This window comes from Mirounga angustirostris, unplaced genomic scaffold (assembly GCF_029215605.1).
Source record: "Mirounga angustirostris isolate CCGP_5_RB_7025 unplaced genomic scaffold, mMirAng1.0.hap1 SCAF_13, whole genome shotgun sequence".
Classification (NCBI taxonomy): domain Eukaryota; kingdom Metazoa; phylum Chordata; class Mammalia; order Carnivora; family Phocidae; genus Mirounga; species Mirounga angustirostris.
Genome location: NW_026991721.1, coordinates 31,027,261 through 31,094,994, shown reverse-complemented (window position 1 = coordinate 31,094,994; position 67,734 = coordinate 31,027,261). Strand labels below are relative to the sequence as shown.

The 67,734-nt window shown below is 40.1% G+C and overlaps 1 protein-coding gene and 1 pseudogene across 1 annotated transcript; one reads left to right on the top strand and one right to left on the bottom strand.

Annotated features, from left to right (window-relative positions):
• The first annotated feature begins 14,088 nt into the window (after positions 1-14,088).
• On the top strand, positions 14,089-15,128 carry LOC123856447 (chromatin target of PRMT1 protein-like). The gene has a single exon (XM_054511717.2). The coding sequence runs from the start codon at positions 14,092-14,094 to the stop codon at positions 14,503-14,505; it is 414 nt and encodes a 137-aa protein (XP_054367692.1). The 5' UTR covers positions 14,089-14,091; the 3' UTR covers positions 14,506-15,128.
• An 18,521-nt stretch (positions 15,129-33,649) lies between these two features.
• LOC123858005 (WD repeat domain phosphoinositide-interacting protein 2-like) lies at positions 33,650-34,679 on the bottom strand (annotated as a pseudogene).
• Between the last annotated feature and the right edge of the window lie 33,055 nt (positions 34,680-67,734).

The window sequence follows — 67,734 nt, the reverse complement described above, 5'->3', positions numbered from 1 at the left end:
GGACCAGCCAGATAGTGCTTTGCCAGTTATGGTGAAGAAGTTTGGATTCTATTTTATGTGCACTGGGAAGTGTTTGGGAGGTTTCAAGATAGAAGTGGCATGATCTGATGTATGTTTTACAGAGAAAACTCTGGCTCCTGAGTGGTGAATAGATTTATATTATATTATATTAATTATAATCATCATTATTGTTGTTTTTATTATTCCAGGGGACAGAAGCAGAAGCAGGGAGAGCAGTTAGAAGCTTTTACAGTGACTGGGCAAGACATTCTGGTTCTTTCCATTACATGGCTCTACTCCTCTTTTTTCTTAAGTCTTTTCTTGAGTTCAAGGGATTTCTGGAGGAAGAAAATGCATATTCCTCATCTCCATATCCTCCTGCAGGCTCAGCTATGTACCACTATGTCCTGCTCACAGTAGGAGACTCACTACAATGCTGTTGAGTGAACTATACGGCTTTTCACATCAAGGCTCAGGAGCATTTTTTATATATTTGTCTTTCTTATATATTGTATTTTGTCTGTCCCATAATTAAGACTCAAACAACGTGTGCTGGGGGTGGAGTAAGGCCTTGCTTCAGGTAACCGGTTTACTGAGAGGGATCCTTGGATAGCCAGAGGCAGTAAGGAGGGTTTGGGCCTTCCTCGGGTAGGAAGTAGGGAGAAGGCAGGGAAGGTGGGGCATGTTGAAAGAAGGGAGGTGGGTAGGGACACCCAGCTTTGAGCACGCCAAGGACAGATTTGTCCTGCTTTTTAATTTGGCGTAGGGCTGGGCTGCTTCCATCAATGGTAATGTGATCCCTCTGTGTGGGAATGGCTGAAATGGTTTGATCACCATGGGGCCAAAATCCATCATCCAAATCCTTCATTAAGGAGATCTTTCTGTTTGGCCTTGTACAAAGCCAAGTCTACAGGAATTTGCCATCCAGCATCAAAATGCTCTGTCGATCCTGCTGCTGCAAGTCCCAGCAAACACAAGGATGGCAGGCTGAATTCAGACTTTCTGGCACTCCTCCTTTCCTGGCTGGGACAGATGTCCTCAGGGCTCATCTCAGGCTGGCAGAGTTAAGTGCTAGGCTGGGTCTCGGCTGTGCTGCATATGCTGGGCTTGAGTTTGATTCTGTCCCAAAGAGGTCTGTGGACCAGAGGGATGACATTTGCCACCAAGAAAGCAACCCAGACATTTGGCTGGTTTTCAGTCTCAAAAGCCTTGTTCTTTTCCTTCAAGTCACTGCAACCATTTGAAATCCATCGCTCATCACCCAGAAGTTTCAGTGCCTTTAGGTTAGTGATCTACACCCATAACTGATGATCCACTGGACTCCCATTCTTGGCTTCTGAACAGAGCCAACAGGGCTGGTTACAAATTTGTTGTTAATTACTGTGTGTAATCACATTACACCCAAGGCTGGAGACACTCTACTTTGTTGTTATTTTTGATCTGAAAAGTATAATTTTTTTTTTAAAGCATGTCGTTTCTGTTTTCTAATTAGGACATGGGGGTTTGGAGTGGCATTGTTGTGTTATTATTTAATGATGCTTTTCCTGGGGAGGGAGAAGAGGAAAAGATTTTCCTTTTTCTATCAACAATTGTTGTCATTTCTGCATTAAGAGGGTGGAAACTTGGTTCCTCCCTTATCCCCTTTAGGCAAAGAGTCCATGGCTCTGATTCACAAAGGTTGTTGATTTTGACTTTGGGTTGCCCTCCTCTGTTTTTCCCCTTTCATGTTACTTACCTAACACAGTAGGTAAGTTCGTGAGCCAACACTCCCTAAGGGTGGGGTAAGGAAGACAGCCCGTTTCAGTTTTGTTTTTTTTTTAAGCTTTGGGTAACCTGCTTTTATATTTACCCAAATAAACCAAGCTGGTGGCACATTCTCCTTTGTCCTTGCATCTGAGTTGAACTTAAAGTTTCAATGGTGCCAAAATGAATCACATAGCTTGCATTCTAGTAACTAACTGCAAAACATCCCAGAGTTGAGCCCAGGAACCTATGGACGATGGAATGCAGGTGGATGTCAGTTCTGTCATATATTAGCCACGTCTCACTTTGCTAAAAACTCGCATTTATTATATGCTGCCCCATCCCCCTAGAGAGCTGATGTCCTTTCCTTGGAAATAAAATGGGGATAGTAAGAAAGACCTGGCTTGCCACATGCCACAAAATTACTGATGATCCAATGAGATCATGGCTATGAAAATGCTTTATTTCTATAAATGTAAGCTATGGTTATTATCATTTCCTTGTTGAAAAGCATAGCCTACTTTATATTTCAAATATAGGAAGACTGTTGGTCCTAGTGAGTTGAAGATCCAGTTCCAAGCCCCAAGAAAATGACTGGAAATGAATCAATATAAAGAAAATTTCTTTTGGGTAGGTCATTCAGTGATTACGTATGTTATTTATATTCTTTTCATTGGGATATAGGTTGAATTTGGTTGAAATAAAAAGCAACATTCTAAGTCTTTTGGTGATCAGGCATTTCCACCCAAATGGCCACCATGCAAAATTTGATTTCCCCTGATTTTCAATAAATGGAGGACAAGAGGATGTAATTCATTCTAACTACATAGCAATAAGAATTCTAAGCATTGCCTTACAAAGAGCTGCTTTTATGTCATAAAAATGAGTTTTGAGGGGAAGAGCTTTGAGCCTTTTAGTATATTCTTTGTTTTCTCTATTTTATCCCTGTGAGGAAGGTGGATAAACCAAGGCATAATGATGAGCATAAACTCTTCAAAGCCACAGAATTGTTGTCTGAGTTGTGACAGCTCCTCACCTCCTTCTTTTTCATTTACATATTTTAAATGTTTTCTACAAGCTTTACAAAAAATAACTGAATATGTCTATGTTTATAATTTTCACACTGACTTTTAATTTATTTTATTTTTGGTTAGTGTTCACTCGAGGTTTCTGAGGGTTTAAAGCTGCCTGCTAAAAGCTGCTTTCTCTGTCCCCAAAGAATATGTAAACCACTTCTGTGGAACCAGAATCTGCCAGTGAAGCCCATTTTCAAGCAGGAAAAAGCAAAAAGAACTAATATTCATTGAGTGTCTATGCCATGCTGGGTCTCATGGTAGGCTCTTTACACAAGGTCATTTTAATCTTTGTATCAACTCCACAAATTATATAAAATTATCCTCATTTTACTGACAAGTAATTGAGGCTAGTGAGTTGCATCATCAGGATGTAAACATACCTGTGTTATCTGTTTCAGTTTACAGCATTTACATTTTGAAACATTTAATCTTTCCAAAATTATAGTCATGTCTCCCACATTGACAAACTCCACTGTATTTTATTTATTTTTTTAAAAGGTTTTATTTATTTATTTGACCGAGAGAGACACAGCGAGAGAGGGAACACAGCAGGGGGAGTGGGAGAAGGAGAGGCAGGCTTCCTGCGGAGCAGGGAGCCTGAGGCGGGGCTCGATCCCAGGACCCTGGGATCATGACCTGAACGGAAGGCAGACGCTTAACGACTGAGCCACCCAGGTGCCCCTGTATTTGATTTCTTTTTTTAAAAATATCCCATCTGCAAAGTAAGAAAGACTTAGGTATATTTTAAAAATATATATAAATTTTAAAAACTGCTAATACAAATACTTTATTAATAATTTATAATCCAAATGTGAAGAGAAAATAAAATATTAGTGTTCCTACATATGTTATTGTATGAAGATTTAGCAGCTTTTATTATGGCTTAAATCAAATACCCCAAACTGCACTATATGATTTTAATAGAGTATGAAAATAGTACCCATAACTGTTCTTTGAATTCTACCCAGGATTCTCTGGGTAGAAAGTTTTCCTGCGGGGGTGGCGGGGAGCTACCAGCTTCCACACTGCCTAAAGTGCATTGAGTAGATTTAGACTCTCCCATGGTCTACGGTTTTCATCACTGAGGTTCCATCAGTGCATATATCTGCTTTTTCACATGTGGGGAAGTTGTATCAATGTTGTGCAAGGTAAGGCCTAGACAGGATTTAGAACTCCCTTATAGTTAGTGCTACCTTTTTGAGCCAAATCTGAGCTACTTGAAAATAAAATACCACTTTGAGCACAGTGTGATCACCCCCTAGTGGAAACTTGCCCATGGTACCCACACCAAAAAGCTAAAGGATAGAACAGATGGACTCTTTCCAATTTTTTTTTTTTCAGGGGGAAGAGAACTACAATTTCCTGGACAAATACTATGTGCCTGTCTTTACAAATGACATTATATGATTTATATCTCATAACAGCTCTAAAAGGAAGATATAATTATCTGCATTTTTTTAGACAAGAAGTGCTTAAGTATCTGACCCAAAATCACGGGGAGGCTGAGATTCAAACCTACGTCAGCTTGTTCTTTTCCTACCGTATCAATAGCTCCTCTTTGGGGAAACAATTCCCAGGATTTTTTTCATAGAAAAGTTATCAAATATAATAGAACAATTAGTTTTAAAAAGGATGTAAAGATTAAAAAAATGTTTATGGAAACCATTTCCAGTCCATTGTTGGACTTTTTGAAGTTCTGCGTCAATATTAGATGGGCCTTTTACAAACCCATTTGATTTCCTTTGGTCTGCCAGCAGCTGGAGCTACTGTATGCAAGCCATTCACTTAGAGTTCAAGGTGTAACTCCGGGATACGGAGCTGGACTGCCTTCCACCTCAAACAGCTTAGGATACACTGAAGAATTAGAGAAATTCAGTGTGATAGAGGGCTAGGTAATTGGACTGGGTCACTTACTAGTTATGTGATTTGGGGCAAATTATTTTGATTTTGGCCCCTAGTTTCGTTAGTTGTAAAAGGAGATAACAGTACCAATCTTGTGGGCATCATTGTGGTGAGAATTAAATGTTTAGAGTTTAGTATAGAGCTACCACATAGTATATACTCCATATATGGTCATTAATATCATGGGTAATCATTATATTCATTTTGTCATCAGTATCACAGGTCAAGGTACGCTCACTTCATCGTAGTTACAATTTATGTTGCTACCCGTTATTGTATATTCACATATTACCTAGCAAATGGAAAGTGCTACTTGACTCCCCATTACTTGGTGTATGATTTGGGGTGGATGGTTTAGATGTTGCATGGTAAGTCTCTAACATACTGTTGAATTTGAAAATGACCAGAGTATTCTCTGTTTAAGGGGCGAGGATCACACCTGAACAGTGGGCTCATTTGTCATGTCAATCACTCAGTAAAGTTGGAACCCCAATGAGTGGCAGGACCCAGAGAAGAACAAAGTGAAAAGTTTTCTCTTAGACTAAATGTACTAACTTACCAGGAGATAGCTTCAGTGTGGTGGGTGGTAAGACGGCACTCACACATGGAGGCATTCTGCTTGAAGATCAAAGGAAAAGGAGCTGTTAAAGGTGTTTTAAGTTGAGTTGGATCCTTTTGGGCAAGAGCAGTGTTTCCTGAAATGCATTCTATGGAATTCTTGTCTCATGTGGATAAAGTCTCCAGGGTCAAGTAAGAATGGGAAATACACCATGTTATATTTGTTTCCCACTTTAGGAAGTCACAATGCCTATGAGATATTTAAGGCTCTAAAAATACTGTGAGAATAAACCCTTCCCCTATTCATGCTTAATCATGGGTGGTTCCTTAATTTTCCCCATGAAAAAAAAATTTTTTAAAAAAAGACTTGGGAGTGTATACATATGTCAACTTTGGAAATGAGTGAAACAGTAAAATGTTTACTTATAATATTTAATTTATAAATTTTGATGAACACAGGTATTCATGACAATATTGTAGAAAAATATATATTTAGAAGTACTTCTTTCTTAACTCAAATTTCATAAGTTTTTTTTTCCCCACTCATACTTCATGAGAAAGGCATCAATGTTTTCATCATTCCTAGGATTGCTTTATGGTCATCTAACAGTTTTCTAGAGCACTTATCTTCTCACCAGTTTGAGGCACAGCATCTTTTGAATGCGTATCATCTGCCACAGTAAATTTTATTCCCAGTTTCAAGTACCCATTTGTATAACACCAGGATTTTGCTTTTTAAAAATATTCACCCTGCAAGTATGTATTTGTGATTGTTATGTTACATTATCTTTAAAAGATGTTTTCTTAAAACAATTAAAATTGTGACATTATAATCCCGGGAATAATTACTAATTTTTGTTAAATTTACTTGCCTTCTATTCAATGATTTTGTCAGGTAACCTCTACAAATTAGACACCTCAAGTTAACGGGCCTATCCTAAATAGTACATTGTTGTTAAAAATAAAACAATTATAAGAGAGCCCAGTAATATAAAAGTCTGTGTAAGAACTGGAATATATAAAAATTCTTTCTTTTCTGAGAGATAGATTCAGTCTGTGTGTGTGTGCGCGCCCAAACACACATGCTGAAAGACCTATTTACATTCTGAGAAACACTCTCTTGGCAATGACGGACAAGTGGGTAGCTGTGGTCATGAGGATTTTGGGTGGGATCAGGCTGTTAGTAAGTGCTGTAGTTGATAGAGACTACGGTCAAAAATTTTTACTTATAACCCTATATATCTCTTGTGTTTTCTTGTTCATTTTATTTTGGTTCTCCCTCAAAATTTAGTCAAGTCTTTAAAAAAAATCATGGCCAACAACAAACACATGAAAAAATGCCAAACATCATTAGGCATCAGGGAAATACAAATCCAAACCACAATGAGATACCACTTCACTCTGGTCAGAATGGCCAAAATTAACAACCCAGAAAAAAACAGATGTTGGTGAGGATGCAGAGAAGGGGGAACACTCTTACACTGTTGGTGGGAATGCAAACTGGTGCAGCCACTCTGGAAAACAGTATGGAGGTTCCTCAAAAAGTTAAAAATAAAACTAACCTATGACCCAGCAATTGCACTATTAGGTAATTTTTTTAAAGATTTTTTTTATTTGAGAGAGAGAGAGATAGGGAAAGAAAGCATGACTGGGAGTGGGGGGAGAGGGAGAAGCAGGCTCCCCACTGAGCAGAGAGCCCGACATGGGGCTCGATCCCAGGACCCCGGGATCATGACCTCAGCCAAAGGTGGATGCTTAACTGACTGAGTCACCCAGGCACCCCTGCACTACTAGGTATTTTATACAAAGGATACAAACATAGTGATTCGAAGGGGCACATGCCCCCCAATGTTTATAGCAGCAATGTCCACAATAGCCAAACTATGGAAAGGGCCCAGATGCCCATCAACAGATGAATGTATAAAGAAGACGTGGTGTATATATATTATATACATAATATATATACATATACAATGGAATACTACTCAGCCATCAAAAAGAATGAAATCTTACCATTTGCAACAATGTGGATGGAACTAGAGAGTGTTATGCTAAGCAAAATAAGTCAGAGAAAGACAAATACCATATGATTTTACTCATATGTGGAATTTAAGAAACAAAACAGATGAACCTAGGGGAAAGGAAGGAAAAATACAATAAGACAAAAACAAAGAGGGAGGCAAACCATAAGACTCTTAACTGTACGGAAAAAACGGGATTGCTGGAGGGGAGGTGGGGAGGAGGATGGGGTAACTGGGTGATGGGCATTAAGGAGGGCACTTGATGTAATGAACACTGGGTGTTAAATGCAACTGATGAATCACTAAATTCTACCCCTGAAACTAATAATACACTATATGTTAACTAAATTGAATTTAAATAAAATGTTAAAAAAATAATGGCCGAATCACTCCCATAACTTGAGACACTTGGCTCAGAGCTTTAAGTGAGGATGGCTACTCCCTTAAGGTCAGGATGGCAGTGGGTTGGCAATAAGACTACAGAAGAACTCCTAGGGGAGAGTAAATGCCAACAGATACAGATGGGCCCCTCTTATTCTGTCATCCCTTTCTCTGTGGAGTCTCAACACTGACTGCCCATTGCAATCTCCCTGGAGATTACTACATGATGCCACCTGAAAACATTTAAGTCACAATCTGCAGATGTGGACCCCAGGCATCAGTAATTTGCAGAGTATTCCCTAGCATTGAAAGGGTTAAAACCTCTAAGAAGGTGATCAGTCCCCTTATGTCACCCTCCTGGAAATTTGCAGAGTAGTGAGCTGTTGGAACTAGAAGTTGGATCTGAAGTGGGAAAGCATCTGGATAATGTGCTCTCTTCCTTTATGTATCTCCTCCCCCTCCCCGTCACTCCTAATGTGCCTGTTGTAGAGCTAGACGCAGAAAGCCCTGCATAGCCCGGATGGAGAAGCTGCACACTCCGGATTGGATGGGATGATATTGGCAACAGGCAGCCTCATTTCTGAATTGGAGTGCTGGGAAAGCATATCGGCTAATGTTTCAGTCTTTTAATTACACTTGTATCTTTGACAAGTGCCTGCAGTTGGGGCGATACATTCCCTTTTCTCTCCATTTCCCCTCACTGGGGCATGCTTCCTCCCTGTATTATTTCCTGATGGGAATGAGAATCTGTAGTGACCCTTTTTCTCAGCCATTCGCTGCCTCCTTGCGAGTTATAAAAAGGGTGAAAGAGAGAGTAGGAAGGGAAGACCAGAATCCTTCTCCTATGGAAATGGCTCAGAAGGCAGGCAGTTTTGGAGATAAAAGCCAGGCACACCAGTGGGGAGCAATAATACTAATACTTTGCAAGTGTAAGATGTGTTACAACTTTTAAAACATCCATCACTTTTCCTTTGAACATTCCAAAGAGACTGATGGAACAAATAGCAACAGCCTCATTTTCGGATGAAGAAACAACAGAGATGCTGTGAAGATAAATCAGGTCCCTATAAGAACATGAACAAGGACAGAGGTAGGACTAATACCTGGGTCTTCAGTATTATTCACCCCAGGAGTCTCCAGATCTGGCTACTTACTAGAACAACCTGGGAAGATTGTAAAATCACACAATTACCCCAAGTCATCTGTGGACTCTAATTCAATAAGCCTAGGTTGGAGCTCAGGGAATCTGTTATTTAAAATAATTTCCCCATAGTTGTTCTCATTTCGGACTAAACTTTAGAATCACCAAGGGCCTTAAAAAATAAAAAAAACATTGTCCAAGGATGCCTGGCTGGCTCAGTCAGTAGAGCATGTGACTCTTGATCTTGGGGTTGTGAGTTCGAGCCCCACCTCAGGTGTAAAGATTGCTTTAAAAAAACAAACAATAAATAAACAAAAACCCCATTACCCAGATTGTACCCCAGAATCTCTAGTGTTGACAACCAGACATCAGGGTTTGTAGATATGCCCAAATGCTTTCGCTATGCAACCAGATTTGAGAAACACTGCTCTAGACCAGAACTTTCCAAACAGTTTTCCAGAACTTCATCACGGCAAGTGGGGGAAGATAAGTATAGAATTGGGAGTGAAAAGACCAAAATTCAAGTTCTGATTCTGACTCTTGGGAAAGTCACTTCATCTCACTGCGTCTCAGTTTTCTATTTTTATCAAATAAAGGAAATGATAGTACTTACCTCTTAGGGATGTTGTGAGGATTAGATGAGATAACACACGTGACATCACCAAACACCATCCCATTATCATCAAATTCCCAAAGAGCACCTTTAAAGAACATGTGGTTCTCCTCAGGTGTTGCTTTGTGTCTAAGTTTCTACCCTCAACCCTGCACAGAGTTAGACTTCTAGGGCATGAGAGAACACCCCAGAAGTTTCCACTAATGAAAATAAGTCTTGGAAATTTGAGGTACGTCCTCAAGGCTTCTTTTCCCCGTTGCTATTGGTGCGTTCAGCCCTCTGCACCCTGGAGTTATGAATCTGCCAGTTTGCTAAATGTTTACTCAGAAGGGCCATTTTGTTTTAATAATACAGGAACACTTCAGCTATTCCTATTCACCTTCCCCATTCCTTCATCTAGCTCTTTGAGTTCCCCTGAATGTGCCCCCAAGCACCTCTTGTTTACTCCCATGCAGCATATTAGGGAAGGGTCTAGTATGTGTTTCTTACTCAGTAAATGCTGAGTGCACTGTAACCCCAGCCCAGCGGAGAACAAACAAGCCATACTCTAAACACCTACTCCCTGGCCTAACAATCTGTACCGGTGGAAGGGAAGCTTCTAATATTAGGAATTGTAGTGTGAGGATCATTTCATAACCATGAACACAAGCAACAGCAGTCATGAGATTATGGATGACTCATTGTCAAAGGAACACTTGAATCATCTTGATCAACCCCCCAGACTGATCAAAACTTCTGCACCAAACACGCTGTGCCATTACTCTTCTAATTGATTGTTATTGCTGGTTTGTCTTGACCCCATCAGACCTATTTTTAAACCTCTCACAATCCCCACCTCACCAAGTGAAATACTTTTTTGCGAGCACCTTTCTCTTATTTCTTACATGTTTACTTGATCCTTTTTCAAACTAGACAGTGAGTTGAGGACTCAGATTATTTCTTATTTATCTTAAAGTAGTACCTGATACACGATAGGTGCTTGTACACATGTTACATAAATCATAATCCTACATTCTTTCCCAGTGAAGGGGCGCTATTTCTAACAAGCTAAGGAAACTAAGATTGGCTTTATACTGTTGTTCTAGGGTTCCAGAAATTCTATCAGGATATGTATAGTACGTAGATATTTTATGGAGGAGAGAGGAGAGGAAAAGGGAGGGGAGAGGAGGGGAGAAAAGAGAGGAGATGGGAGGGGAGGGAAGAAGTTAGGGCAGAAGAGCAAGAGAGAAGGTGAGAGAGAATACCATGTGCTGGATACCATTCTAAAACTAGGGATACAACAATGAACAAAACAGCCCAAAATACCTGCTCTCATGGAATTCCTGTGTGTGTGTGTTGGAGGAATAGACAACACCACCAAAAAGTAAGTAAGTACAATATAGCACTGCTAGATGGAGATAAATGTTATAAAGAAAAGTGAGTAAGTAGGGTAAGAGGATAGAATACTGCATGGAGTGTTGGAGGGCTGTGGAGTTTGTTTTTTTGTTTTTTCCCTTTTGAGAGAAAGAGTGAGCAGGGGAGAGGAGAGAGAGAATCCCAAGCAGGCTCTACTCCCAGGGCGGAGCCCGACGCAGGACTCGATCTCACAATCCTGAGATCATGACCTAAGCCGAAATCAAAAGTCAGATGCTTAACTGACTGAGCACCCCAGGTGCCAAATTTTAAATGGAATGGGTAGGGAAGGCTTTACTAAGAAGATGGAATTTGGGCAAGGACTTAAAAGAGGTGAAGTAGGGAGGCTTGAGGCTATTTGGCTGAAGAACATTCCAGGTGGAAAGAATGGAGAGTATAAGGTTACTCAGGTGGAAGAGAACCTAAAGAGTCCCTAGAATGGCATGGAGGCTGGTGGACCTGGAGTAGAGCAGGTGCAGGAAGCACAGAGGAGAAGAGATTGTAGGGGTGGCTCAGGGGTGTAGGATGGGTGGCAGGGATGGGCGAGTTTTGGAGGGATCTTGTAAGCCATTGTCAAGACAACTTTCACTCTGATTGAGATGGGAGGCTGTTAGAGAACTTGATCTGACTTGTGTTTTAAAGGGTCATTCTGGCTGCTGTGATGAGAATAGTGTTGGATAAGGGAGGAAGTGAGAAAAGCAGTTAGAAAATTATGACAGTAGAGCAGCTGGCTCAGACCATGACAATGGAGGAGGAGGTAGGAGAGGTGGAAGAAATTTAAATAGATTTGAAGGTAGAACTAATGAGATTTGCTTTTAGAGTGATTATGAGTTATAGGGAGAGTAAAAAGTCATCCCAAGTTGTTTGAGCTGAGCAACTGAGAGGATGGATGGAAAGGGGACACCTACAGGAGAGGTTTTTGTGCTGGTGAAGGGGAAGATGATCTGTCTCTCTTTATCTATCATCTACCTGTGCCCTACTTTATATATCAATCAAAGTCCAGAGAGGCTAAGTAATTTGCTGAAGTTCTCATAGCTAATATGTAACCAACAGTGGGTTTGAAGCCAAAGTTTTAGACTTCAAAACCCCTGCTTTCCCTACCCAACTAAGCCCTTTTCATATATTATCACATTTAATCCTACAACAACTTTATCCCCATTTCTTAATTAAAGGAAAAACAAAACAAAACAAAACCCTGAACTTCAGGGAGTTTAAATAACTGGCTTAAGCCATGTTAAGAGAGAGAGCAGAGATTCAAACTTGGTTTCTGTTTCCCAAACCTATATTCTTCCCATGAAATCATCAGATGGTGATAGAGATTAAGTGCACGTAAAGTATACTGCATATGCAATGTCTGGCACACAGTATGTTTTAAATAAATAATAGCTGTTACTGATTGATGTAGATCTCATTTGTGTATACTATATTCTCCCCTAAGTTCATTAAAATATAGGGCTTAAAGTAATTCTTTTGTAACCTCAGACACACCAGAAATGTTTATTAATATTTATCGTGTGAATCACATAGGGTGCAATTGAGTATATTATAAACAATATTCCATGGACACTTCCACTGCATATTGGTGTTCCCAAGCAGAAGAGGCATAAAGGTAAGAACATTTGTGACTGAAGAAAATCCGTAAAGCTATCCGAATGCCTTTTAGTAGAAAAGGCCAAGAACCTTGCAGGAGAGGTTCCTACACCGTTGCAGAGAATGCTTTGTCCATTCTTTGCTCCCTGACAGTTCTTGCCCTATTATTACTCTGTGATTAATTCTGCGCTGGGCCATCCAGTTTATTTTTTAAATTTTATTATGTTATGTTAATCACCATTCATTACATCATTAGTTTTTGATATAGTGTTCCATGATTCATTGTTTGCATATAACACTCAGTGCTCCATGCAATACGTGCCCTCCTTAATACCCATCACCAGGCTAACCCATCCCCCCATCCCCCTCCCCTCTAGAACCCTCAGTTTGTTTCTCAGAGTCCACAGTCTCTCATGGTTCATCTCCCCCTCTGATTTTATATTGGAATCATTTGTTCCCCTGTCTCAAATGTGGTGATGGATTCATAATTCTTGCCTTGCATTAAAATTAAATCTGAGGCACCCTAATGCTCCTAATGCTAGGTCTGAGTATTTTTCTACCACACAGAATTTTCCATAAAGATTTTTAAAAATTTTAGAATGCTTCTGGCTCCTCGCTCAGCGGGAAGCCTGCTTCTCCCTCTCCCACGCCCCCTGCTTGTGCTCACGCTCTCGCTCTGTCAAATAAATAAAACCTTAAAAACAATTTTTTTTTAGATGCTTATCTAAGAAAAGAAGGCAGGTCTCAAATCAGTAACCTAAACTTCCACTGCAACAAGAAAAACTGGACACCGAGCGGGAGGCGGCGGCGGTGGCACCCATGCCAGGCAGGAAAGGGCAGGCCGGGCGAGCAGGCGGACCCGCCGACCACACAGCGGGCTGGCCACAGCGAGCTCACCCAGCAGCCTGCCGCTTACACCTCTAACCAACCGCCCACCAAGTCAGCTCAGGTTCCGCCGGCTGGGCCCGCGCGCTGCAGCCGTGGTGGCAGCCCCGGGAGGAGCACTGGCGTTCCGTGCCCAGTTGCAGTGACAAGGGTGGACTCGAGAGGAGAGAGCACAACTGGAGGCAGAATGATCCAGTAAACGGCTGTTTCAGTAAAGGCAAGGGCGTAATGGGGGTCTAAACCAAAGTGGCAGCGAAGAGGAAAAAAGGTCGTGGATCGGAGTACTATTGAGGAAGTAATTTTTTTTTTTTAAGATTTTATTTACTTATTTATTTGAAAGAGAGAGAGAGAGCACGAGCTGGGGGGAGGGGGAGAGGGAGAAGAAGACTCCCTGCTGAGCAGGGAACCTGAAGTGGGGCTCCATCCCAGGACCCTAGGATCATGGCCTGAGCCAAACGCAGATGCGTAACCGACTGAGTCACCCAGGTGCCCCTATCAGGCGTTTTAATACCTCTTCTCTGAGATCTAGCCCCCAAGCTCTAAGTACTAGAGTTCTGATAATACATCATCTGCCTTGTTTCTGGAATCTCTCCAGATTCTGGGAGCTTCCAACTGTCTTCTCTTAACCTGCTCTCTTAATTTTGCCTGATCCCTGGGACCCTGCTACCTCCTGATGGCCCTCTATGAAGCATTTGGAGAACCTCTCCCACCTCATGTCTCTCTCTCTCTCTTTTTTTTTTTTTTTTTTTTGGTCCACCTATGAGAGATACTGCTTACTCAGATTTGAAGATGGCTGCACAGTCAGCAGCGAAAGTTGTGCTAAAAAGCACCACCAAGATATCTCTAAATGAGCGCTTTACTAATATGCTGAAGAACACACAGCCGATGCCAGTGAATATTCGGGCTTCCATGCAGCAACAGCAGCAGCTAGCCAGTGCCAGAAGCAGAAGACTGGCCCAGCAGATGGAGAATAGACCCTCTGTCCAGGCAGCATTTAAACTTAAGCAGAAGAGCTTAAAGCAGCGCCTGGGTAAGAGCAACATCCAGGCACCGTTAGGCCGACCCATAGGGACCCTGGCCAGGGGAGCAATCGGAGGACGAGACCTGCCCATAATCCAGAGAGGCTTACCCCGAGGAGGACTACGTGGGAGACGTGCCACCAGAACCCTGCTTAGGGGTGGGATGTCGCTCCAAGGTGGATGAGCTGTAGCTCCCCGAATGGGCTTAAGAAGAGGTGGTGTTCCAGGTCGTGGAGGTCCTGAGAGAGGGGGCCTAGGGCGTGGAGCTATGGGTCGTGGCAGAATTAGTGGTAGAGGTCGGGGTATGATAGGTCGGCGAAGAGGGGGCTTTGGAGGTCGAGGCCGAGGACGTGGATGAGGGAGAGGTGCCCTCACTCGCCCTGCACTGACCAAGGAGCAGCTGGACAACCAGTTGGATGCATACATGTTGAAAACAAAAGGACACCTGGATGCCGAGTTGGATGCCTACATGGCACAAACAGATCCAGAAACCAATGATTGAAACCTGCCCACCCTCCTCGTGAGAGACTCTTGTTCAAAAGTCACCACATCTGTAAATAACCTTGAGATAACAGATGGAGAAGAAACCTGATTGATGCTGGAAGGACCTATCACAATAGGCTATGGACTTAACTTGCCACCAGTTTGTGCATTTAGTGTGTTCCTTTTACTTTTTTGATACTGTGTTGTATGAAACCCTTTTTTCCTCTGACTTGGGTTTTATTTTGTTGTGTTTGGGGTTCCCCCCCCATCGCTCTGACTTCTCTTTGAACATGAATGTGGTGGCCTTGTGGCTAGAAAACCCTCTTCCCACCTCTGCCTCCCTTCATGTGTCGTATGCTCTCATGTTCTAACATTACCTCTTGTCATCTCTTTGTCCCCACGAAAAAAGCCTCAGAAAGAACCCATCAATGTTCCTTCCTCATGCCTAGGTTTCTGAGAGACGGTTCTGTTCTACATAATCTTTAATATAAAGCCTCTTAGAAGTGTTTAAAAAAAAAAAAGAAAAACTGGAAAAATAGGAGTAAAATAAACCCAAAGCAAGCAAAAAGAAGGAAATAATAAAGATAACAGTAGAGATCAATGGAATTGAAAAGAGAAAACGTTGGAGAAAATCAATAAAAACAAAAACTGATTCTTTGACATTAACGATATTGATAAGCCTTGGGGCGCCTGGGTGGCTTAGTTGATTAAGTGTCTGCCTTTGGTTCAGGTCATGATCCCAGCATCCTGGGACCGAGTCCCACATCCAGCTCTCTGCTCAGCTGGGAGCCTGCTTTTCCCTCTCCCTCTGCCTCTGCCGCTCCACTTGCGTGTACTCTCTCTCTGTGTCAAATAAATAAATAAAATATTTAAAAAATCTCAATATTGATAAGCCTTTAGCAAGACTGACAAAGAAAAAAGAGATAAACCATAAATTACCAATATCAGGAATGAAAGAGGGGATATCATTACAAATCCCACAGACATTAAAAAGATATTAAGGGAAAACTAAGAACAACTTTATTGACACAAATCTGCAAACAGATGAAATAGAATAATTCTTTGAAAATAACACACTACCAAAATTCACCTAAGATGTAATAGTTAAATAATTCAGTAACAAAGAAATTGTATTTGCAGTTAAAAGTTTCCAAAAAAAGCAATCTCTAAGCACAAATGGTTGTCCTGGCAAATTCTAAGAAATATTTAAAGAAGAATTAATACCTATTCTACACAATCTCTTCCAGAAATAAGAAGAGGAAAGGACATTCCCAATTTATGAAGACAGCATTACCCAAACACCAAACCTAGACAAAGATAGCAGTAGAAAAAAATCAAAACAAAAAACCACTACAAGCTAAATATGCCTCATGACCATAAGTGTAATAAAGCTCAATAAAACATTAAGGAATTGAATATTTCAATATATAAAAACAATAAAACATCATGACCAGGTCGAGATTCTAGTGGGAATGTGAGATTGGTACAGTGTTGGAAATTCAATAAATGTAATCCACCATATTAACAATCTAAAGAAGGAAAAAAAATCACATGATCATATCAATCGATTCAGGAAGAGGATTTGACAAAATTCAACATCGATTCATGAGAAAGACTCTCAACAAACTAGGAATAGAAGAAAAATTTCTTAACCCAATAAAGAGTGTCTATAAAGTACATAGCTAACATATTTAATGGTAAAAGACTGAATGCTTTTTCTTTACATTTGGGAACAAAGCAAGGATGTCCACTTTCACCACTCAACATTGTATTGGATGTTCTAGCCTGTATAATAAGGTAAGAAAAAGAAATAAAAGGCAAGCATATTTTCAGATGACATGATTATCTATGCAGAAAATCTCAAGGAATCCATGACAGAACTTTTAAACTAGTGAATTTAATGAGGTTGCAGGATACAAGGTCAACATACAAGAACAAAATGTATTTCTTTATACTGGCAATGAATAAAATTTTTAAAAATTACATTAGCTCCAAAGAATTAAATACTTAGGTACAAATCTAAAAAACATGAAAATAGTCTGTATGCTTAAAACTACAAGAATATATGATAAATAAATGATAAAATAAATAAAAAAGACCTAAATAAATCAAGACATTACTATTTTATGGTTTGAAAGAATCATCATAGCAAAGATGTAACTCTCCCCAAACTGATTGGTAGATCAAATCCCAGCATTATTTTTATAGACACAAATAAGCTGATTTTAAAATTTAAATGGAAAAGCAAAGGAACTATAGTAACCAAAACAATTTTGGAAGACAGTAATAATGTTGGAGAAATCACACTATCAGATTTTAAAATTTGTTATAAAGCTACAGCAATCAATTCAGTGTGATATTAGCAAAATGATAGACACAGATCAATGGAACAGAATAGAGAACCCAGAAATAACCCACATAAATATGTCCAAGTGATTTTTTACAAAGTTGTGAAAGCGCTTCAATAGAGGAAGCCTTTCAATAAATGATGTTGGAACAACTGGATAGCCATACACAAACAAACAAAAAACCTTGATCTTAACCTCAAACTTTATATGAAAATTAACTCAAAAATAGATCATAAATCTACATGTAAAACATAGAATTATGACATTTTAAAGAAAAAAAAACAGGCAGAAAAATCTTCGTGACTTGGAGTTAGATAAAGAGTTCTTAGATGTGATACCAAAAGCACAATCCATAAAACAATAGTGAATTCTATTTGAGCAAAATGAAAAACTTTTGCTCCATTTAAGGCACTATTTTGAGAAAGGAAAGACAAGCTACAGACGGAGATAAAATATTTGCAAATCACATATCCAACAAAGGGCTTGTATCTAGAATATAAAAAGAACTCTCATAACTCAACTGTAAGAAAACTACCCAGTTTTTAAAAAACACTGTGTTCATGAATTGGAAGACACAACATAGCTAAAATTTAATTCTCAAATTTATCTATAAATTTAACTCAATTCAAATAAAAATTCCAACAGATTTTTTGAAGGTATATAAAAGTTCATTCTAAAATTTATATGAGAACACAAAGGAACTAAAATATCCCAAATGATTTCAGCAAAAGGATGGCAAATAAGCATATAAAATGTTCATTAGCCAGGGGCGCCTGGGTGGCTCAGTCGTTAAGCGTCTGCCTTCAGCTCAGGTCATGATCCCAGGGTCCTGGGATCGAGCCCCGCATTGGGTTCCCTGCTCAGCGGGAAGCCTGCTTCTCCCTCTTCCACTCCCCCTGCTTGTATTCCCTCTCTCGCTGTCTCTCTCTGTCAAATAAATAAATAAAATCTTTAAAAAAAAAATGTTCATTAGCCATTTGGGAAATGTGGATTAAAGCCACAGTGAGATACTCTTGCACATCTATTAGAATAGCTAAAATTAAAAAATATATATTATCAGTGCTGCTGAGGATGTAGAGTAACTGGAACTCAATATATTGTTGGTGGCAAAATGAAATAGCCACTCTGGATAGCAGTTTGGCAGTTTCTTATAAAATTAAGCATATAGGGATGCCTGGGTGGCTCAGTTGGTTAGGTGTCTGACTCTTGATTTCAGCTCAGGTCATGATCTCAGGGTCATGGGATTGAGCAGCTCTGTGCTCAGCGGGGAGTCTGCTGGAGATTGTCCCACTCTCTCTGCCTCTCTCCTTGCTCACACTCTTTCTCTCTCTCAAATAAATAAATGAATCTTTTAAAAAATAAAATAAATAAAATTAAGCATGTATTTACCGTATGACCCAGCAATCCCATTCCTAGGTATTTGCCCTAGAAAAATGAAAACTTATGTTCACATAAAACTCTGTCCATGAATATTTATAGAAGCTCTATTCATAATCACCAAGAATTGGAAACACCCAAATGTCCTTCAATGGGTGAATGTATAAACAAACCGTGCTGCATCTGTACAACAAAATACTAATAAAATTCAGCAATAAAAGGAACAAATTATTTGTACACAAAACAATTCAGATTGATCTAAAAGACATTATATCTATTTAAAGAAGCTGCTTTTTAAGAGTTTACATACTGTATAATTCTATTCATATGCCATTCCCTAAAAGACAGAACTGTAGTGACAAGGAAAAGATTAGTTATTTCCAGGGCTAAGGTGTAAGGAGAGGGTCTCACTACCAAGGGATAATGCAAGGGAAATTTTTTTGGAGCAAAATATGGAACTATTCTGTACTTTTATTGTGGAGATAGTTACAGAAATCCATACATGTGTTAAAATTCATAGAACTGTATACAAAAAGCAAGTACATTATATGTTAATTTAAAAATAAAGTGGGGTGCCTGGGTGGCTCAGTCAGTTAAGCGACTGACTCTTGATTTTGGCTCAGGTCATGATCTCAGGGTCATAAGATCGAGCTCTGGGTTGGGCTCTGTGCTCAGTGGGTAGTGGCTCTGTCCCTCTCCCTCTGATGCTCTCCCACTTGTGCACGTACTCTCTCTAAATTAAATAAGTATTTATTTATTTTCAGGGCATATTTTATTTATTTTATTTTTTTATTATTTTCAGTTAGCCAGCATATAGTTTTCGATGTAGTGTACAACGATTCATTAGTTGCGTATAACAAAAAAATAAAGATAAAGTAAAATGTTTACTTGAGGAGTTTTTGTTGCTGAAGGACTAAAAGAGTTGGAACTTGAAATAACGTTTTCCAAATTTGGTTGCATTTATTTCCTAGATAAACTATATTCATCTATCACCTACAGAGAAAAAGAGAAAGAGGAAGCGTGGTGATGGGGGAGATGATTAGTTTACATACATGTCCATATCCATGAAGTTGGAATGTATCTTTTGGATGAAATCTAATGATTGAGCTCTGAATATGTTGCCCTTAAGGTATTTGTGGGATATTTCTGGTGTAGATATTTGTTATATACACATCTGAAATGCAGAAGAGAGCTGAGGTGAGATATTCTGCTTAGGAAATTTGGGGTTTAGATGAGATTGCTCAAGAATGTAGAGATTGAGGGGTGCTTGAGTGGCTCAGTCATAGGGGGTCTGCCTTCAGCTCAGGTCATGGTCCCGGGGTCCTGAGATGGAGCCCCGCATTGGGCTCCCTGCTCCGCGGGAAGCCTGCTTCTCCCTCTCCCGCTCCCCCTGCTAGTGTTCCCTCTCTCGCTGTGTCTCTAGCAAATAAATAAATAAAACATTTTTTTAAAAAGATTTTATTATTTATTTGAGAGAGAGAGAATGAGAGAGAGCACATGAGAAGGGGGAGGGTCAGAGGGAGAAGCAGACTCCCTGCCGAGCAGGGAGCCCGATGCGGGACTCGATCCAGGGACTCCAGGATCATGACCTGAGCCGAAGGCAGTTGCTTAACCAACTAAGCCACCCAGGCACCCAATAAATAAAATCTTAAAACAAAACAAAACAAAACAAAAACTGTGCAAGAATAAGAACTGAGTTTATTTAACCTAACCTCTTCATTTGAAAGATGATGAAACTGAGGGCTCAGAAATGAAGTCACTTGACCAAAATAATGCTTAATCTGCCCCCCCATGGCCATATTTTGCTAGTTCCCAAATCTTCCTGTTAACATGAAGTTACTCTCCACCACAAATATTGTACACACAGAGCAGTACACATAACCGCATGTTTGGTCCCTTTCTAAATGCATTTGTGTAGTCAGGTGAACCAGAAATTATGGGAGAAGGGGAGTTACCTTCCCTGGTGGTAAATGGGCTGCAAGAGGGTATGAGTGTGGTCTTGAGAGATGTGTAGACTTGGTATAAACAGAAAGAAGAGGTACAAGGAAACAGACAGTATTTCGAAAACAAAACAAGACCTTTGGCAGAAAAATATTGCCAGGGTAGATACATATGAACAGATATTTTATTCTCTTCCTACCTGGAAACTATCCTTCTAGAATTCTCTAGTAAAACTCTGAAAGTTTCTGTAGTTTACTCCAGTGAAAGAGATTGTTCCCTTGCCATATTCCCAGATGGTGTTCTGGGGGAACAGGGAGTAGGACAATTTGGCTGGAGTTCGGCTAGAAGATAAATTAGAGGGGAGAATGGATGGTCTTCAATTCAAGACTAAGTTTAGGAACATAATAAATAAGCATGTGAGTATTTAAGTTAGATGGGGATCTCTGCTTGAATTCATTGCGTTACCTACCAGTGGTATAACTTGTGCCTTGACCTCTGTAAGTCTCAATTTCCTCCCTTGAAAAATAGGTAATGTGTTAGTGCTGAAGAGAATACATATAATGCACTTATTGTAGGTGCCAAACTCAGTAAATGAAATGTTTAATAAATGCTGTGCTTTACTTTTATTATTAATTAGGTATGTAGCTCCGTTCTGTAGGAAATGGCCAAAGACAATACAAGCCAACATTTTGGACAGAAATAGTTCCTGTCATTTGTAAATTGATCTTTATGTGGTTTAAGCTGGTATGACTAGTCCCCTCCATGGGAATTGTAGAGATATTTACAGTTGAATGCAGAGGCCTGAGCTCAACTGAGACAATACTAAAGATATAAATGGAAAGGCACATTATACTAGGAGGCTGGAGGGTGGAGGAGAGGCATTATTTGTCAAATGGCATCAGTGTCCACAGCAGACTGGGCCAGTGGGAGGAGGGGGGGCTGGAAGGCAGGAAGGACGGGGGAAGGCAGTTATGGAAGCAAAAGGGTCCTAGAAACAGAGAGCAGCATGAGTAAGCTGCTGATTGAATTTATCTAGGATGATGAGGGGATTATAATGTTCTAAGAGATTACTTAAGCTTAGAAAGAGGAAGTAGTAGGATCTCTCATCTTCCTGCCCCTGAGAATTTATGATGTTGGAGACCGTGTTTCCAGTGCTTTTTATTCATCCATTCCTTTTTAAAAAATATATTAAATAAAGATGACAAAATAGAGGTGAAAAATGCCTGCCTCATTTTGTGTTTGCAGATTTACTTGTGGACTCCAGAGTAAGGACGTGATGGGGCAGGGAGTTCAAGTGATATTCCTTTTATCAATCATTGCTGTAACTTAGATATTTAGTCTATGTGCACTTTACAGATGCACACAAATAAAAATACTCTATAAAATTCATTTATGAGGACTCATAGTTGCATCTCTCAAACAAGTTTCTGTTCCAGTCATTATGTTTTTTTTTTTTTTTTTAAATTGTTTATGGGATTGTAATTCAGTTACCTCTTCCCTGGAAGTAAAATTCCTGGGTAGACCAGGAAGCTCACTAACGAGTCCCAGTGGTCCCCAACCCTAGCTGGACTGTAAAATCAGCTACAGAACTTAAAAAAAAAAAAATGTATGAGCCTGGCCTGGGCTCCACTCCAGAACATTTAAATTAGACTCTCTAGAAGTAATTTCCTTTCATTTACTCTAAAAGAATCTAAGATTTTAAAAAATAGAATTGGCACAACATTTCTCCCTCTTATAATGAAATTTTTGGCTTAATGAATCTTCAGTGAATAACTTTCAGGGTATTAACATTTTGCAAACTCTGACCCAGCACATCTATCCTGAGGAACAGAGCAGGAGGAAATGGTTGTAGATGCACCCCAAAATTTATCAACCATGACACATTGCAACAATTTTTTAAATAGTAAAGATGAGAAATAATCTAAATGTGCATTAAGAGAATTTTCTAATTGAGTATAATTAAGGTTAAAAAAATTGGGGTACAACCATTTAATGGACTACTTTGTAGCCATTAAAAATAATGTTGCGAGAGAATTACCTAATGCATTTAACATGCATGCAATTTATTAAGAGAAAGAAGGATGTTATACAATAATATGTATGTGAGATATACTTCTTTGTAAAAAAAAACACAAAACTGTATGAATAGAAAAGAGACTGGAGGAATAGGGGCACCTGGGTGGCTCAGTCGTTAAGCGTCTGCCTTTGGCTCAGGTCATGATCCCAGGGTCCTGGGATCGAGCCCCGCATCGGACTCCCTGCTTGGCGGAGAGCCTGCTTCTCCCTCTCCCACTCTCCCTGCTTGTGTTCCCTCTCTCGCTGTCTCTCTCTCTGTGTCAAAAAAATAAAATCTTTAAATTAAAAAAAAAAGAAAAAGAAAAAAGACTGGAGGAATATATTCCAAAACAGTAAATATTTAAGATGGGAAATATTATGATTTTTATATTCTTTCTTAGGCCTAATATTATTTTCTGGATTTTTTTATACTAAGCATAAATTATTTTTATAATGAAAAAAATGTTATTAGATTAAAAGCAGTTATAGAAATCTAAACATCTGAAACATTACTCTATGGAGCTGCTCATTTGATATATTGAAAGGAATTGCCACCAAAAAAAAAAAAAAGTAATTGCCACCATCATTTTACATATGTGTAAACAGGTAAAAGAGCCTTACAGGAACACCTTTGATTTTTCTGTAAAAATAACCATGGTCAAATCCTTATACAATGTATGACTATTATTTAGGAAGAAAAGTCCGGAACAACTGGCTTGATTTGGCAAAGACAGAGGGAGATGGGGTTTTGGGCTCTCTGACTGGTTTTTGCAGTTGTTCTGAACTAACAGGTTGCTTTCTTCCTCAATGTTTTCTAATTAGGAACAGCCGTTCTGAGCTTTACACGAGGTTTCTTCTTCCTATCCATCCTCTACCCCTGAAAGTTGAATCTATCTCTAAGGCAAGGAAGTGGTGGAGTAGACAAGGCAGTGGATTGGCAAATTTGTGCATTTCATCTGCTTTAAAACATGTAATCTAAGTGTCCTGTGGAAGAACTGGACTGTTGTGATAATGGTGATATGGTATGAACACTTCCCAGTGTTTTTCAACATTAGGTTGGGAGAACACAATAATCTTAGCTGATTGGGCAATCCATGTAAACAATCATAAAGTGAGCAGATTCCCTTCTACCAAACTGGAGCTCAGATCAGCTTAGAATCCAAGGATGAATTCACGACTGCTGTTAGAGGATGTATCGTTGTCCTGTGTGAGAAGAGGACATGAGTGTGGTTGATCTTAGTCACGTTGTGGGCTAAACAAAAAGGAAGAAAATATTCTAACTCCCTTGTATATGTTTCTTAGTTGTTTTTGTGTCGGTTGTTCTCAACCGATGAAACCAGAAAGCTCCCAGGGCTCCTCTCTCTGAAGGAAAGGTGCATTCAGAAGGGGTGAGCCACTGGTGTTACCTTGAGGAGTCACTGATAACTTCCAGGGCCTAACCTCCCTACAGCCGCTGTCACGCCTGTGAGCAGAAACTGGGTGAGCTTTGGAGTGTGCAGAATATGACTGTTGCAGATGAGTCTTGGAGATCATCTACTTACTTGGATAATTTCCCAGATGATAAAGGTCACACCAGTTTATCCAAGAATACCCAAAATGGGCAAGGTGGGTTTGAACTTTGCTAAGCCAGTGATCTCCCACCATTTTCTCTCTGGCCCTCCCAGATGATGCTCTTTCTCGTGATGAAACTGGGGAGAAGAATGCGGAGGAAGATCTGCCCTTAAACACTCACAGGCTACTAGGAGGAGATCCCATGAAATATTCACCATAGGAAAGTAGGGAGTGGGGGTGGGGGAGGTCTAGAGGGTAACCAACTGACAAACAAAGCCATTGCCAAGCTCAGGTATGGGGTGACTGGGTCTGCCTGGGGTGATGGCAACTGAAATGGGGAGGAAGGGCCAAATATGAGAAGAACACAAAGGAAGATCCCATATAGATTTGATATTTAGTGTAGACTGGTTTCCTCTATTCTTCCTCCAATTAGATGAGAGGAAAAGCCCCTAGCACTAATCCTAGCATTTGGTAAGTACTGAGTAAACAGGAGCTTATACTAATCATGACTGGACATACATAGGCTACTAAAGAGAAAGGTCTTATATTTGAATAAGCCTTGATGAATCTGCCATGACCCCTGCCAGGCCAATATTTTATTTTTGCTGGGCTGACACAGGGTTAACATTAAAGGTTTATTAACATATATATTAAAGATACATTATAATGTTAATGTGTCTTTGGGACAGATTAATACTGTCTTTAAAGATATCACTTTCTTTCTCTCCCTCTCTCAACGTATTTATTTACACATATATATGCAAGCTTCCCTATATATATGTACATAAGGTAGAATAACATTACGTAGAAATAGATATACGTGCATCAAGCTATCACAAAGTTTATATGAACTTAAAGGCATATTAGTTTTGTTTACATATATATTTCTATAAAGGACTATGGGTCTATATGCATACCTACATATTATTCTATTGTATTCAGTACATACTCTATGAATAAAAAGGCCATAACTTAAAATATAGCCTTTGGTATTTGCATAATGTCTTCATTACTATTGAACAAAAACTGATCAACACATTCATTTTGTGGAGAAAAGTTTTATAAATGGGATGAATGAGATATTTTTTCTTTAGTCCTTAAAATGACAATGTAAAGAAATGGGATCTCTTTTCCCTGGAGATGAGAATACCCCAGGGGTATAATATTTCCAGACAGGATACTATAGATGTGGTGAGAAGCTGCTGTATCTCATTTCCAATGAGGCCACAGGAGAACATGATCGTAGCAGGAAGCTGTGGTTTAGGCTTTAAAATGCCTTTCTCATGAGGTAGTATAGAAGGAATGGGCCATTAAAGGAGTTTATGTATTTTCTCTTTTTTTTTTTTTCTGTTTCAAAAAGGAAACCAGTTATCTGAAATTGGTTAAGTCAGTCTATTCCATATAGCCCATTCTAAGACATGTCCCCTTCCTACTCTCAGGAAACTTCTGATGAGGTGGTGGGTGGATCTCATCAGAAGGAGCCAGTCTTGTATCATCATGATCCCAGTGCCTCTTTGCTTCTCCCCACAACACCAGCTGGGAGGACCAGGAATGGGAATTGTAACCGCAGGAAACCACTAAGAAACATCAGAGACACCATGTGGCCTGGCATGGTGGACCATGCCATGGCTGGACCTATCCTATTTACTTTCTCAAGGAATCACTAGAGAATATGTATTTCAACAATGGGAGCAGAAGTTGAAAAGCAGCCACAGGATAGAGGAGGGTTGTGACTGGCCATTAGCTTAAAAAGCAGCAGAAGAGTGAGTAAGCGGAGGAAACAGTGGCTGAAGAGAGAAGATTGAATAGATGCAAGAGAGAGAAAGCGAGTCAAATGTTCATGTGACCTCATGAGGGAGCTGCCTAAATTGGTGATGGGTTTCCAGACTGGTGTCAAACACCCTATCCTTTCTTTTCTCTGTATCAACTGGATGATTTTGGCCACAAGGAACAGAAAACTCAAGTGAAAGCAATTTAAACGGGGGGGGGGGGGCATTTATTATCTCACATAACACAAAGTCTGGAGACCAAGATGGTCTATACTCAATGTTTTGACTTTTGAATAAACCTAGTTCCCTCATGGATGCCAGATACCTTTAGAAGCTCCATGTTTCAACCTTATTTTCTCAAAGATGTACCTCCTGCAACCTCCTACCCTGTGCCAGTGTGGCTCAATTTCCCTTGGCTTGCTGCCCAGTGGGCACCCTGAGGTCTCTCTCCACCATCATTCTGGAATTTTTTGGGTCTGTTTGTTGTGTTGAATCCCCTGCTTCCCAGATTTCTCATCTTCACTTTTCTTGGTTTAGTCCCTTGTTTTGGTGGAGTACATTCTCTAGTAGCTTTCTAGGGGTACATGGGAAATAAATTTTTTGAGACATTGAATAGTTGAAGCATCTTAATTTTAGCCTAATAGTTGATTGATAGTTTGGCCAAGTATAGATTATGGTTTGGAAGTAATTTTCACTCAGAGGTTTGAAGGTATTGCTCTACTATGACCCAGCTTGCTGTGTTACTGTAGAGAAGTCCAATGTCATTCTGATTCTTGATCCTGAGTATGTAATCGATTTTTTCCCTCGCCTCTATAATAGACTCTCTTTGTCCCCGGTGTTTTGAAATTTCATAATGATGTGCTTGGTGTGTTAGCGTGAACCTTTTTTTTTTACTGTTTGGCACTCAGTAAAACCCTTCAGTCTGGAAACTTATGACCTTAGTACTGGGATTTTTTTTTTTTTTTTTTACATTCTTTCATTATATCTACCCCCATAAGTTTTCTTTCTCTTTTCTAGAAGTTTTATTACTTGAATGTTGGACCTTTTTTGCTCTAATTGTTGCCCCTCCTCCATCTAGTTTTTTTTTCTTTTTTTACTTCTTGCTTTATTTTTAGGAAGATTTCCTCAGCTTTATCATCTAACCCTTTTATTGAAATTTGTCATTTCTCTTATTTTTAATTTTCAGAAGATCTTTCCTGTTCTTTGATTCTCTCCCTTACCTCTTTTGTAAAAATGAAAAAAAAAAAACCCAAAAAACTAAACCCCCCCCAAATCCCATCTTGTTCTTGTTTTATAGATGCAAAATGTACTCTTATCTCTCTGAGGACATCAGTGAAATTTTTTCTCCCTATATCATAGCTGTATCTTCCAAATTGTTTTTCTATATTTGCCTGGACTCTGACCTTTATGTCAGAGCCTTCCTCAAATATCTGATGATCCTTTGCAGTCTAATCTTACTGGAGAGTGGACCACTAAAAAGCTAACTGCAAACACTTTGCACACGCTTGGGCCTTGTCAACTGTTGGACAGATTACCCAAAGAAGAATCCTCCAGTCTCCTGCCTGAAAGGGTATAATCCTGAGTGTCAGCATTTTGGGGACCCAACTTATGGAAGAGGTCTGAGTGTGTGGAATTTCACTCAGTCTCCTTGTTTTCAATCCAGCCACTCTGTGCTCGGCTTTGCTTGGTGGTCCTTAAGAAAGACATCCTCTCTTGCCTTTTGCATTGTCACCTCTCAGTGTGGGGACAAGAAATTACCAGATGCACCGAGGGGATTTGCAGATGTCTTTTTTTTTCTTTAACAGATTTAAAAAAAAAAAATCCTTTTGTTTTCAGCCTGGTCTTTACTCCCATGCCCAGAATTTCCACTTTCTGATACTTTGGGGCACTCTTGTGAAATTAGGTTTTTTTTCTTAGCCTTCTGCACTGATGGGTTAGTATTCAGCTTTTTTGGGTCTGCTGTCAGTTCCTACATTTAAAAACTTAGCTTTAAAATTTTTGTTGGTCTTCTTTCCTCTCTTAGTTTCTTTGTTTTTACAGATCTATGCCTTGGAGGAATTTTTATTTACCATCTTTTTAGTGGGGTTTTGGAAAGGACCAGTGGGGAATACATGTATTTAATCTGTCAACTTTATTGTGAAGCCCTTTGGACTTCTCTTTTTAATACTAAAGACATTTTCCCAGAATTTCCCACTAGACATACAACATGGGGCTACATGCCAATGCCTAAACCAATTACTAGCAGGGGATGAGGTCACTTTGGCTTAGAAAAACTGCAATTCACTCCTGGCAGTGAGGAGGAGCCCCTTCCCTGAGCACAGGACCACACAGAGGGCAGAAAACTAGAGTGTGATATTCAAAATATTCAACATCAGATAGAGCATGGCACCAAGCAGTCAGAATGGACACACTGCCCAACAGGGCGAGTAAAGCCCTAGGAATACCGAGTGAAATCTGATTCTGCCAGCAAGGAAGAGGATGGGAAAGGATTTGGTGCACCCCCAATGGTGGCTACAAAAACCTTGGTTCTTGGCGCCTGAACAGCAAACGTAGAAAATGAAGTGCAGAATTGCTTTAAAGAAAGGACCAAATCACCTCCTAAGGACAATTTCAGCCTAAGAATTTTTACCCAAAGCAGAATTGCTCCATTTAATAATGTTTTCTGAGAGCAGTCTACTAATCTGAACCAAACACCATCGCAGGGAGCCAGAGTACATACAAATTACAGAGCGAAGGCCACTTTCCAATTCTGGCACAACAGAAGGCTGTATATAAAAGGTTGCTCTGAGTACTTTAAGACTGAACTTTGGGAGAAAGGTTCTGCCTCAGTGGTATTTACGACTAATTGGTTTTATCTCACTTGCCAGCTCTTGATTTATGACGGCTGTCTCGAGCATTGGCTTGAGTAGAACTCTGAGTTCGGGCTGGGATCAGCTGGAAAGAGCACTGTACTCATTTAGCAACATGCATGTGGATATTGGCACAGGGAGTGCCAGTACATGAGCTATTTATTTTCTCTCTTCTTTCAGGTCATTCCCACCTGGGTCAAGGCTCAATGGAATCACCCAGGCTAGGGATGTCCAGATTGCCAACTGTACCTAAGACAAGGGGATAACCTTTTCTCTTGGCTGACACGTTAAATTGAGGAAGAAGAGCATCCTCAAGGAAGAGTTCTTAGGGATTTTGCTAATATCAGGGTCAAAAGGAGAAGGAAGTTTGGCGCAGTTGGTAGAGCCTGCAACTCTTGATCTCAGGGTTGTAAGTTTGAACCCCACATTGGGTGTAGAGATTAGTTAAAAATAAAATCTTAAAAAAAAGGAGAAGGAAGTTTTGTTGAGCTTCATCTTTGAGAAGAAAACTAGAAGACAGAGGTGCAAGGATGTTTCAGTGACTCTGAAATGAAATGTGGATGGGTAAAGTATAAAATATTTCCACAGCTCTGTGACTAACAACACCAAGTTTGCTATTTCTGCTTCCTGGTGGTAATTAGCAGTCAAACAACTTGTTTTGGGTCATTAAATATGATCATGGGTAGGGAGAGCAACCGGCCTTGGATCAACATGAGTGGTGGGGTTGTGGGGTTGTTGAGCACAATGGTCAAGAAAGAATTGTTGAATGGAAAAAAGACAGTTTCTTCAACAAATGGTGTTGGGTAAATTGGACAGCCACATGCAGAAGAATGAAACTGGACCATTTCCTTACACTACACACAAAAATAGACTCAAAATGGATGAGTGAGACAGGAATCTATCAAAATCCTTGAGAACACAGGCAGCAACCTCTTCAACCTCAGCTGCAGCAACTTCTTCCTAGAAACATTGCCAAAGGCAAGGGAAGCAAAGGCAAAAATGAACTATTGGGACTTCATCAAGATAAAAAGCTTTTGCACAGCAAAGGAAACAGCCAACAAAACCAAAAGACAACCGATAGAATGGGAGAAGATATTTGCAAATGACATATCAGATAAAAGGCTAGTATCCAAAATCTATAAAGAACTTATAAAACTCAACAGCCAAAGAACAAATAATCCAATCAAGAAATGGGCAGAAGACATGAACAGACATTTCTGCAAAGAAGACATCCAAATGGCCAACAGACACATGAAAAAGTGCTCAACATCGCTCAGCGTCAGGGAAATCCAAATCAAAACCACAATAAGATACCACCTCACACCAGTCAGAATGGCTAAAATTAACAAGTCAGGAAAAGACAGATGTTGGCGGGGATGAGGAGAAAGGGGAACCCTCCTACACTGTTGGTGGGAATGCAAGCTGGTGCAGCCACTCTGGAAAACAGTATGGAGGTTCCTCAAAAAGTTGAAAATAGAGCTACCCTATAATCCAGTAATTGAACTACTGGGTATTTACCCCAAAGATACAAATGTAGCGATCTGAAGGGGCAAGTGCACCCCGATGTTTATAGCAGCAATGTCCACAATAGCCAAACTATGGAAAGAGCCTAGATGTCCATCAACAGATGAATGGATAAAGAAGATGTGGTATTTTTATATATATGTGTATATATATATATATATATATATACACACACACAATGAAATATTATGCAGCCATCAAAAAAATGAAATCTTGCCATTTGCAATGACGTGGATGAAACTAGATGGTATTATGCTAAGTGAAATAAGTCAGTCAGAGAAAGACATGTATCATATGATCTCACTGATATGAGGAATTTGAGAAACAAGACAGAGGATCATAGGGGAAGGGAGGGAAAAATGAAACAAGATGAAACCAGAGAGGGAGACAAACCATAAGAGATTCTTAATCTCAGGAAACAAACAGCGTTGCTGGAGGGGAGGTTGGTGTGGAGGATGGGGTGGCTGGGTGATGGACATTGGGGAGGGTATGTGCTATGGTGAGCGCTTGTGAATTGTGTAAGACTGATGAATCACAGACCTGTACCCCTGAAACAAAAAATACGTTATGTGTTAAAAAAAAAAAAAAGAATTGTTGAGACATTGTATGGTGCAACTGAGTAAGTGTATTTAAATAGCATGGAGACAGGACCCATGGGCAGAAAGAACTGCACTTTTGCTGTATATATGCTTAGTGCTCAAGGGGCAGAGGACAGTATTAGATTATAAATATCTTCTTTGAATTTCTACTGGTGAAGCTACTTTTCACAGGATTTCTCTGGTGCTTATCATTCGGCTCGATATTAACTATTAGTGGGATATACAAGCAGTCATGAGACCCTTTAAGAATGAAGCAACCAGCACATATTTGGTCCTTATTGGAATTACACAAGCTATAGGTCAGCCTTCTGGGCTAAAGCTGAACGTTTTTCTGTTTCTATCCCTCATCAGTGGCAGTTATCACAAGAGAGGAAAGCAAGTTGAAATCTCTGACACCTACTGTAAAGAGGAAAAGAGCATGTGAGGAGCAGTCTGAGAGGGAGCTTTGGGCTGAATCCTAGAAAGGTCCTTGTGGAGGTTTCCAAATATAGTGCTTTCTGCTCTTCAAAGCGCTCTTCACTGTTTTCTCCTAGAATTTCCTGCCTGCTCTTTGGGTTAGGTACAGGTGATATTTTTAGCCATTTTCTTAAAAGTAAATTAATTTTAAGAGAGGGTAAAGTAACCCAAAATACACAGCTAGATAGAAGTTGATCGAGGACTAGAAACCAGTTCCCCCAACCTACAGACCAAGGCTGTGTCCCTACACCATAATGCCACTGGAACAGAACATGGAATTTCCTGGTCTGGAGGATGTCTAGGAAGATATTAAGCAAAGGTGAAAGTGGGGATAAGGAATAGTGTTCCAAGCAGAAAGAATAGCACTTGCAAGGCCCTGAGGAAGGAGAGGACAAGGTGCTCCCTGAGAACCAAAAGCAGGCCAGGAAGGCTGGACCAAGGAAAGCTACATGGATATTGCTATCAGATGAGGCAAAATGTGTAGCAGGAGCAGATCACGAAGGGCACTGAGGGCTCTTCTTCTGCTTCTTCAGCTAAATTGGCAGGTTCCTTCCTAAATAGCCTGAGCACACTCTCTTTGGACTTTTGTTACATCAAATGGTACCAACCTTTGAACCACTGGTGGGGGGGTGGGGATGGGGAGGATGGGATTATTGTAAATACATAAATCTGTTTGCATGCCAATCTCAGTCTGAATAAAAACATGTTTTGCATTTTTATATACTACTATTTTCCAAACGAATATAGATGTTGTGATGACTAAAACTCAAATTCAATTTCAAGTACTCCTGAATTCCTAGAAGCTTTTGGCTATTATGTAAATAACCCCTATGTCTCTGGCCTCATTAGCTAGTGACATCAAATACAATTGCAACTCCTTTTGCTCTACAAATTGTTACAGCTTGAAAGTTGGCCCACTCAAAGGGTCATCCAGCTATTTCTGACCGTTTCCATGGGCACAGGACAGGTCTCTGGGGTTCTTCCTACTTGAGCTTTTCATCTTAATCGTTGTACTGTTGCTCCTGCCCTTCTTCTCTCATGGTTTCCTGCTCTTCTGAGCCCATCTTTGTTCATCGCCACCTTCTGTGACCCCACCACTATCTTGATGCATTCCCACCGCTCATGTCTCCCGCTGGTTCTGTCAGCACTGCTACTCTTGGTTGCAAATAGTTTGCTTTCTGCTTGTAGAAGACTAGCATAACCTCCTGCAGCTGGAGGGCGGCCCTATCACTTCCCTAAGCTTGACTTCCCCTCTGGCCGGCATCTTCTGCACCTGTGCAGCCCCGGAGTCCGGCCTTCTCCCTGTACGAGGACAGCTTACTCTGAACAGTGGAACGCCTCCGAGTGTCTCCACACGTAGGATTCCCATCCAACTGGTCTTGCAGAGAGAAAGGCTTTTATTCCCATAGTCCAGGCGTCAGCAAACTATGACTCAGGGGTCAAATCCATTGTCCGTCTGTTTTTGTAAATAAAATTTTACTGGACCACAGCCACGCTCATTTATTTACATATTGTCTGTGACTGCTTTCGCACTACAGTGGCAGAACTGAGAGGCTGTGACAGAGGCAGTATGGCCTGCAGAGCCAAAAATATTTACTATCTGGATCGTTACAGAAAAAGTTTGTCCACCCTTTATCCAGTTCGTAGGCCTGCCATATTTCCTGCCTAGAGATTAACTTCTGCCTAGTGGAAACATCCTTCCCCTCAGGGGAGAAATGATATTTCTCACTGCTAAGTAATGGTCCTCCTTATGAACTCCCACCTAACAGTCGTGCCCTAAAAATACAGGGATCATTTTTCTAAAACTCATGCTATTCAGTCTTATCTCCGGTAACTTTGTTATATGTACTGTATGTACATATATGGAAGGTGGGTGTGATATGATCAGGTTTATGTTTTTATTTTATTTTATTTTTCCAATTTGGGAAGGATTTAATTAACAAAATAAAATGGGGGAAAAGGGCCCATGGGGGGCTCTGGGGAGAGAGTTCTCTTCCCCACGGCTGATGCCCCCAAGCCTGGCAAGCCCAGAGAGGGCTCTTGGACCCGCCCGAGCAGAACCCGCCTTGACACCCGGAACCACTCTGCACGATGCCACCTCCTCGTGTACACTCCTCATTCTATACAGATTTTAAAAACCCAACAACTGCCATTGTCATAAAGTGGCTTCTAGTTCTCCTACTCTGGCTTGGCACGTTAATGCATGCAAAGCAAGGTTTCAAGGGCTTCACCAAACAGTTAATTTTGGCAAAAAGAGAAAACAAACAAAAAGCTAAGATTCCTAAGCAGGATTAAAAGCCACTGAAGTGAAAACGATGTATTTCTCAACAGTATGGAATGAGATCACAGCTACAATCTTTTTTTTTTTTTTGCCATCCTCTCTCCAGCTCGGGTCAAAGTGCATAGCAGCATAACACAAAGTCCTCCGTCAAGCCAGTGTTCTCTGCTTTGGGGGTCAGAATTCACAAGTCAAGTTCAGGCAGTCCGAAGAATCATAGGAGGATGCTCACTGTCCTCCTCAGCCGCAGAGCGCTGGCCTCCTCTTCCAGACATGTGCCGCCCACTGCTCCCAGCTCGTCTGTGTAGGCAAGTCTGGTCGGGGATGAAGGCCCGTGAGTACCTGTGGCGACAGCTGTGCTGTAGGCCTGGGTCACTAACCGGCAGTCGTGAGAGGCTGAGTCTAAGATTTCATTGGTCGTCTCCATGCTGCCATCCAACTTGCGCTGTTTCATCAGGGTGCACTCGCCTCCCTCCTGGGGGTCCAGGTTGTACATGTACAAGTACCCGTCGTAAGCTCCCACCAGGAGCCGGGGAATCTTCTGAACTGTGGCCAGCGAGCAGATGTTCTTGTGGCCGCAGAAAGGCAGGTGGACTGTGGCAAAGGCTCTGCCCTGGTTGAACATTTCTGTTACTTGGGAGGGCAAGTAGCTGGTGGAAGCCATGAGTACCTTCCCGAAGTACCCGGTTCGGGTGGTGGGCTCCTCCTGAGGTTTTTCTTTCACAGTCTCGAGTTTGAAGATGTGCACAGTCTCAGTGTTGCTGGATGTGGAGAGGAACATGCTGTCCATGCTGTAGGCCAAGGAGCAGATGCTCACACACCTCTTAACTCCTCTCCGGAACTCAAAGAGTTTTTGTCCCTCTGGAATGGAGAATACCCTGATCACTGTCCCCTTCTCCGAGGCAGTGGAGAGCTTGGTTCCGCTGGAGTCAAAGGCCTGCACTGCCAAGGACTGTCGTGAGCCGGGATCATGTTCGCAGCTCTCAAGTTCATGGTGTCGAAGACCTGCACCTCTCCGTTGGTGGCACTGCCTGGGTACACCAAGTAACCATTGTCCTTGTGTGTGGACAGTGCACACAAGCCTGCAGGGTTGGGAGGGGTCTCCCTGATGGTGTGCAGGACTTCCATGTCCTGAAGGTTGTGTATATTGAGACTCCTCCAGGCATACTATTAGCCTCTGCCTGTTCAGCTTCACAGCCAGGATGGTATTCGAGTAGCTGTGGTTGCAGTTCTCGGTTCCTTTCTTAAAGTGGCAAACTTTGAGCTTCCTAGGAGCTTTGAGGCTAACGATGGCCACTGAGCTGCTTGAAAGCAATCTTTCTACAATGCACACATCTTCATTATCAGTGCGTTCATAGCTCTGTTCCAGCTTATCCACAGAAGAAAGGGAGAAAAATTTATAACCGGACTTACTACCAACAGCTAGGGACGTATTGCCCTGCTTGAAGTTGGCGAAGAGCCGCTGGCTGGCGCCGGCCTTGCTGCTCTGACTCGCCAGGTTCGTGATGGGCGCGCGGCGGGCGGCCCGGCCGGCGGCTGGGGGTGGGGGGTAGGGTGGGGGAGGCGTGTCGGGGGCGCTCAGGGTGGGCGCCGGCCCCGCTCGCCACCTCGCTGGCCGCGGCTGGCTTCCCGGGGATCAACCGCCGCCTCATCCCGTGCCCGCTCTTGGTTATGCTCCGGAGCCGGGGCCAGGTTTATACTTTCAAAGGGTCACTCCAGTTGCAGTGACAAGAGTGGACTCGAGAGAGCACAACTGGAGGCAGAATGATCCAGTAAACGGCTGTTTCAGTAAAGGCAAGGGCGTAATGGGGGTCTAAACCAAAGTGGCAGCGAAGAGGAAAAAAGGTCGTGGATCGGAGTACTATTGAGGAAGTAATTTTTTTTTTTTAAGATTTTATTTACTTATTTATTTGAAAGAGAGAGAGAGAGCACGAGCTGGGGGGAGGGGGAGAGGGAGAAGAAGACTCCCTGCTGAGCAGGGAACCTGAAGTGGGGCTCCATCCCAGGACCCTAGGATCATGACCTGAGCCAAACGCAGATGCGTAACCGACTGAGTCACCCAGGTGCCCCTATCAGGCGTTTTAATACCTCTTCTCTGAGATCTAGCCCCCAAGCTCTAAGTACTAGAGTTCTGATAATACATCATCTGCCTTGTTTCTGGAATCTCTCCAGATTCTGGGAGCTTCCAACTGTCTTCTCTTAACCTGCTCTCTTAATTTTGCCTGATCCCTGGGACCCTGCTACCTCCTGATGGCCCTCTATGAAGCATTTGGAGAACCTCTCCCACCTCATGTCTCTCTCTCTCTTTTTTTTGGTCCACCTATGAGAGATACTGCTTACTCAGATTTGCATTCTCCTTTGATATCATGGACTGGAACCTCTGTGGGATTCCATGATCTCTCTCTGTCTCTCAGACTGAGCTTTTTGCTAGCAGTTTATGTATTTCCGAAAATGAATCTAGTTCCAAATCCAACTTTTCAGGTTACTTGGTTATTTTGTCAGCAGTTGGAGATGTGCTGAGCCAATTTCAAGATACAACAAAGGTAAAGAAGGATAGGTGGGTGTTCTGTGGCTTCATGGTATTAAAAAAATGCCAAATCTGTGATTTTTACTCATTTATCTCAACTGATTGAGAAATTTTTGATGGATTCAAAAGTGGTAACTTTCTCCTGCTCTCCCAGGAGTTCTCTGTTCATTCTATATTCCCATAAGTTGATAACTCCCAAATTTATAGTTTCTGTACTAAAATCTACTGTATATACACTGCTCACTAGATTCTTCCATCTGGAGGTCTCCCAAACACTTAAAGTCCAATCTAACAGTTGAACTCTTTGCAGTATTGCTCCTTTTCCTTCTCTTCTTCCCATGTTTTTTGTGTTGGCTAATGGCCCTATCAATCATCTCTGTCAAATAAGCAAAAGATGTAAGAAGCATTCTGGAATTATAAAATTCCTAAATACATTTTAAACCTTCCTTATCTCTTCTACATTCTTATTGCCTTAGTTTGGTCTTTTTCTGTCTCATGAGGACTAGTCATTTTCTGGTTCCTCTCTCTGTCTCTAGTCTTGTTCTGATCCTTCAAGGATAGGAACCAACTGACCGTCATCTCTCTTATCCCCAGAACTGAGTATGAGATGAGTATGAGGTTCCTTGTTGAAGTCAACTTTGAATGAAAAGGGCATGTGTGTTCCTTCCTTTTAAAAGTCCCTCTGAACTAAGGTCTTCTTTTATCAATATTTTCCTTCTGGGTCCTAGGAAATTCCTCCTGTGCTATGGAAAACCTCAAGGGAGGCTTCGCCCAAGACTTTGAGAGGATTTGAAGCACTTTTTAAATAAAAAGTTTATCTTTTTCACAGGCATTGCTATGGCTCACTTTGGGGGGTGAGAAGGCCTTCTGCTGGGGTGAGAATACAAGTCAGGCTCCTGAATTTTTATAACAGAATGTCAGCCTTGCCACCTGACAGTCTAAAACATATGCCTAAAGCATATGGATCTCTTTTCAATCAACACAATGTCTTCACTTCCTCTAAAGAGCTCAATCTTGGACTGACTGAAATTCAGCCCTGTCAAAAAGCTTAGCTGAGAAGAGTGATATTTGAGGGATATTTGAAGCTAACCATTCAGTCTCTACATTTTAACCTTAAACCAAGTTTAAAAATTTATTTAGACTACAGCTCTAATTCCATTAGAAATGTCATCATTGAATGACATTTAAGTAATATGCTATCTGGTTTTATGCAGGAATGGTAAAGAAATGTCTACTTCAGAAGAACCACCTCCAAAGTCTTTTTCCATTATCTTACTAAATGTATCTTCAAAAGAATGTTTCTAAAGGGGCGCCTGGGTGGCTCAGCCGTTTAGCGTCTGCCTTCGGCTCAGGTCATGATCCCAGGGTCCTGGGATCGAGCCCCACATCGGGTTCCTTGCTCAGCAGGGAAGCCTGCTTCTCCCTCTCCAACTCCCCCTGCTTGTGTTCCCTCTCTCGCTGTCTCTCTCTGTCAAAAAATAAATTTAAAAAAATCTTAAAAAAAAAAAGAATGTTTCTAAAGAAGTGGAATACTTTTTATATTGGGTAATGAGATCTATTATAATTCTCTTCAAGACAAAGTTTCAACATTTGAGCTACCCCCTTCTTTGGTAACAGTTACTATAGAAAAAACAATAAAAGAGAAAAATTTAAAGAATAACAATACTCTAAAGAACAAATATATGTTTCTTTGAATCATAAAGTGAATGGAAATGCAAAACAATAAATGGGGTTGTAGCTGAGGGTCTGCTAGGCTCTGGCACAGTAAAGAGGCAGAGATAACTAGAGATTAGTTCCCATGGAGTGACAGGGTCTCAAGGTGCCAAGCAAGTGGGGATCAGACCTGGGATAATTGTTTGAAATTAGGGTATGAAATGGGGTACCATGCCATGAAAGAAAACTTAAAACAAACAAACAAACTTCTGTCTAGTACTACTTGAATATCCAAGAAGGGAAAATAATTTAACAATCTGAAAAAGGTTTTATGGTAAGATATTTAGACTTTCACCAAAGTTAAATAAGGAAACAATTCATAATAAAGAATAAGAAAAACATGCAGAAACAAAACAATAACAGGCAGATCTAGAAATGGGCGATTAGAGTTTCTGGAAATAAGATTGTATAAACTTTATAAAAGACACAAAGAGAGAATTAGTAAAACAAAGTAGAACTGAAGAACTTATGAAAGAGAAGTTTGGAGAGTTGGAGGATAGATCGGTAAAATTTAGGTTAATAGAAGCTTCAAAAAATTAAAAATAAAGGAAAGAGTAGAGAAGCAATTGTTGAAGAGACATTAGCTTAAGTGTTGAAGACACAAATCCTCAGATTAAAAAAGTAATCCAGGTTCTAAGAAAGATAGATAAAAATAAATGAATACTTAGATGCATTATAATGAAATTAAAAATAAGGAGAAAATATTAAAATCTATTAGAAAAATCAGATTCTTGGGGCACCTGGGTGGATCAGTCAGTTATGTGTCCAACTATTGATCTCAGCTCAGGTCTTGATCTCAGGGTTGTTCAATCCCATTTTGGGCTCCATGCTGGGCATGGAGCCTACTTAAAAAAAAAAAAAAAGAAAGAAAGAAAGAAAGTAAAAGAAAAAGAGAAATCAAAATTAGATTCTTAAAGAAATGACCATTAGGCAGACAGTGGACTTCACACCAGCAACTATAGATACTAGTTGACAACGGAGCAATGCCTTCACTCTCAATCACTCTCAGTCTAGAATTCTATGCCTGGCTAAACCACCTGTGAGATTAGGCCCAGAACCTAAACATAAAAAGGCTTTCCTGGGAAGAAAATCTCTGTTTTCCTTCTCACAGCATCATTTCTTTGGACACATGTTGAGATAAGACAAATGTGGAGTGTTACATATAAGAAGCAACAATTTGTCTTATTTACTGTGAAATTTTGGTTTGGTGGGAGTACTTCTGGACTGAGATTGCTATAGGTAGGCATACAAGACTTGGGCTTATGGGACAGGAACAATATAAAAGATTGATGGGTTAAAGCTGTGGCTTCTCTGTGCTAAGTTAAACCACATACACACTGAAGTCATCCCAGGGCACCTGGGTGGCTCAGTGGGTTAAGCGTTTACCTTCAGCTCAGGTCATGATCCCAGGGTCCTGGGATCGAGTCCTGCATCGGGCTTCCTGCTCAGTGGGGAGTCTGCTTCTCCCTCTACCCCTCCCCCCTGCTCGTGCTCTCTCTTTCTCTCTCTCACACACACTCTCTCTCAAATAAATAAAATCTTAAAAAACAAAAACAAAAACACATACATACTGAAGTTATCCCTATCTGTTGCACGCATCCTGGGTAGGTAAGGGGAGTGACAAGAAGCTGTCTACATATATAGTTTTAGGGCTTCCCAATGGGAGAAATACTTTTTTTCCTGACTTCCATCCTTCTATAAATCTAAGTCAATATAATGATAGATTCAACCATATTGTGATATGTGAGTTTGATTGCCAATCCTAACTTGTGATCACTGCTAGTGACACATACTCTTATTGTAGGGAAATAAAAACATTTTCCCACTTATAAGACCATGAGAATGTTTTACTCACAAACCATCATTAAAAGAATTATAAAGGATATACATTAGCAAGAAGAAATTTTAACTCAGAGGAAGACTGTAATACAAGATACAAAACTAAGCAGAGAAACTGAAAAAAGTAAGTGGCAAAGTATCCAAAACATGAAACTAAATCTTTGAACAAGAATAATAGAAAATAAGATGGAGTCGTCCCTGGATACTTAGTAGGTTAACATCTCTGTTCTGTTTGTGAGGAGGATAGAGGTATTAAAGCTGAATAACTTTACACTCTTCTTGAAACCGTTGTAAAGAATGTATTTTTTAAGTCTAAGCATAACCATTAAAAGATAGAAATACTCTTTACAGCTTCCAAATTCATAGAGAGAAAAGAGAATATAAAAAATTTGTAAGTTCATCTGAAGGTAGGAAAGGAGGTAAAAAGAAGCAACGAGAAAGAGTGAGATCTAGATAATCAATGACTTTCCCTTTTTGCTGTGGCTGTCAGGAAACGGAGACAAATTTTTTTCTTAATTATTTCATCCTGTGTTCCTAATGTGGTTTATCTTTCCTTCTCATAAGATAATTTTTACCTCTTTTACCTTCATTTAAAATATCTATATATTGAAGTTAATTTCTTTTTTGTATTAGAATTATAGAATTTTAGAACTAGAAAGGTTCTGAGAGATCTTCTAGTCCAAAGAATAAAAAACAAAGAAGGTATGCTACTATAATCTTATCTTGTATGTAAGGCAGACATTCCTAATAAAATACAGTGTTCTTTCTCACTAAGCCTAATCATGGTCTTAAAGTATGTCTCAAAAAGCTTTCCTATTTCATTTTGATGGCTCAAGAGATGAACCTTATTTACTAATCCAGATCAAGTCCAAGTATGTCTTTGAGAGATGAAGAGTTTTAGAAATGGACAGGTGAGGCAATTTGCTCAAGGTCACACAAAAACTGAGACAAGAACTGAGCCTACCTTGCACAGTGTTTTCTATATTGGACTGAGTCAATAAATTCTAGATACGTCCCTCAGTCAAGAAAACTTCTAACCCTTGAGAATGCTGCAGTTATTCTCCTGAAATCTTATTTTTAAAGTTTTTTTTTTTTTTAATCAGTTGTAGTTTCCAGTTCTGGCATTCCATTTTGCTCCTCCCACTAATCACAACAAAACCCCCTGGACAAAATACGTAAGTCTGAAAAATAGAGAAGAGAAGTTGTGTTGGCTAGGAGCCTCAGGACTCGAGTAATTACCTGGAATTGAATTCCCTGGGTTTTTTTCTTGCCTCCTATTTGTCTTGGTCTTGGCACTAGAGAAGCCTACAACTGGAAACAGGTGAAGACCAAAAAATAGCCATAAGAGGAGCCTGGGTTCTCTAGACAAAGTACGTGAAAAGTTCTTTGTGAAAAGTACAGCCCAATGGGTCAGAAACCTTTATCCATATCTGTTTGCTCAAAGGGCTCATACCATGGGCAAGTCATGTCCCTCCTCCGCCCTAACAGGTGCAGGGATAGAGTCCATGGGGCAGAGCCCTGTTGCCCAGCCTCTCTGCAGTAAGGAGGTGGGGGCCCTCCCCTGCAGAACTGTAATGGAATTCTGACTTCCAGCCCTCTATCAGCCAATTCGGACTGCCATAGCAGGAGACCGCAGACTGGGTGGCTTAAACAACAGAAAATTATTTTCTCACGGTTCTCTGAGTTCAGGGTGCCTTTGGATTGGTTTCTGGTGAGATCCAGATTCCTGGCTTGCAGATGGATGCCTTCTCACTGTGTCCTCACGTGACCCTCCCTCCACACGCTTGCCGGAGACAAAAGATGTCTCTTCCTTTGCTTATATGGACACTAGTTCTATCAGTTTAGGGTCCTACCTTTAAGACCTCATTTACCCTTAATTACCTCTTTCTAGGCCCTATCTCTAGATACAATCACCCTGGGGGGTTAGGGCTACAACATACGGATTTTTTTGATGGGGGGGGGACACAATTCAGTTCATGACAAATCCTGTCCTGCAGTAATGAAGAGGTGTACCTCTCTGTCAGAGCCTGTGCATGACCTCCGTCCCTGCCTGCATCCCTGTCCTGCATTAATGAGGAAATGAAATGGATAAATCAGACTTCATCAAAATGAAAATCTTGCTTTTTGTAAAATACCTGTTAAAAGGATGAAAAAGAAAATAAGTCACAGATTGGGTGAAAATATTTTCCGATTACTATCTTATAGTGAACTTGTATTTAGAATAATATAGAACTCACTAAACTCAATAGTAAGAAAACAAACAATCCAATAAAATATGGGCAAAACACTTGCATAGATACTTGTCTAAAGAGGACATAGGGATGATACATAAACACGTAAGCCTCTAGGGAAATGCAAATTAAAGCTGCATGTGTTACATATTACACACATATAAAACAACAAAAATTAAAAATATCAATAGTGTTAAGTGTTGATGAGGAATGTAAAATGGTTTAGCCACTTCAGAAAATAGTGTATCGGTTTCTTATAAAGTTAAATATACATATATCATATGACCCCGTAATCCCTGTCATGGGTATTTATCTTAGAGAAACAAAGTTACTTCATACAAAAACCTGTACACAAATGTTCATTGCAGCTTTCTTTGTGATGGTCAAAAACTGGAAGCAACCCAAATGTCCTACAACAAGTGAATAGATAAGAAAACTGCAGTAAATCTACACTGTGGAGTAACTACTCAGCAATAAAAGTAACTATTAACACATGTTAACAATTTAGATGCATTTCAAAGAATTATGCTGAGTGAAAGAAGCCAATCTCAAAGGGTTACATATGGTCTGATTCCATTTATATAATATTCTTTTTTTTAAAGATTTTATTTATTTATTTTTGTGTGAGACAGAGAGAGAGAGCACGAGCTGGGGGGGAGGGGCAGAGGGAGAAGCAGACTCCCCACTGAGCAGGGAGTCTGACAAGGGGCTCCATCCCAGGACCCAGAGATCACGACCTAAGATGAAGGTGGCCGCTTAAGCAACTGAGCCACCCAGGAGCCCCTATAATATTCTTGAAGGAGACAAAATCATAACAGTGAACAGACCAGTGGTGGCCAGGAGTTAGGTTTGGGGCTAGGATATAATCGTTAAGGTGTAACTCAAAGGAATTTCTTTGTAGTGATAGAATAGTTCTGTAACCTGGCTATGGTGATAGTTACACAAGTTACAGAACTACACACACACACACACAAGCACACCCCAAAAAGAGTCCATGCCAGAACTTGTGAAATCTAAATAAGGTCTGTACTTGAGAATAGTATTGTAACCAGGTCCATTTCTTGGTTTTGACAATGCGTTATGATTATGAAAGATATTATCATTAGGGGAAACTGGGTGAAATGCATGACATTCCTCTGTATTATTTCTAGAATTTTTCTGTGAGCCAAAAACTATTTCAAAATAAGAAAATATAATTTTAAAAGATCAGTTGTAACAAAATTTTGGAAATGTTCTAGTTTCAGTCTGTCTGACTTCAAAGCTAGTGCTCTTACGTACTATCCAACACTGGTAAGGATCTGTTGGGAAAATGGCTATAGACATTAATAAGTAGGCACAAATAAAGGGCACTCCCTGCTACTCAAATTCTTTTTGTTTCCTTAGGCCCTAGGAGAACAAAACACAAAAGAGGAAATGGTTTCCTGAGATAATTATTGCATCTGAGGCAGGAGGGTTTCAGTAGATTTTATAGATCAACTCTCTTAGGACAAATCCCACTTGCTTGTGATAGAGTGATCTCATAACATACTATGAATTCTTCTTGCTAGGTATTCATATCTATATTCCGATATCACCTTACCCTAGATGTTTTTCCCTTGAATATTTTTGTGTTAAAATTTAATGCTCCAAAAAGCTCTTTATTATCATTTTAGTCAGTTAATGGAGAGCTAAGCATAAGGGAAACCAGTGAGTTTAAAATAAACTTTTTAAAAAGTTGGAGCTTGTAGGCTTATTAATTTTCTTGCCCTAATGTCTCGAGTGTTATCACATTCCTAAAATACCTAAAATAGTTAAAAGTATAAAATGCTCAAGTATGGAGAGACCTTAGGAGGCTGCATTTTGAAGCTCTCAAAAAATGTTAACTGGGAAATACATAAAACAACTCTTTACTTGTCGGGGTTAGGGTCATGGGAAACACATCTGTTTGCATTTGTAGAGCATGCTGTCACAGTAAACTATGCCACAGGAGGTCACGGAGCAGAAAGCACAGCAGCGGTGTGCAGGGACATCATCAGCCAAGCATGGATATCACAAATTGCTTGAAAGCAATCATCATAATATTCAGAGTCCCACCAAAATGTTATGATTAAACATCCACAACAAAGGCTGTGTCCAGAAGGCCCTGCTTTTGTTCTGAGTAGGATTTATTTGAAGAAAATGGAATGTGATTGTAATAAGAAGCTTGGACTGGCTCTGTCTCTTCAACTCATTAGGCTGCTGTAATGTGTGAGAGGCAGTTAGGGTGGAGGGGGGCAGGCTTTGCGGAGGCTCCTAAGTTCCCCACACCACCCTGGGGCTGGACAAGGGAAGGGGGATGACAGGTGCAGAGGATGTATATGAAGTCCTCCATCAGATAACTCCCGTGGAGCTGAAGCCCTAGCCTTCAGGGTAGAGCTCTCAGCAGGGTGCATTCTCTCATAGTCAAAAAATCCAGTGATACATTGTTCATGAGAAAAATCAGACAAGGCAATTACAGGAAAGAGCAGAAAGCCACCGCTGTCTTCCAATCAGATTTTCAATATTTAACCATCACTTCCTAAGTACGGTTGGCCTCGGTGAATTATGCAGCATGCACAAGACTGTCTGAGGAGATTTGCTCCTAATAATGGATTTTTGCGTCACAAATGAATAGGGCCATTCATCTTTGTATTCATCTCTCTTTCCTGGGGTTACTTTTGCCTAATTTGCATTTTTACCTGTGACTTTGACTTTAGTATAAGAAATGTGAACAATACGAAGAATGCTCTGTAATTACCTTGGCCCACAAGAGCCCAAACTCGTTGACCCTGTATTAGTTAAATATACTTGTTTGGATATTTTGTTCTCACTTGCACGCAGGACTTCAAACAAGTACAAGTCATATACATGTACATATACACATACACATGTACACACACCCATATGCTTATACAAATCCAAATAAGCTCTTTCCATCAAAAGAATAAAAACAGGCACTGGCCTGCTAGGAACCAAAGGTGACAAAATGCAAATAGGTACAGCTGAGATAGGTCAGATAAAAAGTGGGAAGCCAACCACATGGAAACAGAGTAGAATGCTGGTCACCAGGGCCTGGGTGGGGGGTGAAAGGCTACACATCTGCAGTGAGAGGATGATGAGTTCTAGAGAGCTGAGGCACAGCACAGTAATCATAGTCAGCAATACTGTTATATACCTCAAGGTTGCTCAAAGACTAGACCTTAAATGTTGTCACGGCAAAAAACAAGTGATAATTTATCTTATGTGATAGAAGTGTTAGCTGAAGCTAAGGAGGGAGAATGCTAACTTGTTAAGAGACTGCCTTGACCTTTCCCAGGCACAATGTAAAGATTAGGATTTTCAGATCATACTTGGCATTAACAATGTCATAACAAACTCTACTTTCTAAGGCTTCTGGTCCTTAAGTATACTTCAAGGGAAGCAGTGACTTATTTTCATCAGCATGCATTCTCATGTCTAATTTTTTTCCAATTTTATTTAGATATAGTTGACATATAACACTGTATAAGTTTAAGGGTAAAACCTGTCCATTTGATACACTTGTATATGGCAAAATCGTTACCACTGCAGCTTTAGCTAACACCTCCATCTTGTCACATAATTACAATTTCTTTTTTGTGGTGAGAACATTTAAGATCTTCTCTCTTAGCAACTTTCAAGTATATAATACAGTATTTTTAACTATAATCCCACCATGCTGTACATTAGATCCCCAGAACTTCTTTATCTTATAACTGGAAGTTTGCACTTTTTGACCAATATTCCCCATTCCTAGCTCTCCTGCCCTGGTAAACCACTACTGTACTCTGTTTCTATGATTTCAGCTTTTGTAGATTCCACATATAAGTGATATCATATGGTATTCAGTAGTTGCTTGTCTTTCTCTGTCAGACCTTTCACTTAGCATAATGCCCTCAAGTTTCATCCCTGTTGTCACAAATGGCAGGATTATTTCCTTCTTTTTCATGGCTGAGTGATATATATATATATATATATATCTCCATTACATCTCCATTGTCTATTCATTTGTTGATGGACACTTAGTTTGATTCCATATCTTGACTGTTGTGAATAAAACCACAAGAAACGTGAGATTTTGTAACTTTATTAAGGCTGTGCCAATGAAAAGCAAGAACACCTCTATAATTGGCAGTCTCCTATCTTTCTTCCTCTACTCTTTCCTCCTTTCTTCCACCCTCCCTCCCTCCCTTCCTTCTTTCCCCCCATTCTTCCCTCCCTCTCTCCTACAGCAGAAGTGTTTGAATGCCAGCCATGTGCCACATAGGCACTGTGCTAGGATCTGGGAAAATCATGCTAATAAGACATAACCACTGTCCCAGGGATGATTTCACAATCTAGTGTGGAATACAGAAAAGGAAAGAGGCTATTGCAACCCAGTGTAATAAGTGGAATAACATGATGCTGCTGCTGCTGATGATGATGATAGGGATTTATGTTTATTAGGTCATTTTCTCAACTATCCCTTGAGCCAGGTACTATATATTATTCCTATTTTACTGGTGAAAAGCCTGAGGCTCAGTCAATTTTGCAAGTTTATGCACTTAGCAAATGTAAAGGTGGAATCTGAATCCTACCTGTGCGTTCAAATCAAGCACTTTAATCCTAATTGGTTGTATGGGAAAACATGGTGGTGGGAATGTGCAACCAGTATAGTCTTGGAAGATCCCAGAGTGGCCAGGGTAGAGGAAGGTACGGCTAATCTAAGAACTGAATAAAGATTAATAGTGGAAAGAGTAAGTATTCTTGAAGAATAAGATAAATTTGGGCTTGAAATCAGGCTATTCCCACTTCCTAGCTTGGGTGCAACATTTAACTTCTCAGTCTCAACTGCCTTATCTGTTTAAAAAAATAAAGCTAATATGTCCCTATTTTGGAGTTGTTAGAATAAAATGAGATAGCATATGTAAAAGTTCTAGTATAGGGCTTGGCATTAAGAAGACACCCGGGAACTATTTCTTTTCTCCAGTGTGCCAATCAGTAATATTCTGTGTTTCACTGGGTTCCAGGGAACATGTAACCTGTATTAACCTCAAAGCCATGGGATAATTCAGATAGTTTAAAATGAGAATTTAGATTATTCGTTCTAAATTGTACTAGCACTAAAACCCTGATAGTCTCTTGGTTATTTTGGGTATTTCATTTATGTACTTGCTTAACAACTCATTCAGCTATTACTGGATATATTTTAAGATAAACATTCATGGAGGAAAAAAGATGTTTGGCTATTTCTCAGGAATAACAGAGCCTGAAAGGAACATTTATCAAAACAACCCAATTTAAAAAAAAAATCAGTGTGACTGGTTGCTGGGATAAAAGGAAAACATGAATCTAAAACATAATCAACTTGCTAAACGTTTCTCAAGTACATGGCTATTTGTAACATTTTTAAAAATTGTGTACTTTATGATAGAATCACTTCCAGATGTAAGAAGCCCCTCTTCTCCACAACATTTAATAAAACATTAAGTACCACTGAAATTAACTGATGCAATTTGCTTGAAACAAATGGATGTACCTAACACTGATACCTCCAGATGAGCAATCCCAAGCAAGATTCTTGATCTTTCTCATTAAACCTCTTCTCCTCTTTTATGTCATATCTCAATTAATGGATATCATCTTAAATACTCAGCTAAAATCTCTAAGTGATCTTTGTCTCCTTGTATCAAATCAACTGTCAAATGTGTTAGGCAGAACTTCAAGAGAGCCTCCAGACTCCCACCCCTGATATAACACATCATGTATTATCTCTTCCCCTTGAGTGTGTGTAGAACCTGAAGGATGTCACTCCAGTAATTAGGCTACATTACATAGCAAAGGTAAAGGATTTTGCAGATGTGATTAAGGTTTCCTAATCAGCTGATTTTGAGTTAATCAAAAGGGGATTACTTAGGTGGGCCTGGCCTAATCAGATAAGTCCTTTAAAAAACACATTTAGCCTTTCTTTTTTTTTTTTAAAGATTTATTTATTTATTTATTTATTTGAGAGAGAGAGAATGAGAGACAGAGAGCATGAGAGGGAGGAGGGTCAGAGGGAGAAGCAGACTCCCCGCCGAGCAGGGAGCCCGATGCGGGACTCGATCCCGGGACTCCAGGATCACAACCTGAGCCTAAGGCAGTCGCTCAACCAACTGAGCCACCCAGGCGCCCCACATTTAGCCTTTCTTGAGCCCAGAGACTTGAAGCAGCAGAGATTCCCTTGCTGGCCTTGAAGTAGGAATCTGCAGTGTTTGAGAGGAGGGAGCATGGGGCAAGAATCTCAGAGTGACCTAAACTGAGAGGTGTTCCCCAATGACAGCTACCAAGAAAGTGGGGGATCTGAGTCATATAACCACAAAGAAATGATTTCTGCCAACATGGGCTTGGGATTAGATTCTTCCCTAGTCAAGCCTTCAGATAAGATCACAGCCCAACCAACACTTTGACAGCAGCCTTGAGCAGAGCTCTAACTAAACTTTGTCCACACTCTGGAGATAATAAACATATATTTATTGTGAGATAATAAACACATGTTGCTTTAAGTGACTAAGTTTGTGTTAATTTATTATGTAGCATAGAAAACTAGCATAGAAAAATACATTAAGTTCTCTTAATTCTTCCCTTCCAGTGTTTTTATCTATCCTTTTTTCTTTATTGCTCTCATGTCTCATTCAGGCCCCTCATGTCTCTCATCTGAACTAATAACTTTTTAACTAAACTTCCCACCTTCAGTTTCTCACTTCTCTTGAAAATCCATTGCCACTATATTTTATCTTCCAGAAAATCAGTTTTAATTATGTCCCCCTCAAAAAATGTTCATCATTCCCATTTTCTCCACAATCAAAGATGTACAGCTTAGTCATTTTGTGGCTATGGATTTGGATCTAAATTCTAACCTTTAACTAGCTGTGTGAACTTGGGCATGTCAGTAAACCTCTTAAGGCTTAGTTTGTAAAGTGGAAGTCATAATTGGATCTATCTCATAGGGTTATTATAAGAATTAAATGAAATAATGCACATAAAGTTTTTGTTACATAGTGTGTGCTCAATAAATTGTAGCAATTATTATGGTTATTACAGAATTAAATTCAAACCACTTCTTCTGGTATTTAAGCTACAGTTAACCCTAAAAAAAAAAAAAAAAAAAATGTTCCCAGCTACATCTCCTTCTATTTCTCTCCGCAAATCATACTGATCAGCCATACCAGTATACCAATGAGTTTGAAGTTCTTAGTTACATACTATGCAATCCATGTTTTTGTCCATTGTTTATTTTCCTCCTTTAGATTAGAGGGTTTTTTGTTTGTTTGTTTGTTTGTTTTTTACCATTCTAAACCTATCAAAATTCTACATATCTTTTGAGGATTAGCCTTTATGAGACCTCCCCTCTAACCACAGCTAGCTTTCAACTGGCACCCCCAACCCCAGTATCGCTATACTGGATACTTACTGCCTGAGCCTATTCTGATTTGTCAGAGGTCCATTCTGATTGGTGATCTCATATAAGTTATGTCTTTTTAGTAGCAATCTTGCCTACAGTCTTTCCTTTCTTTGATCTCTCAACTCAATTATTATTTTTTCTTTGTGTTCCTGTAGCAATTTGCTTGTACCTACGTTTGGTATATCAAACAATATTTTGAACTTCAACCTGTTCACATGATTATCTCCCTCACTACATAGAAAGAAGAGAACATCTTTAGTTCTCTCGCACATAATACATGCTTGAATCCTTGTTGGATGATTAAGAATTAGTTTCATTGAGAGGCACCTTGGTGGCTCAGTCAGTTAAGCCTCTGACTATTGATATTGGCTCAGGTCATGATCTCAGAGTCCTGAGATCAAGTCCCAAGTCAGGCTCTGTGTTGAGTGTGGAGGCTCCTTAGGATTCTTTCTCTCTCCTTCTACCTTTGCCCCTCCCCGCTCATGTGCACTCTCTCTCTCTTAAAAAATATTAGTTTCGGGCGCCTGGGTGGCTCAGATGGTTAAGCGTCTGCCTTCGGCTCAGGTCATGATCCCAGGGTCCTGGGATCGAGTGCCACATCAGGCTCCCTGCTCAGTGCAGAGCCTGCTTCTCCTTCTCCCTCTGCCATTCCCTCTGCTTGTGCTCTTCTATCTCTCTGTCAAATAAATAAATAAAATCTTTAAAAAAAATATTAGTTTCATTGAGCTATTTTTCAGGCTTTAGAAGGATGAAGCAGATTTCTGTAATGGATGATGTCTACTAATGGTTGACTGGCTTTAGCAGCATCTTATTTGGCTTTAATAATTAAATATTCTACACAAAAATGCATCAAAGGAAAATCTATGTATGATTTATAAAGCCCAATAAAATCTATAAAGATTTGGATGGCCAATTTATTTAAATGAGTATATCTTTATCTCCATATCAATGTTTCTTTGTCAGAATAATTTCAGATCTTCAGTGCTATAACAAATCCTTTTATGTCAAGCAATTGCATTTACGATCCTGGAAAAAATCTGAGCACACCTAGTCTATGGATCTGGAGATTTGAATCCATGTAACTCTGTCTTCCCTTTCTTTCTTCTAATCCATCTTTTGGTACATACTCTCTTTGCCTGGCTTCCTCTTTTTTTTTTTTTTTTTTTCTCCAGCTGAGGACCATTCTTCTTGCTGGGAAATGTAGACCTCAAATAGAAATGATGTAGCTCCCTGCCCCCCTCCCCGCTCCACCGCTTCTCTTTTTAACCTGGTAACTTTGTATAATAGTCCCCAAAGAGTACAGGCATTCTGTTCCTCATCTTCCCACAAAATGTGGCTGAAAAAGCCTTGTCGTTAGAAATATGACTTCATTTCTTTTTCACCATTATCCTTTTAAAACTCATTTCTTAGAGGCCTGTGCTTGTTTTTGGTGTTAATTCTTAGCTGGATCCTCATATACTCTATCTTCTATTCATTTTAAATTTGATCTAGCTAGAATAGTTCCTTTCATGAATCCATCACTTACTTCTCAGAATTTTAGAGACCATAAAATATGTATGTGCATGCATTTTTAAAAAGTGTTTACTATTTACCAAACACAGTGCTAGGTATTTTATATGACTTTTCATAGTTAACTCTTCCCACAAACCTATGTGGCATATATAATTACTACCCTTGTATGTGTGTGTTTTTTTTAACAAGCTTCGAGAGGTTAAGTAATTTTACCAGGCAGTCTGTAGCTCTTCCTTACTATCCTTACTCTGCAAGAGCTGAGATTTAGAAAGGTTGAATATCTTGCTTAATGTCACACTACTCATAAGTGGCACACCTAGGATTCAAACCTACATTTTTCTTGAGTCTGTAGTCTGCGCTCTTACCACCCCTTCGCCCGCCCCTCGGTGCTATAACTCCTTCCTCTCTTTTGAAGCTTTTGACATCTGCTTTCTGAAAACCTTCAACACATATCAGCCTCTGCTGTATATTTCCTCTCCTTATTACAAATTCCAAGATGACACGGTAACCACTCAGCTTCCTTGTCAGAGAGAAGTTGGTCCAAAATAGCAGTCTTCTTGCTGCAGCTTCTATTATTTCAGAGATGATATTCAGTAAGGTAACCACTTTACTCTGAGCTGTAAAAGACTTCTGGTAGATGTCAAGAGAATTGAGATTTCCTGTCAACATGTGGCTTGTCTCTGTGTGCCAATTTGTCACAGAAGCGCTCCCTTATTTTAGTATATGCTAGTTCCCTACACCAGTGCAGAAGTCAGATGTACAGGTATTAAATGGTAGACTGGGTATGATAATGGAGGATTCTTTCCAGAATAACAAAACAAAATCCTTAATTATACCCCAACTTTGAGAGAAAAAAGTTCTGCTTTTTAATACATCTTCCTTAATATTAATTATTTTCCTTTAACCTAAGCATCAAGAGACAGCTTAATTCAGGTGAGCTCAACTGATGGCAAAGAATCAACTGTTTTTGATACAACTAATGACTTCAATCTTGGTTTTAATTGTAATAAGCTAATGAGAAATATATTACTTAGTGGTAGCATTAATACTAATTTTTCTTTTTTTTTAAAAAGATTTTATTTATTTATTTGAGAGAGAGAATGAGAGAGAGAGAGAGCACATGAGAGGGGGGAGGGTCAGAGGGAGAAGCAGAGTCCCTGCTGAGCAGGGAGCCCGATGCGGGACTCGATCCCGGGACTCCAGGATCATGACCTGAGCCAAAGGCAGTCGCTTAACCAACTGAGCCACCCAGGCACCCTAACACTAATTTTTCTATTCCCCACTCACATTTTAGAAAATAATCATGGAAGTTTATGTAAGAGAATACTCAAATATTTGCACAAACACTGTAGTAAGGGCAAAGGTGGCTACATTGCTAAAACTAAGCTGTCTTGGTCAAGAAGCAGGCGATGCCACCCAGGGATAGCTGGAAGTGTTTGTTCGGAAGTTCATGGATGAATGTCCAAACGCAACACATAAAAGTAAGTTTAAGAGTTCCAGTATGTAATTACAAAAACTCAGGCTGCTAGTATGTTTTAGGAAGGCACTGTCTATAACTTCTATTGATTAAATAAGCAGTAGCATGCTTCCATAACTATCAGTTCTGTTTCATTCTCATTTTATCCTCACCCAGATTGCCTTTACTATGCTTCCAGTGTCAAGTTTGAGACTTCCCACTAATCTTATTCTTTCTTATTTATCTCTGGGCTTCTTCCCTTCCTTTCATATTTGATCCATTTCTTTCCAGGAAGATATTCCCTTTGGTTGCTCTATTCTTGATACGAATTCTATTAAATGTCAGGAATGCCTATGAGTTATACTTGCTTTCTTGTATTAAGGTATCAGATTTGCCATTGTTATCCATTTTAGTCGGTGTTCTTTATTTGCAACTAACAGAAATCAGCTTAAATTAGCTTAGGCAAAAAGGGGAATTTATTAAAAAAAAAAAAAAAACCTGGGATGGCTCATTAAACTCTAGGATAAGAAGTAAAGCTGAGCATTTTTGAACAGTTTGCTCATTGCTCTCTGCCTCAATGGGCTCAAACATTTATTGTTGTTGTAGTTACCTTTTCACATGTTTTCACAAACCCCTATAATTTTCCAGGTAGGCATAGTGTCATGTACATAGTAGATCTGAATACATGTTTGTTGAATGAATAAATGTTATACTTCATTTTTAGGGTGTTGTCACCTATTCCTTCTTGGCTATAAAGGAGATGTGACAGTGACCTTTGTCACTCCACTGACTGACAGGATTGATTTGACTGATCTGACAATCTTTGTGTATTCAGCAGACTCTAATTTTCTATATAATACATGAATCTCTTAGAAGATCAAGTAACACTAGTTCAGGATAATTATCTTATCAAACCATTCAATTAGTTTTCTTTCAAAGCCAGACTTCCTGATTTGAAAAACTGTTTTTTTTTAAAAAACTAATTTAACAGTTTGAATTAAAGATCTGAATTAAGAAAATCTTTACAAGAATAGACATTATTTTACCTTTTTTTGTACAAATTTTACCTTCACTTGAGTGCCAAAAAACTTAGTGCTTTAAGATGCCCTGGTGGTGAGACTAGGTCAATAAAGCTGGAGGAAACGGTAGAAAGGTTCTTGGCAAAATTGTCCTATACCAAACCATCCCTTTCTGGGACTCCCCCTTCCCCTTACTGTTGCTGATCAGGATTGGTCCCTGGGATCCTGGTCCTTGCACCTGGTTTTCTTTTAGCATTTTAGCAAGTGCTGTCTGATTCCCAAACAAACCCCTCCAATCCCATCCTCAACAACTCCAATTTGGCTTTCCAGAATGTATCTTTAAATATCTTGTGACATCCTCTTGTGAAAATACTAATTGTGGATCAACTGTATATTTAGCTCCACCTTCCACACCACAGCCTAAGACTGAGTCCCAATTCCACACTCCTACTGCAGATCCTGTCGCCTCTTTTGAGGGTACAATTTTAACCATTAACATATTTTTAAGCATGGGTCTTTGCATCTGCTCTAATGAAGAGATATGGCTCATTTATTATCGTGAACATCAGTGGTAGTGTTAGCATACAGTGTATTGCCTATACCAGGAAATGTTTGAGTGTGAAAGGAAGTACTGCTAATAATTACTCTGGAAGAACCGGTACACATCAAGATCGCCCTGGGCAGACTGGAACTATTGTCACCCTAATTATCAGTGATTATCTGGTTTACCTAGGAAACTATTTTTTTTTATTGAGATTCATTTATTTTTCTTGATGCGTTTAAATCTCTCTTTGACTTTGCTAATATTTGGAGTGAGTTATTTGAGAAATAGATTAAGGACCAGACTTACTGAAATGCTCTTTAAAAGCAAACACTGTCTATCAATAGATGAATGGATAAAGATGTGGGATACACACACACACACACACACACACACAATGGAGTATTACTCAGCCATAAAAAAGATTAATATCTTGTCATTTGCAACAACAATGGATGGAGCTAGAGAGTATAACGCTAAGTGAAATAAGTCAGTCAGAGAAAGACAAATACCATATGATTTCACTTATGTGGAATTTAAGAAACAAAACAAATGAACAAAGGGGAAAAGAAGAGAGAGAGAGACAAACCAAGAAATAGACTCTTAACTGTAGAGAAAAAACTGATGGTTAGGGGAGGAGGGGAGGTAGGTGGGGGGGTTGGGTGAAACAAGGGAAGGGGATTAAGAATACACTTATCATGATGAGCTGAGTAACGTATAGAATTGTTGTATCACTATATTTTAGACCTGAAACTAATAGAACACTGTATGTTAACTATACTGGAATTAAAATTAAAAACAATAAAATTTTTTAAAAAGCAAACAAGCATCATCCCAAGGGCCTTAGACTGTCAAAAATAAGAAACATTTGACTTTTACAAGTTCCTTGACAGCTACAGGGACACTTTTTTTAAAAAATAAAGAATTGATTACATTGTCAGTTGGAGTTATATATTTCATTCACTCATGAGTAATTACCAGCTTTTTTACGTTGGAATGGTATTAGTTCTTTAGATTCTCTTGAGAAGCCTCTGTTACTTGGACCAGTGTGGACAATAAGGTTCTGTTACAGAAACACACATCCAAAATTGACTAAGTATTTTAACCTCTTTTATGTAGCAATTTCTAAATTTCCAAGTTTGGAATAATTCTTTATATAGACATATATAATTATAGAATAACTGAATTGATCTGTACCTCAAAAACGTTAAATCCACAGGTTCTCCACCACAAGATACATATCTGAATATCTGTGGAGCTTAAAAAAATACTTTTGCCTTTCCTATTTCTAGAAATTCTGATTTGGGTCTGGGATGGGACCCAGGCACAGGCATTTGGGGAAAAAAAACATGCCTCAGGTGATTTTAATGAGCAGTCAGGACTGAGAAACTCTGATTGAATTCAACGACTTCATCTTACTTCTGAGAAATTGAGGCCCTTTTACTTCAGCCGTCACCGTGGGTTAACAATCCAAATATCCCTGTGAATTGTGAGATGTTTTTAAAAGGGTTCTGTGAATGTGACATCACTTTCTTTATTTAGAACTGATCATAATTTTTATGATTTCCAACAGATGTCTTGGTTTCTTGAATTATCCTTTCACGTCATGGGGCTTCTAAAGGACTTGCTGCCAAAGCAGCCGGAAGGTATGCTGTTGTGTTTTTTTTTTTTTTTTTTTTTGGTTCTCCAGGTAGTAGAGCATATTTTAGCTTTTTTTATTTCTTGCCAGTCCTTTTGCTTCAATTCCTTCATTTATCTTTTTTGTCCACTGAAGTTTGTCTTCTAACACTAGATTATGTGGATGTATCCCTGAAGATTTCACAATTTCAAAAATATTTTTCTTTTGCTTTTATACCTGAGTGATAGTTGAGCTCAGGGGTCAGCAAGCTATGGCCCATGGGCCAAATTCAGCCAGCTGCCTGTTTTTGTAAATAAAGTTTTATTGGGACACTGTCATGCCCATTCATTGGTGTATCATCTATGTCTGCTTTCAAACACAATAGCAGAATTGCAACAGAGTATATGACCCACACAGTGAAGATATTTACTACCTGGTTCTTCACTGAAAAAGCTTTCTGACCCCTGGTTTATCTAGCTCTAAAATGCTTGGACTGCAAGACATTTTTAGGCATTGCTCATCTATCTTTTAGTGTTAAATGTCAGAGGATGTCAGAGGTCAACTCGGTTCCTGCCCACCCTTCCTTTACCCACATTAATGACTTGCCCTTTTTGCCTGAATGCTGAAAGGATTCTTTCTTTATCTTTGAAATCTAGTAGGCTGTATCTTGGCATCAATTGTTTTACATTAATTTTCTTGGAACACTATACATTTGATTCTTTTTGTTTGTTTATCTATCTTGATTATATACATAACTGAACACCTGTAATCCAAGGATACCAGTTATGTACATTTTCATTTGACTTTGGCTTCTGTAGTGCTTTTTTCATATTTATTTATTTTGCTCATTTTTTAAGCCTTGTCTTTTGTATACCTTATAGTATTCTCAGGAATATCTATTCCTTTCTTCCTTGACTCTTGTATTCTGCTTTGAGACTGTTAAAAGTTTTTATTAAATTCTTGGGGTATATGGCAATATGTTTGGTCATAATTTTAACTGTCTGATGGCAACATTTTTTGGGGTGGTGGTGAATGTTCTTCACTGCCATTTGTTTTTTTCTGTTTCTTTTCTCCTTTCTCTTATAATATCTTTACATACTAGTTCCTTATTAAGGAACTTACTTGCTGAAGGAACTTACCTGCTACTTATCTTTGAATGAGATAAGTTCTTTCTGAACTAGCTATTTGCAGGAGATTTATAGAGACAGAACAAGATTATATTTCTTTTATCCCTTTAAAGATTTATTTATTTATTTATTTATTGAGAGAGAGAGAACACATGCACACGAGTGAGGGGAGGTGCAGAAGGATAGAATCTTCAAGCAGATTCCTTGCTGAGCGCAAACGCCTGATGCAGGGCTTGATCTCAAGACCCATGAGATCATGACCTGAGCCAAAACCAAGAGTTGGATCCTTAATGATCTGAGCCACTTAGGCACCCTTGTATTTCTGAGTTATAAGGAATTCTTTCCACTTCATAATTCATTCTCCAACATTCATTTCTTTCTTCTTCTGTAACAACAGAAACCAGATTCTATTCATTGTCATTGTGCTCAGCTAAAATGTTAAAATTCCCAGCTTTCTTTATAGCCGGTTATGGCTGTGTGACTAACTCTATATGTAACCCAATATGTGAAGCAAAGTGTTGAGTGTGGCTTCTGGGTAAGCTCCTTAAATGTGGGAGGGGAATGAGGCCCTCTTATCCCTTCAGCCTGGAATATGGATTACTGGAGCTCCAGAAGCCATCTTAAACTATGAAGTAACCTTGAAGGTGGAAGCCATGTACAGATGGAAGCAGAGCAGAAAGTTAGGAGCTGGGTTCTCTGATGACACCATGAAACTACCGTACAAATCCTATTTTAAAAATTCTTTTAAATGAGAGAAATAAACATCTATTATGATGTTAAACCTTTGGGGTTTATCGGTTATATAGCTGAGCTTAATCTTAACTGACACAGTAATAAAACCTTTTTAAAAATAATTTTTAAAAAGATTTTATTTATTTATTCAAGAGAGAGCGAGCATGCTGATTGTGGCGGGGGGGGAAGGGGTAGAGGGAGAGGGACAGGTAGACTTCACGTTGAGCACAGAGCCCAACTCAGGGCTTGATCTCACAACCCTGAGATCATGACTTGAGTGGAAATCAGGAGTCAGACACTTAACCAACTGAGACACCCAGACACCCCAGTAATAAAACTTCTTATAATGGAGGGTTGAATGAGTGAGTGTGGGTACATGGGTGTGTGAGAGAATTGCTTTCGACTTCGTATTTTCAGGGCTAACGGAAGATGGCTGCTGACAGTTCAAGGTCTTTTCCACCTTGCCTCATCTCACCGACAGATTGCTTCCTGTTAAGAGGTCATGTTTGTGTGGTTCTGCTTTCAACCCCAGCTTCCCCACTTGTCTGGGGTGACAAATGAAGACCAAAGAAGCTTCCATTACAAGACTGCATGTTCCATTACTATTGTTCCAACAAGGAACTGGTGACTTCTCTTCTCAGGGTCTCCCATTTCTTAGGAGCACTGGTGCTCTGCAGGTTTTGCCTGAGCTCTGCGTTTGCAGGTGGGTTCCAGCGTTGTCTTCCCATAGACATCCCTGGTGGTCTCTGCATTGAGTAGCTCGTTCCTCACATACTGTGGTTCAGATATCTACTTGTTTCCTAGTTTTGTCAAAGATGGAGCATTCATTTCTGTTTTCCTTCTGTTTGTTGTTCCAGGGTGACTTTGGAGAAGAGAAAGGGCACAGGTGTTCTTACTCCACCGTGTTAAAACCAGAAGTTCCCTTGCTTTACTTTTAAAACAGTATTTTCATAAATTGGAAAGGGATGTATGTTCACTGTGGACATGTTAGAAAATGCGGAAAAGTGAAACAAATGAAGGGAAAAATTGCTGATAAATTCACCAATCAGTGGTGAGTCCTGTTAACATTTTAGAGAATATTTTTCCAAATGTTCTCTCTTTCAATTTCTCTATAAGTAAATTGATACATAAATAAATTTTAGCCTGCATGTTATTTTTTAACCCTATTTGTTGAACTTTTTGCAAACAATGATATGGAATATCATTGAATAGTCCACATTACTATTAATGCTCTTTAGCATTCCCATGTATGAATATAACATAAGTTATTAACCAATCCCCTAGTTTGGGACACTATTTTTTTCCTATACATTGGCCATTATAAATAATGTTACAATGTACTTTTTTTAACTTAAAAGAGAATGGGCTTAGCATGCCCTATTTTTCACATTTCCTTAGCAAAAGCTTTCTACCATGAAATTTCAGCTCAGGTCAGATGGTCATTCATTAGGAATTAGTAGTAGACTATGAGGTTCTTCTTATTATTCAAGGTCAATACAGAGGCAGAATGGTAAATGGGAGCCCGGGAGCTCAGGAATTATTTTCAATGCTGTGGCAGGCTCAGGCGGAAGCTCTGTGTAAGCACAGGCACACAGGGCCACAGACTTTCAAGACTTTTCAGACTTTGAATCCCCTGCCCCACTGGGGATTCCAAACACCTTAAAACCTAAAGGGCCCTTCTAATTCACATGAAGGTCTTTTTAAAAAGACTGTTTTATTTCATTTTATTTTATTTTGAAGATCTTATTTATTTATTTGACAGAGAGAGACACAGCAAGAGAAGGAATACAAGCAGGGCGACTGGGAGAGGGAGAAGTAGGCTTCCTGCTGAGCAGGGAGCCCGATGTGGGGCTCAATCCCAGGATCCTGGGATCATGACCCAACCCGAAGGCAGACACGTAACGACTGAGCCACCCAGGTGCCCAAGACTGCTTATTTTAAACAAATTTTAAACTTACAAAATAGTTTAAAAAACAGTACCTTTCAGTACTCCTCACTCCACATCCCTTAAGAAAACCATCATTTTATTTTATTTTACTTTATTTTTTAAAACATTTTATTTATTTATTTGACAGAGAGAGAGAGCACAAGCAGGGGAAGTGGGAGAGTGAGAAGCAGGCTCCCCGCTGAGCCAGGATCCCAATGTGGGGCTTGATCCCAGGACCTTGGAATCATGACCTGGGCCAAAGGCAGATGCTTAACCGACTGAGGCACCCAGGTGTCCCAACCATCTTTTTTTTTTTTTAAGATTTTATTTATTTATTTGAGAGAGAGAGACTGCAAGAGCAAGGGGGAGGGGCAGGGAGAGGGGTTGGGGGAGGAGCAGAGGGAAAGGCAGACTCCCTGCTGAGCAGGGAGCCCCATGTGCGTCTTGATCCCAGGACCCTGAGATCAGACCTGAACCAAAGGCATATGCTTAACCGACTGAGCCACCCCCGTGCCCCTTAAGAAAACCATCTTATCTAAGCATAGTATAAGGCTGAAGAACAGGATACTATCACTGGCACAAAATAGGCAACTGAACTATAGAGCTTATTTGAATTTCACCATTTTCCCCACTAATTTTGGTACTAGGATCCTAAGGATGACCCCACATTCTATTTAGCTGTTGTTTCTAGTTATAAGTTTCTCAGTCTTCCCTTGTCCTTTCTTGACGCTTTTGATAAATACTGGTCAGATACTTTGTAGATTTTCACTCAGTTTGGGTTTATCTGATATTTTTTCATGATTAGATTGAGGCTATGCATTTTTGGATAGAATACTACAAAAATGCTCTTGTATCTCTCTCTGAGTGCATCATAGCAAGGGGTTCATGAGGTCGACGTGTCTAACTGCTGGTGATATTATTACCTTGATCACTTGGTTGAGTTGGCGTCTCACAATTTCTTCATTGTAAAGGTATCACTTTTGCGTTTGTAATTGCTAAGTATCTTGGGAGAGATACTTTCAGATTATGCAAATCCTAGTCCTCCTCAAACTTGTGTGCAGTAAGCTGAGCATCCATCAGTGCATCTTGTCTGCAACAGTTACTGTTAGGTTTGTCTAATGATGATTCTCAATTCTTCTCTTTTCTTGTAGATTATCAATTGGGATCTGTTGTGAGAAAGAGCTCTTGAATCCCCCCCAACCCCATTTATTTATATGATGATTTATTATAACCACATGGACACATGGGTATTTATTTTATTTTCTGGATTAAAATCTAATGACATCAATATTGATTTTTTTGTTCCAGCTTTGGCCTTTAGGATCTCCTTCAGGTTGCCCCCTCTTTTCTTTGAGCTGCTGCCATCTTACTTCAGCATGTTCTCTCTGCCATCACAGTAGGTTCCAGGATCACCTTGTGTCTACCCTGCCTCTGCTTTGAAATCAACCACTTCTAGGATTTCTCTTCATTGGAGGATGGTGTTTAAAGACCAAGATCTGGGGACCAAGTGTATTCATTATTGCTGAACTATTATTGCTACCAGAAGACAGAGCTGGAAAAACTATATATGTATGTATACATATTTTTACATATGAACCTATATATACACGCATATCTATATACTGATACCTCTGCTTCCACTCCAAAATCACGGGGTTCATTCTAGAATCCCCCCTTTCCTTATTTATAACTTCTTTTCCCAATGGTAAAAAACTCAGCTCTCACAGGGCTCCTGGGTGGCTCAGGTCATGATTGCAGGGTCCTGGGATTGAGCCCCTTGTCGGGCTCCCTGTTCGGCTGCTTCTCCCTCTGCCCCTCCACCTGCTCATTCTCTCTCTCTCTCAAATAAATGAATAAAATCTTTAAAAAATTCTTTATGTATTAGATAAACTATCCTTTTGTCTATGGTGTATGTTATGAATCTTTTTTTTTTTTCCAGTTTGCCAGTTGCCTCTTGACTTTATGGTACTTTCATTGTATAAGATGGGGAAGAAAGAAGAGGAATGGGTGGTGGTTTATTGATAGCAGTTCCCATAGACTGTACTTCTTTTTTGTAAACCTCATCAGACTTCCTATTTTTTGTTGAAGGTTCTCTTTTTAACTAGATTCTACTTGTTCAATGTCTTATTTTCCTGTTATACAATATGTCCCATGGGGGTAAAGACTGTGTTCTTTACCTATTGCTTTATCCCAAACACCTAGAATAGCTCCTGGTACATAGGAGTTACTCAATAAATATTTGTTCAGTGAATAAATACATGAATAAAATGTGACCTAGAATCTTTGTTCCCAGTAAAGTAGTGTGTGAGACATAAGGACATATAATACATGGTCTTTCTCTTCAGTTAACCTGCAGCCTAGGTAGACACTTGGGATCAAGCACGCAAAAGTCTAATACAGAAAAAAAGATTCTACAGCAGGAATTAAATTCAAACCTTTGCCCCCAGATTTGTGACCAGAGCTCAGTGACCAATAAAATTACTCTGATCCTTTATGGTGATTGCAATAAAATATATACTTGCCTACATTTTCTCATATCATCTTCTAGTAGCAAACGAACACAGGACTGAAATTAAGAAGCCCAGGGCATAGTCTCTTAGCTCTCTAGAATTCACTTTCCTCATCTGTGAAATGCAAGTGAGGTCAGGCACTGGAGTGATGGTTGAAAAGGACCTTCCTAAAGGTAATCTTTGTAAAACTTTTAGAAAATCTAAATTGCAGAGTGAATATAGAAGGGGATAGTTTTCCAAGTATCTTCAACCCAAAGAGGCTAGAAAATACTGAGTTAAATGAAGCCAGAAAAATGGACCTGCTCTCAATATCAGATTGAACTATACATGAACTGTAAAAGGAATATTAAATTTTTTTCATACCACACAAAATAAATCCCTGAGAAACCAGTGAACAATGTATTGTCTAAAGGAGAATTTGACATTAATTGATCTGCAAATGTTCAGGAATTTATGATTGATTAGAGTTGAATACAAAGAAGACATAGGAATGGCATGGATTGCTATCAGTCAGGAGAGAATGTTGTACTTGGAGCCATGAGAAATATATATGTGTGGTCAGGGTGCTGAAAGAATAGGAGTGAAATGGGTTGTCAAGAATGTAGGAATGATTAATATGTACATGCAGTGACATGGTTTGGACTATATTGCACAGTTGATTGAGTGGGAAAAGTAGGGGGTATCTAGTACCTATAAGTGTATGAGGATTGTTTTAATATTGTGCATTAATAGTAGCCAAATCCATTAAGAGGTTGTCACCAAAACTCATCAATTTTTCTTACATTATATTTCTTGTATCCATGCTTCTTTTCATTTCCTCTGCTTTTCCTCTAGTTTAGAACCAGCATTTCATGTCTTGGATATTGCAATGGTCTCCCAATTAATCAATATGCCAGTCTTCACCAAATCCAGCTGACCATATCTAACAACCACCAGGTCAGTATTCCGAAAGCATCCTTTTAATTCTCTCAGCCCCTCATTCTCCTACTCCCACAAAATTGCCCAGAATAGTGGGTTTCAAACTGTGTTCTAAGGACCAGACATAGTATGCTCACAAATGTGCTGGGTTTTTTTTTTTTTTTTAAAGATTTTATTTATTTGACAGAGAGAGAGAGAGCACGAGAGGGAACACAAGCAGAGGGAGTGGGACAGGGAGAAGCAGGCTTCCCGCTGAGCAGGGAGCCCGATGCGGGGCTCGATCCCAGGACCCTGGGATCATGACCTGAGCTGAAGGCAGACGCTTAACGACTGAGCCACCCAGGCGCCCCTGTGCTGTTTATTTTTACTCAGCCATTGTCTTTCCAGTGTCTAGCATAATGCCTGGGGCAGAATAAGTATCCAGTAAAAATTTATAAAATGAATTAATGAATTGGGTGACTCATCGGTTGCTGGAAGGTGGAATTTGAGAAGATCAGAAGACTAGATTCTACTTCCTCTCAAATCAGCAGTCCCACTGTTATCTACTTACTATGTTGGTGTTCCCAAGTTAAATTTTATTTAAGAGTCCTGTTGCTTTAAGTGCTTGTTTAAAAATCAACAAAGAGATAAAGATGTCTTATCTTTTCTTGCACCTGACATTCAAAATCACAAATTAATCTTCCAAAGGCAATTGCTCCTACTCCCTAAAATGTAGAAAATATCATCAAGGGTTTTGCTCAGCAATCTTCCCCCAAACCTCATGGCCCTATGGGGGCTGCCATGTTTGTTCTTATATGATCCTATCCCTGAGAAACAGGCTTTGACCCAAGCATAGCCAATTATAATATCTTGACACCCAGGCCAGAGGTGATTTGCTTGGGGCTGGGCACCTGACCCCAGCTGGGCTCTGGGATTTAAAATGTTTATTTTTAGAAACTGAATAATAGCAATCCGTCTATCTCTGTGGCAAAAACAATGAGAAACTCTTCATGTTCAGGTCTCCTAATTTTTTTTTTTTTTTTAATTTAAAAGCAACATCTTGGGGCATGTGGGTGGCTCAGTCGGTTAAGTGTCTGCCTTTGGCTCAGGTCATGATCCCAGGGTCTGGGATTGAGCCCCATGTCAGGCTCTCTGCTCAGCGGGGAGCCTGCTTCTCCCTCTTCCTCTGCCCCTGTTTGTGCTCTCTCTCTCTCTCTCTGTCAAATAAATAAAGAAAATCTTTTAAAAAAATAAAAGCAACATCTTTTTTGGGAATTTTCTTTTTCATTTTTCTTGTTTTTTAGTTCCAGTGTAGTTAACATACAGTGTTCTATTAGTTCCAGGTATACAATATAGTGATTCAGCAATTTATACATTACTCAGTGCTCATCATGGTAAGTGTACTCCTCAGTCCCCATCACCTATATCACCCACCCCCTTACCTACCTCCACTCTGATAACCATCAGTTTGTTCACTGTAGTTAAGAGTCTGTTTCTTGGTTTTTCTCTCTTTTTTTTCTTTCCTTATTTGTTTTGTTTTGTTTTTTTTTTAAAGATTTTCTTTATTTATTTGACAGAGAGAGACACAGTGAGAGAGGGAACACAAGCAGGGGGAGTGGGAGAGGGAGAAGCAGGCTTCCCGCCGAGCAGGGAGCCCGATGCGGGGCTCAATCCCAGGACCCTGGGATCGTGACCTGAGCTGAAGGCAGACACTTAACAACTGAGCCACCCAGGTGCCCCTGTTTTGTTTCTTGATTTACACATATGTGTGAAATCATATGGTATTTGTCATTCCCTGACTGATTTATTTCACTTAACATTGTACTCTAGCTCCATCCATGTTGTTGCAAATGGTAAGATTTCATTCTTTTTTATGGCTGAATAATATTCCATTTATGTATATTCCACATCTTCTTTATCCATTCATCTATTGATGGACACTTGGGCTGCTTCCATAATTTGGCTATCATAAATAGTGCTGCAATAAACATAGGGGTGTATATAATCTTTTCAAATTAGAGTTCTTGTATTCTTTGGGTGAATACCCAGTAGTGCGACTACTAGATCATAGGGTATTTTTATTTTTAACTTTTGAGGAACCTCTAAACTGTTTCCACAGTGGCTGCACCAGTTTGCATTTCCACCAACAGTGCATGAGGGTTCCTTTTACTCTATCTCCTCACCAACACTTGTTTCTTGTATTTTTTATTTTAGCCATTCTGACAGGTGTGAGGTGCTACCTCATGGTGGTTTTGATTTGCATTTCCCTGATGATGAGTGATGTTGAGCATCTTTTTGTGTTACTACTGGCCATCTGTAGGTCTTCTGCAGGTCTCCCAATATTTGGAGAAAGCCAATCTGGAGTGGAGGAGACAGAAGCAAAGATGCAGACAGAGGGAGAAATGAGAGACAGAGAGAGCATCCTGGTGGCGTTTGAGCCCTTTGCTCTACATGTTTCTTAAGCTGTCAAAGGTTGGGCTCTATGAAATCAGACCCTGGGATGGAGTTCAGGGTATAGGATATTTATTAGGAAACAACAGTCATGGAAAGGCAGGGAGGAAACAGGTTGGGTAGAGGGGGAAACTGAACTGCAACACAGGTCTCATGAAGACTTGGATGACCCCACAGAGAGTTCTGTAGTGTACAGGGCCCATTGGAATTGTCCTGCATGACCTGAGATTACCTGGCCTTTATCCTCCCACAGGGACCAGTCAATGGATATGGAAGAAGTATCCACGGGTGAGGCGACTCTCTACAGCCGAGGCAAACCCTGAAGTAGCTGAGAACTGCTGGCTGTCCACTGACCACATGGTCAGTATCTGGGGCAACACATCCTTCTTTGAAAGGGATGTGGACAGCACTTCTCACGTCCATCACAGAGGCCCACCTTCAGTCTGCCTCCACTGTTTAATGTTCAACACTTTCTTTTAATTATGAGACGCTTCAATCTGCTTTCCACACATTTCTATTTTTGCCAAATCAAGGTCAAGTTAGATTTTTATCATTTGCTGCTAAAAACGTCCAGGCTAATATCCTCCAGCCAGATTGCTCCCCGGAATGCCTTCTCTACTCCTTTGGCTGGAAATAAATGCCTATACTTTTTCTTCTTTACCCACTCATTTATGCAACAAACATTTCTTGAGTATCCAGTATGTGCCAGGCACGAGTCCAAATCCTACTTTTTCTGAAGCTCCAGCGGCTGCCCCACACCTTTAGAAAGCCCTTTGTTACCGACGATCCCTCAGCAAGTTCACCCTCCTCTGAATGCCAATAGCACTCATGGGCTCTACCATTCACTCAGCGCTACTTTGCCTTTCCTTGGATTTCTGGCCACTGGTGGAACAGTTTTTGTGACACTGTTCTGTGAAATACATGGGCCTCATTGAAGAATGGGGTCAGAAAATTCCTGTGGGACTTGTCCCAGTGTTTTTTTTAAAGATTTATTTATTTATTTGAGGGGGAGGAGGGGCAGTGGGAGAGGGAGAGAATCTCAAGCAGACTCCCTGCTGAGTGTGGAGCCCTATGCAGGGCTCAGTCTCCCAACCCTGAGAGCACAACCTGAGCTGAAACCAGAGTCAGATACTTAACCAACTGAGCCACCTAGGTGCCCCACTAATGAGGTTTTTTGTTTGTTTGTTTGTTTGTCTATTTATTTTTATTTTTTTGTACTAAGCCTTTGGAATCCAGTGGCTTTTACTTTTATTGTGGTAAAGTATATGTGACTTAAAATTTACCATTTTAACCATTTTTAAGTATACGGTTCAGTGGCCTTCAAGGCAGTGCCCAGCACAAGCTTGGCACAAAGGAGGTGTGTGACACGTAGTGTGGGCACGGGTCACACTGGAGGGGAGGCAACTATGGAGGGGGCAGGCAGGGGGGTGCCTGCTCCTTGGCTGGGGTGATGCAGGACACAAAACCAGGGTCAGCCTTTGGTGATCATGGCTATGTGTTTCACGGTCCAGCATTCACTCTGCTTCCTTCGTCAGCTTTCATGATGGTCTTAGTAATCGCCTTGTCAACATACGTTACCCTCAAAACACTGGACTGGGCGCCTCTGGGGGAGGTGCATGGGCTCCTCTCCCTGACTTCCTATCCCAGCCTCACTGCTTGGTGGGGACAATCACTGTGAGATCAGCCTTAACTAAGGTGTAAGGCTGCTTTAATGCTCAGATGTTTCCTGATATTCAAATTCATTGAGAAACACTTCTAAACTTTTAAAAATAGAGATACAATTCAGTGATTTTAGGGAAAAACCTTTAAAGACCAACCTAAAAAGAGAAGCTTTGCAAGGAACCTCATAGAGAGCTCGGTCGTCTCAAGAAACAAAGTTATATGGGGTCCGTGGCTCCCAGCAGGCTTGTGTAAAAAGGTTGCCTGAGAGGAGAGAGGCTAGGCTAGAGTGGCCCATCAGTGTAGATCCCCTTAGAATACCTTAAAATCTGGAGGATTGGAAGTAGAGACAGAAGCATCTAATCCAACTAGGAGAGGCCCATCCCTGACAAGTGGGCATCGAGCCCATGCAGGAGCTGTGCAGGGATGGGAGCTTGCCACCCATCCATACCTCCCTCACCCGCACAGCGCCCTCTGTGTTTAGACAGCCTTGTGAGAAGGATTTTCATTTTACTGAGACCAAAACATCATTCTCTAGAATTATCACCTTGGTTCATGATTTGCCTTAACATACATATGTCTCATCCACAATATATACACTCACTTGGCCAATATACATATGTCTAATCCTCAATATATACACTCAGCTGGTCCTCACTTGGGCAGTAGACCCTGAGGGAGCTCAAAACTGCACTTGTGATTTTCATAACACAAGAGGGGTTGATGCTGTTCAAGGACGCATGTCTAAATGAGACTCTGGGGAGGTAAGGTGGAGGAGCTGGGGATGGCAGTGGCTCTGGCAGGGGGCACTGGGTGGCAGGTAAACAGTGGGAGGGACTTGAAAGATACCTGAAGACTGGGAGAAAAGAGTCCAGTTGGCCATCCTGCTTTCCCTGGATCTCTCCCACGCTGGAGCCTTGGGCACCACAAGACACTGGGCCCTGGGCTAGAAGTGAGGAAACATGAATCTGGTCCCAGCCTATCTT

Excerpts from the sequence above, each read along its gene's own strand:
- LOC123856447 (XM_054511717.2), top strand. The coding sequence starts at position 14,092 with ATGGCTGCACAGTCAGCAGCGAAAGTTGTGCTAAAAAGCACCACCAAG.